The 72089-nt window shown below is 38.6% G+C and overlaps 3 non-coding genes across 3 annotated transcripts; 1 reads left to right on the forward strand and 2 right to left on the reverse strand.

Moving 5' to 3' along the window:
• Positions 1–8337: 8337 nt before the first annotated feature.
• Positions 8338–8444, reverse strand: LOC112752223 (small nucleolar RNA R71). The gene has a single exon (XR_003176668.1). It is a non-coding gene; the product is annotated as a small nucleolar RNA R71 (small nucleolar RNA).
• Positions 8445–40053: 31609 nt separating this feature from the next.
• On the reverse strand, positions 40054–40160 carry LOC112753869 (small nucleolar RNA R71). The gene has a single exon (XR_003178232.1). It is a non-coding gene; the product is annotated as a small nucleolar RNA R71 (small nucleolar RNA).
• A 23372-nt stretch (positions 40161–63532) lies between these two features.
• Positions 63533–63640, forward strand: LOC112752368 (small nucleolar RNA R71). The gene has a single exon (XR_003176808.1). It is a non-coding gene; the product is annotated as a small nucleolar RNA R71 (small nucleolar RNA).
• The last annotated feature ends 8449 nt before the right edge of the window (positions 63641–72089 follow it).

The raw sequence follows: 72089 nt of genomic DNA on the forward strand, positions 1-72089 counted from the left end.
CATGCAGGTCACCAACAGTCCACACAGAGATCATATCAACACCACCCTAACAACACCTCTCCACATCCATACCAAAACCAAAACAACCCTTCTCATCACTCCAATCCTAACCCACCATCATCTGAAGATAGACTCTCCAGAATTGAGACTCTACTTGAGGGCATATGCAAAGAGATTCAAGATAATAAGGTATTCAAGGAGGAGGTGCGAGCCTATATCAAGAATCAGGGAGACACCATCAAGAGGCTGGAATTTCAAGTGGGATACCTCTCCGAGCAGATTCTCAAACCTACTGATAGCTTCCCAAGTGACAGAGAAAAATTCGAGAGGTAAAGCAAAGAAAGTCAGATGGGAAGATTGCAAGATGGTTACTATAAGTAATAAGAAGACTGAGGAAGAGCTGAACAACCCATTAGAACAACCTGAAGATACTTCAGCAGGAAAGCAGGGGGAGAATCATCAAGAAACCACAATTACACAGAAGGAGCTGACACAGAAGGAGCTGCTGAGACTCTATACACCCTTTCCCCAATTACTAAATGGCTGTGTAGAGAAGAGACTATACTCAAGGTTTCTTGACATGTTTGCATCTCTCCATGTAAACATACCATTCATCAAGGCCCTCCAACAAATGCCCTCATACATTAAGTATATGAAGGAGCTGCTGACCAAGAAAAGCTCACTCAAGGGAGGACAAACAATAGTGATGAATAAAGAGTGCAGTGCTCTCATTCAACCAGAGCTGCCTACAAAGAGGAAGGACCCAGGGAGTTTCTACATCCCCTGTGCTATAGGAGAAACAATATTTGATAAAGGACTCTACAATTTGGGAGCAAGCATCAACTTAATGCCTTTATCCCTTGTGAAGAGGCTGCAGATCAATGAGATAATACCCACAGATGTAGTTATCAGGTTGGCTGACAAAAATAAAAAACAAGCAGTAGGAGTGGTTGAAAATGTGCTGGTGAAGGTTGGAAAATACTTCCTGCCCACAGACTTTGTCATCTTGGACATGGAAGAGAGTCACCTCCACCCAATCATATTGGGAAGACCATTCCTAGCTACAGCCAGAGCACTTTTAGATGTGGAGCGAGGGGAGCTAATTTTGAAGATTCATGATGAACAACTCACTTTCAATGTTTTCAAGTCCTCACAAGAAACAGATCAAGAGAACAAAGAACCAAGCAAAGATCACAGTGAGATACTGAAGGAAGAAACAAGTACTGAAGCACAACCAGTACATCTGGGAATCCCCTTAGTTGAGGAACAAAGCAATCAGCAGCTGTCATAGCTCAAAGAAAATCAGGAGGAACCTAAACCACCAGAGCTATATGAGACCAGCAACGGAACCTACTTGGAAGAGGAGGTCACAAAGAGCAAGGCAACATCAAAAGGAACAAAGAAGAAGGTACCAAGGAGATGGAGGAACAAGAAGATCCCTACAGAGGACTTCTCCCCAGGGGATAAAGTAATCTCAGCTTACTTCCCAGCCATTCCCCCCGATCTTCCCACCATCCCATCTCAGCTACCTAAAGTTTTTACCATCAACAGAGTTCTCTCCTTGGAACATGTGGAGATCCTTGATGAAGCCAATGGAGATAGATTTACTGCAAGGAGGGAGGACTTGAAGCACTACCAACCACCCTGATGGAGGCAGAACATCAAGCTAGTGATGCTAAAGAAGCGCTTTATTGGGAGGCAACCCATGTTTTACTTGCTTTTAAAAATAGTTAATAATTCAAGGTTCATGAATTTCAAATCAACTTGATATGCACTTGAATGAATCATTGTGTGCAACATATAGTGAGGAACAAGTTTGGTGTTCAAGGCACACTAAGAGAACATGAATGTAACCCACATCATGTCACTCTTAGGGGCCTTGAACAAATCTTTTACACCACATGGCACCAAACTAAGTTTGGTGTTGCCAATGTTGCATACATGGATGTTGAGTTAGTCAGTTGGTTTGCACTCATGAGTAGCACTTAGTTAGTTAAAAACAATAACTAAAAAAAATAGTTAACCTTTTAATTTTGCCGCCAATTTCTAAAAGTATGTTTTTAATCACATTTCTTTTATTCTGTAGAAGCATTGATGGGGCAATTGAAGGGTTCGGATAACACAAAAGGAAGATACTACACACGTGTCTTCAAGGGGATTGCATTGGGAATGGTTGCCATGCAACATTGGAAGAAGAACAAGCTTGGAAACTGAACCAACCCATCATAAAGTTGGTGATCCTTGTGCTCACCATTGCTAAACCCCATCCGTCCATCACACAACCACCCCATCAATCCACACCTTTCATTCACTCATCACTTCCCTATATAAGTGAGTCCTAGTCTGTACTTCCCTTCACATTCCAATTCCCATTCCTCACACTACACACCTTCGGCATCCAAATCCCTTCATCACACCTTGTCCTAACCAACCGAATTCCTCATCTATCCGTACCTTCCACCCTCTTCACACCTCAACTCAGACTCATGGCATCATCAAGCTCCAAGAGGCAAAAGAGGAAGGAACCAGTGGAGAGCATTCCTTTCGATGAGAGCAGATTCAAAACTGCATTCCATGAACTCGAATTTGAACGGATAAAGCTCAAGAAGATATTGCCCGAGTTAACATTCCAAATTGACGAGGATGAGTGCCCACAGATTCGAGAGAAGATTGAACAAAGGGGTTGGCAAAGGCTTACGAACCCGGAAGGGAAGATAAATGCAAACCTCATCACAGAGTTCTATGCAAATGTGGTCAGAGAAGACAAAACCAAGGCCCCCACCTTCAAAATTTACGTAAGAGGGAAAGAGGTGGACTTCAGCCTCAATGCTATAACAAGGACTCTTCAGTTGAAATCACCACATTTTGATGAGCTTGGTTATCAGGCAAGAGTGAGTAAGAGCCCTGACAATGATGAACTCGAACAAATTGTGAATGACATATGTGTTATAGGAGCTGACTGGGAAAGGTATGCGGATAAGAGACCCAGGTTCATCAAGAGAGGAGACCTCAGACCTGAAGCCAAGGGATGGTTTGAACTCGTGAGGAGATTTATCCTCCCAGCAGCTAACAATTCCGAGGTCAACGTCACTTGAGCTACTATGGTACATTGCTTAGTACAAGGTGGAGATATCAATGTGCACGAACTTATAGCTGAGGGGATTCAAGAGTCAGCTGAGAAGATTGATTCGGGTGCCAGGCTTTGGTACCCCAGCACCATCCTCAGACTGTGCATGAAGGCCAGGGTTGTCTTCGAGGATAGCAACCCAGATTGGTTAAATCCTGGGAGGCTAATTACGTTTCAGCGTCTAACTCATGTGACACCAGCCCAACAACAAAGAAGACCTCACATAGGAAAGCCAAAACTAAAAGGAAGATCTCACCAAGAAGAGTCTCATCAGGAAGAACACCAACAAAGAGAATATTATGACCCAACCAACATAAACCTGAACCACATTCATGGAGCCATTGAGGAGCTAGCAAGGAGTTATATAGAGGGACAAGAACAACAACTGCACATTCAAGCTCAAAGGATGGATCGTCAAGAAGAGTTCCTTTCTAATTGGATGAATCAACAAGGAGAATGACAAAAACAGCAAATGGAACACTATTCCCAGCTTACCCAAGCCATAAATCAAGTGACTGAAAGACAAGAGCGACAAGACAAGCGCCTTCAAGAACTCAATCAACGACAACTAGCTCAGGCGAAGGCATTCAATGAGTTCAGCGTACTGAACGAAGGACGGCAACTACATAGGGAGGAATTCTACACAAACACTCAAGCCAAGTTGAATTATATGTCTAGTCACATGCATAATCTGCACTCTGCAATCCCCAGGTATGATGAAGTCCAAAAAGAGCTAACAGAACAAGAGGAAGGAAAGGTGAAACAGCAGAAGGAAACACTGAAGAATAAGATGGAAGACGCTGGCTTCTGGAAGAAGTTGATTGGAAAAAGCAAGGGAAGTGGGAGTGCAAGCACTCAAAAAATACAAAGAGGACAAACAAGAAGGAGAGTAGGAGCAACCCCATGAGTAAAAGGTGGTGGAGTTCCCTCATTGTCCCATCTTTTTCAAGTTTTAAATAAGGAAAATCATGTATGAAATAGAACATGCTTCAATGGTAGTTTAGGATTTTCAATTCTGTTTTTAGTATTCTCCTTGCTTAGGTCTGTGATTGCTAGTCAAATTGCCTGTTTTCAATTTCATCTTGCTTATTGTGTTGCTTGTTTCCTTTTTAATCAAATAAAAAGAGAATGTGTTTTATCAAAGACCAGAGTGGAATCCATATTGTGGAGTAAGTTCCTAATTTTGTGGTGTGGTAATAGATTAACTAAGTTGGTTCACTAATAAGGTGGAAAGGCAACTATCTGTTCTGAATTATATGCTTGAAACACACCCCATGAGACTAGCTGAATAACAAGATCCCAAAAAAAAAGGGAAAGAAAAATGAAAGTTAAAGAATAAAAGAAAAAGAGTAAGAAATAAGGCTAGGCACCAAGGGTTTGAATCTTGAGAGATATGTCTATGGTGCTCTTGTGTAAGGGATTTACTTGGATGAATAAGCTCTTAGGGGTGCCTTATCACTTGGTAACTTGGGTTAACTAACCCGGGATTATCAGCTGAAAGTCCACTATCAAGAGTAACCCTTGCTACAGAACACTTAGTAACCCAAAGAGGTGCTGGACACCAAAGTCTCAAGAAAAGAAAATAACAAACCATGTGCCTGTGGTGTGTATGTATGGGGGAAAGAGACTTGAGGGAGTAAGTCCTTAGGGGTGTCTTGACACCTAGCACCTTGAACCAACTGGTTCGGGAGTGCTGGCTGAAAGCTTATCTTAAAGAGTCGCCCCCTCACAGAGCACCTAGTCTAAGAACACAAATAAGCCCTGAAATGAAAAAAATGATCAATGAATAAAAGTTTCATAAGGTGCAGTCAAGTGGGTATTCCAGGACATGATAAAGGTCTGAAAGCCAGTGAAGGAATGAACCTAAGTTGCTATGCATGAAACCACCATAAAACCAAGTACATGACTTCCACAATAATGACTCATTTCTCTTGGCATTTCATTCATCATTCTCTTGTTCCAGTACTTGCTTAGGGACAAGCAAGCTTTAAGTTTGGTATTGTGATCCCAGGGCATTTTGGCCAGTTTCACTGACCTTTTCTTTACTGTTTTAGGGTAGTTTCATGCATTTTCTTAGGAAATAAGCAAGTTTTGGGTAAAAATTCACTTACATCTTGATTCAAGCAAGCATAGTGCACTTTACATGATTTCATGAGAATTTTGCATGAATTAAATGACAAATTGGATGATGCATGTCTCATGATGAGGATTAGAACTTTGATGCACTTTATTGCTTGATTTCAGGACAAAGGAAGCAAGAAAGAACCACGTTAGCAACCACGTTAGTCTAACTAACGTGACCACTAACGTGGAATGGGAGCTAGCTTGCAACGTTAATGAGAAAAGTAATCGCCAATAACGTCCTCAAAGCCATCATAGCCCATGTTAAGAGTCACGTTAACTAAGTTAACGTGAACTCTAACGTGGAAGAAGAAAGTGGAGCCAACATTAGTGACACTCACCTTTGTCACTAACGTTGGACCAAGCTCATATTGGCCACGTTAAGGGCTACGTTAACTTAGTTAACGTGGACTCTAACGTTGGGAAGCAAAAGAATGGCCAACGTTAGTAACACTCACCTTTGTCACTAACGTTGGACTAAGCCACTTTAAGCCACGTTAACTCCCACGTTAACTTAGTTAACGTGGAATCTAACGTGGAGAAAGCAAATAATCGCCAACGTTAGTGACACTCACCTTTGTCACTAACGTTGGAATGAGCCACAATGAGCCACTATGAGCCACGTTAACTAAGTTAACGTGGAAGCTAACGTGGAGGAAAGGATGATGAGCCAACGTTAGTGACACTCACCTTTGTCACTAACGTTGGAGATGGCTATCATCACCACGTTAGAAGCCACGTTAACTTAGTTAACGTGGATTCTAACGTGGGAAGTAGGGGCATCTTGGAACGTTAGTGACAAAGGTAAGTGTCACTAATGTTCTCGAAGGATTGGCAAGCCTACGTTAAGAGCCACGTTAACTAAGTTAACGTGGACTCTAACGTAGGGGGAAGGGAGGACTCTCAACGTTATTGGAAAAGGTGAGTCCCAATAATGTGTGCAAAGGACCAAGAAGCAACGTTAGTGGTCACGTTGGTGCCACTAACGTTGAAGTTAACGTGGATCATCCCTGGGTTAGGAACGTTAGTGAAAAAGGTGATTGTCACTAACGTTCTCGAACCCACACTCTCACTTAACGTTAACGCCACTAACGTCCTGAGCTAAATACCCTGCCTACTTCACACTTTCTCTTTGCAAGTAAAGCTAAGCCCACTGAAGAGGATAACTGCTTCAAACTTAAGATCCAAAGGCCCATATCCAAGACTTGAAGAACCAACTAGAAGATCAGAAGAGTAGTATATATAGGGGTAGTTTTGAATTAGAGAGGAGCTTTTGGGGAGTTGGAAATTTGAGAACTACTCTCTGTATAATTTACTCTGCACTTCTAGTTTATTTTTGAGAATGTATCTTCCATCTTTGTTTTCCATTTCCAGAGCTATGAACAACTAAACCCCCTTCATTGGGTTAGGGAGCTCTGTTGTAATTTGATGGATCAACATTAGTTTTCATTATTCTTCTTCTATCTTTTCTCTTGATTTTACTAGAAAGCTTTCAATCTTCATCCAATTGGGTAGTTATCTTAGAAAAGAAGCTATTCATACTTGGATCTCTTCTGAACCTTGGAAGAGGAATGAAGAGATCATGCTAGAAATGCTTTCTCATGTTGGACCAAATTGGGGTTGGAAGGATATGGTGACTATAATTCTACCAACACTTGATTTGGGAATGCATGTGGTATAATCAGTGACCATACTTCATCTCTTCTCATGAGCAATTGACAAAGGAATTGGCTATTGATCAAGATTTGAGAGATTGAATTACAAGGAATTGTAATTTGATCACTTAAGATTGCCAAGGAGATCAATGAACGCATTGATTGAGGAAGAGATGAAAATGAACTTGATCCGGAGAATGCAACATCTCCTAAACCCAATGAATTCCCCATTCTGATCTTACCCATTCTTTTTAATTTCTGCAATTTACTTTTATGAGCATATTCCCCATTCCCATTTACAATCCTACAATTTACTTTTCGCCATTAATTTTCAGCTCTTTACTTCCAGCATTTACATTTTCTGCTATTTACTTTCCCGCCATTTAATTTCCTGCAACTCTCAAACCAAATTCTGCTTAGCTCAACTAGAACATTCTTCCAATTAAAGTTGCTTGACCAATCAATCCCTGTGGGATTCGACTTCAGTCTATTGTGAGTTTTTACTTGACGACAATTCGGTATACTTGCCGAAGGAAAACTGTTGAGAGACAAGTTTCCGTGCATCAAGTTTATGGCACCGTTGCCGGGGATTGATTTTGTATCAACAATGATTAAATTGGAGGATAACTAGATTGAGCATTTTTCTTTTGTTTGATTTAAGTTCATTTGAGTAATTTACTTTCTGTTCAGTTATTTCCTTCCCCTTCCCCTACCCATTTTCTTAGTTGTTTACAGTTCAGTCCACTAACCCACTAACTGTTTGATATATTGCATTACTCACACTAACAATATTTCTGTAGAAATTACTTTCTGCATCTATTTCCTTGCTTGTGCCTTGTTGGTTGTATGACAGGGAGAAGAAGCGGGGCTTCAACTTCTTTTGATTTTGAACCTGAGAGGACCTTCCTTAGATTAAGGAGGGAAGCAAGAGGAAAGAGAGTAGTTGGTGCTGAGGAAGAGGAGGAGTACTTTGAACCAGATATGGATGAGAATATGGAGAACCATCATGAAGAAGAGGCTCACAACCATGGCCGAGAAGGTCCAGCACATCAGGCTGGGCAAGAGAGAAGGGTTCTGGGTTCGTATATCAATCCAAACCCAGGAAATTGCGGGAGTAGCATCCAAAGGCCAACCATACATGCCAACAACTTTGAACTAAAGCCACAGCTCATCACCCTTGTTCAGAACAATTGTTCATCCGGAGGGAGTGTCCAAGAAGACCCCAATCAACATCTAACCACCTTCCTGAGGATATGTGATACTGTGAAGTCTAATGGTGTTCATCCTGACACCTATAGATTACTTCTGTTCCCTTTCTCACTCAAGGACAAGGCATCTAAATGGCTAGAATCCTTCCCAAAGGAGAGTTTAGCAACCTGGGAAGATGTGGTGAACAAATTCTTGGCAAGATTCTATCCTCCTCAACGGATCAACAGACTGAGAGCTGAGGTGCAAACCTTCAGACAGCAAGATGGTGAAACTCTATATGAAGCATGGGAGAGGTTTAAGGACCTGACAAGAAGGTGTCCACCAGATATGTTCAATGAATGGGTGCAGCTACACATTTTCTATGAAGGCCTTTCTTATGAATCAAAGAAGGCAGTAGACCATTCATCCGGGGGATCTCTAAACAAGAAGAAGACCATTGAAGAAGCCATAGATGTCATTGAGACTGTAGCTGAGAATGACTACTTCTATGCTTCTGAAAGAGGCAACACTAGAGGAGCGATGGAGCTAAACAATGTGGATGCACTGCTGGCCCAAAACAAGCTTATTACTAAGCAGCTGGCTGACCTCACCAAGAAGATGGAGAGGAACCAAGTAGCAGCAATCACCACCTCATCAGTAACCCAAGAGGGAGTGAATGCAGAGGCAAAGAGGAATGAAGAGATCATGCTAGAAATGCTTTCTCATGTTGGACCAAATTGGGGTTGGAAGGATATGGTGACTATAATTCTACCTACACTTGATTTGGGAATGCATGTGGTATAATCAGTGACTATACTTCATCTCTTCTCATGAGCAATTGACCAAGGAATTGGCTATTGATCAAGATTTGAGAGATTGAATTACAAGGAATTGTAATTCGATCACTTAAGATTGCCAAGGAGATCAATGAACGCATTGATTGAGGAAGAGATGAAAATAAACTTGATCCGGAGAATGCAACATCTCCTAAACCCAATGAATTCCCCATTCTGATCTTACCCATTCTTTTTAATTTCTGTAATTTACTTTTATGAGCATCTTCTCCATTCCCATTTACAATCCTGCAATTTACTTTCCGCCGTTTATTTTCAGCTCTTTACTTCCAGCATTTACATTTTCTGCTATTTACTTTCCCGCCATTTAATTTCCTGTAACTCTCAAACCAAATTCTGCTTAGCTCAACTAGAACATTCTTCCAATTAAAGTTGCTTGACCAATCAGTCCCTGTGGGATTCGACCTCACTCTATTGTGAGTTTTTACTTGACGACAATTCGGTATACTTGCCGAAGGAAAATTGTTGAGAGACAAGTTTCCGTGCATCACTTATACCACGAAGATTCTAATATCTCGGACTCGGTCCTCTGTATTAGATATCTAAGAGATATTCATTCTAGCTTGTTTGCATGTAGAACGGAAGTGTTTGTCAGGCACGCGTTCATAAGTGAGAATGATGATGAGCGTCACATAATCATCACATTCATCATGTTCTTGGGTGCGAATGGATATCTTAGAATAGGAATAAGCTTGAATTGAATAGAAAAACAGTAGTACTTTGTATTAATTCATGAGGAACAGCAGAGCTCCACACCTTAATCTATAGTGTGTAGAAACTCTTCCGTTTGAAAATACATAAATGATAATGGTCCAGGCATGGCCGAATGGCCAGCCCCCATGAAAGTCTAAGATAGCATAAAACTAATCAAAGGTCCCCTAGAAAGATAGTAAAAAGTCCTATTTATACTAAACTAGTTACTAGGGTTTACAGAGATGAGTAAATGATGTAGAAATCCACTTCCGGGGCCCACTTGGTGTGTGCTTGGGCTGAGCATTGTGCTTTACACGTGTAGAGGTCTTTCTTGGAGTTGAACGCCAGTTTGTAACCTGTTTCTGGCGTTTAACTCCACTTTGCAACCTATTTCTGGCGTTTGACTCCATAATGCAGCATGGAACTGGTGTTCAATGCCAGTTTACGTCGTCTATCCTTAATCAAAGTATGGACTATTATATATTTCTGGAAAGCCCTGGATGTCTACTTTCCAATGCAATTAAGAGCGCGCCATTTGGACTTTTGTAGCTCCAGAAAATCCACTTTGAGTGCAACGAGGTCAGAATCCAACAGCCTCTGCAGTCCTTCTTCAACCTCTGAATCTGATTTTTGCTCAAGTCCCTCAATTTCAGCCAGAAAATACCTGAAATCACAGAAAAATACACAAACTTATAGTAAAGTCCAAAAATGTGAATTTTAATTAAAAACTAATAAAAATATACTAAAAACTAACTAAATTATACTGAAAATTATGTAAAAATAATGCCAAAAAGCGTATAAATTATCCGCTCATCAAGAGCTCACTTAGGGTTTCATTCTCAATTTCTATTGTAGCATTTTATAGCAAGCTTTGATCTTTGATTTTGCTTCTTTAATTGTAAGTACTCTTTAATTCCTCTTTAATTACATTGTCTTTATCTTCAATTTCCTTTGGTTCAAGTTACTTTGTTTATACCTGCAATTTTATGTTACTTGAAATTTTGATTGATGAATTTAATGTTTCATGCTTCCTTTATGTTTAATTGCTTGTCTATAATTGGTTTTGTTGATAGTTGGTTATAGTTTTCCATTTCACTTTGCAATTTTCCATGTTTTACTTTTATGCACACAAGGTGTTTGTGAAAATGCCAACCTTAGAAATTGAGTAGATTTTCACACCTTGGCTTGGGATTTGAATTCCTAGGATACTAGAGTCATAATGTCTGACATTTAGTGGTAATTCTTGGGTAGTTAGTTGACTCTTGTTTCCATTGACGCTAGCCTTTTATCAACTAGTTTGGTAAGTTGATTAGGACTTATGGATGAAGGTCAATTATGCTTGCTTGACTTATTCCTCGATGGTTGGGGTTAACTAAGCGAGATTGACTCATGATAATTACCGTAGTTGTGGTTATGGCAATGATAGGATTCCTTAACCTCTCATTCCCAAGACAAGGCTCTTTATTGTATTTATAGCATTTTCACTAGTTTTGATCTCATTTCTCTTTGATTGCATTAATTACATTTTTGCTCATTGCTTAGTTCTTTTATTTCTTGGTTCTTTTAATATTTTGTTCTTTGATTGCAAAACCCCTTTTGTCCTCTTAACAACCGAAAGAGAAACACTTCGATTGCATCCTAGGGAGAATGACCCGAGGTTGAAAGACTCTCGGTTTATATTTTGCATTGAATTTAATATTTGATCTTGAGAATTAGTTGTCGGTTTGGACTATGCTACTAACGAATTGATTCTTGATTCCAAATCAATGAAAAATTTCTCTTATCAAATTTGGCGCCGTTGCCGGGGAATGCAAACGGTGTTATATCTTTTGGTTGTTGTGAATATGTTAATAATGTAAATAGCACTTTTTGGTTGTTTGTTTGCTTTTGTTAGTAAGTTTTGTTTATGCCCTCTTTATGACTTTTTCACACCATTACCACAATGCACCCCAATGGAACCCAAACACCTACCTTTTTAGTCACCAATTCTATACACCACCACCTCACTACATATAAAACCATAACCCTTATCCTCATGAGTTCAATTGTCAACCTTCATCACCTCAATCTTCATCTTCACATATGGATCAAGCCACACAAGAAGCACTTTTCATCCTCATTCAAGAACAACAAGAGTTTTGGAAGAAGCAATAGAAAGTCATGTCTACAGTAGCGAAAACTCTTGACCGGTTAGCCTCATTACGTTCATGCCATGACCAAGAAATTCTAGTGGATGAATTCATAGAACCAAGTGAAAAGCGTGGAGTGAATGAAGAATTGCAAAATCAAGTAGAAGATATCAAGTCACAACATGAAGCACAAGAGGAGATAAATGAAGAGTTCATAGGAAGTGATCAAGAGGATTCCATCATTCAAGATTTTTTGTCCAACTTGGTCAACCCCGCCGATGACCTTCATGACCCTCCCTTATTAGATTTTTAAGGAGATGTTGATGTGGACTTCACACAACCTCCAATTTTCAACTTGAGTGATGATGAGGAAGGTTTAGAGGAAGTTGCAGAAAGTTCTATTCACTGATAAGCGAAGATAGTTGTGAAAGAATGAATTGAGTGGGTGAAGACCTCTCTAATAAGCTTTCTAGGCCCACATCAATATGCCGTCTTGGAGACGTATTGTTAACTTCAAACCTTTCTTGGAGTAGTGGATGGTGGAGATAAGAATGTTATGTGGCAAGAAAATGGAAAGTTCATCAAAGGAGCCATCTCAACATTTGGAGCTCAATTTTGGTGCAAGAGTCAATTTAGTGGATTCCAGGGAGTGCACAAGCATGTCAATGGTGATAGAGGAACTCAAGTATGGGATCCAGGAATTAATTTCAAGGATCAACACTTAAGGATCCTGATTTCTAGCTTGAAGTCTCTTAGCAGTTTGATGCATTTCATTTGGGACCCCGGAGGTCGAATCAATAGCAAACTTGGTTGGAGATTCAAGGAGGAGTGGAAACATAAGCCGCCCTAACAAGGATCTCCTCACCAAGTCCAACTTTAGGACTTTAAACCAAAGTGCTAGGTGGGAGACACCCCACCATGGTAATATCCTTCTAACTTTCTCTCTTTTAGCTTTTGTTTCATGAATAATTGGTTATTTTGCTTGGTTGGTTAGTTTTATTTTAAAGTCTGTTAGGTAATTTTAGTAAAATAATATGTTTTTGGGAGTTTTATGATGTTTTGGAACATGAAAACCTATTTTGGATGTCAAGTTTGGTGCCTTAGAGACAAAATTGTTGTTGTAGAAACAGAGTCCTGTGCGTCCGCACAGCCTCGTGCACGCACACGGCTCCCTTGTTTTCCCGTTCTTGTGCGTCTGCATAGGAATGTGCGCACGCACACCCCTCAACACACCCTCTGTTCACAGCACGTGCACGGCTTGTGCGTGTGTATACTACCGTTCTTTTCTCCTTGCACGACCGCACACCCTGCGTGCGACCGCAAACGTCACCCTATTATTCTAAAAAAAAAACCACTTGTGTGAGCGCATAGCTGTGTGCGCCCACACAGACCTTGGCAACCTCTCTGCTTACAACAAACGCACCCCTTGTGCATCTGAACACAACCCCCTATCCCCTTTTGTTCGTCTGCAGCGCCCGCACGCCTATGTGCGAGCACATAACCCCCCTTTCTTCCTTGTGTGCGGTCGCACACGACCTTGTGCGTCCGCACAGGTCACTTTTCGAACGTTAATTCGAAAAGAGAGAGAGTCGCGCCTCATCAGTTCCCAAACCCTTTTCTTCTTTCCTTCTCCTTTTCTCTGAAATACCCCACCACCCCTTTCTCTTCTTCTTCGAAACACCACCAACCACCACCTCCATCCGACCGCTTCACCGCCAGCGACCACCGTCGTCCCCTTTCTCTCTCTTCTATTATTCTTCTTCTCTCTCTTCTCCTACATCCTTCCATTTCTCCCCTATTCCTGCGCTACCTTCTGTCCGCGCCACTGCCCTAGCTGCGTTCCTCAGTCTGGCGAGACACCATAAATGGCGGCGAACTTCTATGCCGCCACGACCGCGCCTCACTGCCCTCCACTCTCATTTCTTCCTTCCCTCATTCCTCTCTTTTGCAATGAAGGTTCCACCTTCTTCCCTTTTCCCTGCCCTGTTGCATTTTTCTGCTGCTTTAATTTACTTGCTTTTAATTCTGTTTTTAATCTCGTTTTAGTGATTAGGTGGCATTAGGTTAGATGACCTCTGTTATTTGGATTGAATGTTGATGCTGGATTGATTGTTTCTAATTTTTGTCGGATTGGTTAACTACTACATTGAACTATAAACCCTGCTGTGACTGAACTTAGCATGCTGTTTTCGGACTCTGCACATAACATGCTTGACGAATTGCCTAAATGAGTATTTTTGAATTTGATTCTCTTGTCTGATCAACATGGGCTTCAAATTCTGTTTTCATTTGGCATCTTAATGCATATTTGCGCAGTCCCCTGTTCATTTTCAATGCTACCTGAGCTTTGATTTTTCATTATGAACCTTGTGTCGTTTGCTTGAACACCAATCTAAACTTCAAATTTATAACTGTGTTTATTCTGTTGGTGTTACCTTAGCTGTGCATATTTTCATATGGCATACTGATTAGCTGCATTATGTAATAACTGCTCTTTTCTTTTTGCTCAAAGACCAAACTAGTCTTAGACTTGTACATTTTGAATTCTGTTTGGTGCCAATTGTAGCAGTACATATGTTGCTTTTTGAGTAAATTGATTAAGTGCCTATTCATGTGTTTTCAACATTAATGACTATATACATAGCAACTTGTTCCTTCATGTTTTTGAGCAATACATTTTGTTTTTCAACCAAGTATTGCTTTGGACAAGAAGTTATGTATATGTAATCATTTCTTATCCTCTCAACATGAATAAGTGCATACTCACACTGTTGCATTGATTATTGCTTTTTATGCCAATTTTTGCTAAGTCTTCCAACTTCAAATGCAAAATTGCAATAATTAATTCTTTCAAATTCAATTTATTTGCATTGCACACCTAAGTCATATGTATGCTTTAATTATTGTTCATTCCTTCATTTGTCACTTAAGTTACTTGATTTTGGGAAAATACATTTTCTTTTCAGCATTTCACTGTTTTATACATGTTTTCCCTTAATTGAGTGTTTGTTTATATTATTGGCTCATACTTGAATTGTTTGATTATAACCTTCTTCTTTCTGTGATTTTTATCTGTTTCTCCTAAGTTATACTCTGTTTTTGTCTTTTTCAGGATGGCCTGCAAGGGGAAGGAGAAAGCCAATCCTTTGGCTCGTCCTCCTCCTATGCCTCTGAGTAACCAACCAGACACATTCATTAACGCTGAAGCCCAAGAACAATATAAGAAACTGGAAAAACGAGCCTTTCACTATGAGAGAAGCTAAACCTGCCTGAGAAATATGCGAATCAGATCCTTAACAGATTAAGCTTTTACCATTGGAAATTTGTAGAATTTGATCCGATGGAAGTCAATGACCACCAGGTCAAAGAATTCTACGCAAATTTCATAAAGAGGGATGCCCCAACTGTTTCTCTAAGAGGTGTCACACTGGACACCTCTGATACTGCTTTAGAGGCCCTCTTGGATATTCCGCATATTCCGCCGGCTCATGACGCTTATACTCAAATAATGAAGGACGTGACAATCGGCAAGCTGTTCTTGGATAAGGTCCTGGAAAAGATTGGCCTGCCTGAGGCCGGATGGGAGTACATTAAGGGAGACAATGCGGTTCCATTGAGCATTGCGTGCACGGACCTAAACCCTGAGGCAAGGATCTGGCAGCAGATCATTGCTGACTACATTCTACCGAGCACGCAAGCCACGCACATTAGAGTCTATGTGGCAGTTTTGCTATGGGCTATTTTGGAAGGGAAAAAGATCTCTGTTCTTCCCCTTATCAGAGAGTCGATGTGGAAGGTGAACCATTGTTGATCACCAGATTCGCCTCTTTATCTGGAGTGGAGGGACATCCAAGAGACCGGACGTCTGTCTACATCAGTAAACAGTCATTTCTGCCATACAGTGACTATGACGGGCCGCCTCAGAAGAAGAGAAAGACGACTGAGTGATAATGAGAAAATTGTCATGTTGGTTTAGAATTTCTCTTATAGAAATAAGAACTTCGTTGTAAGCATAGCTCCAAAGCAACACACAATTCTCACATCAAAATTTGAGTTGTCACAAGTACAAATCCCAATAAGAATTAACCGAAGTATTTAAACCTCGGGTCGTCTCACAAGAAATTGCAATAAAGTGTTTAATTATTGGCTATGAAGATGCAAGGGGGTTTGATTTGTAATTGGCAAGAAAAGTAAATAGCAAGAAAGTAAATAATAAGAATTAATAAAAGAAGGAAAAGAACTCTTGGCTAGACATAGGTAATTGAGATCACCATCCTAGTCAACAAACCATATATTGACAATTATGAGGAACCAAGCTCATTAAGTATACTTCTATGCTTGAAGTATGTCAAATGGCTTAGTCAACATCAATCCATAAGTCCCAACCTAGCTAATAATTGACTTAGTAGTAGGCTAGTAGCAATGGTTATCAAATTGACCACCAAGGGTTCTCAAATCACCAATTCAATGAGACCCAATGACTCAAGGTCACTCAATTCCCTTAGCCTAGGCCAAGAGTAAGGAAAACTACTCAATAATCAAAGAAAATATTTTATCAAACACCTAGTGTGCAAGAAAAGTAAATATCACAAAATGCAAGAATTAACAAGATTCATAACCATCATGAGCAAGAAATATAAATCTACCAACTACCAATTACAAGAAAAGTAAGATCACAACTCAAATCAACAATAAAAGAGCATCAACATCAAATTTCATTAAAAGAGATCCAAATCCAACATGAGTGCATGAACATAAAAGAGGCATAAAAGTAAAATTAACATCACAAACTAAGAGAATGAAGGTGTAGAAGCAAGAATTCATAAGGAAACAAGATGGAAACATGAAATTAGATCTAGATTTAAGAGAAATTAACCTAATCCTAACCTTATTCTAGAGAGAAGAGGGAGCTTCTCTCTTTAGAAAACTAACTAAAGGCTCATCATGATTAACTAAGTGCTCCCCCTTTGCTCAAGATTGAATTCTGCATAAAATACCCTCAGAAATGAGTTGGAATTGGGCCTGGACAGCTCAGAAACCGCTCCCAGCGATTTCACTTTAAGTGGGTCACGTGCGAACATCGACGCGTGCACGTACCTAACGCATGCACGTCGCTGGCAAAACCTCTACTCACGCGTACGTGTGCTTGATATGTGTGTGTGGCTTGTGAATCTTCAATGCACGCGTACGCGTGCATGACGCGTACGCGTGGCCCTTAATTTTCCATTTTGCTCATTTCTTCATAAATTCTCCACTTGCATGCTTTACTCTTCATTTCTTCCATCCAATACTTAGCTTGCCTTATAATCCTAAAATCACTCAACAAACACATCACGGCATTGAATGGAATTAAAGTGAATTAAAATCACCAATTTAAGGGCCTAAAAAGCATGTTTTTACACTTAAGCACAAATTACGGGAGAATTACAAAACCATGCTAATTCATTGAATAAATGTGGGAAAAGGTGATAAAATCCCCTAAAATAAGCACAAGATAAACCACAAAATTGGGGTTTATCAAACCTCCCCACACTTAAACTAAGCATGTCCTCATGCTAAAATCAAGAAAGAGACAAAAGGGTATCAACATTTATTCAATGTAAACTACCTAATTGTAACCTATCTAAATGCAGCTATCTATATGAATGCAATCACTTGGTCAAAAAAACTCAACTTCCAAGAAAAAATGTGTAGGCACAAGGCTAGAGCAATAGGAATCAATTCAAACCAAACCAAACCCACAATTGCATTGAATTATTAAAAGATTTACAAACTTGCATGAAGAAGAATGATCATAGTGAAACCATGTAATTGAGCGATCGAACCCTCACCGGATGTGTATCCGCTCTAATCACTCAAGTGTTTAGGGGTTGATTCACTCAATTGTCCCCTAATCATGCTTTCCAAGATTTGTTCCTCATCTAACAATCAACAACCATTCAATGCATGCATACAATCATCATGAGGACTTTCCATAAGGTTGTAATGGGGTTAGGGTCAAGGTAAGGTCATATATAGTTCAGTGGACTAAAATTTGAATCTTTGATTAACCTAGACTTCCCACCTAACCTATATAATAACCTATACAATTAAGTGCTAACCTAACTACCCATTCTTCACTTTTCACATACTCATGCATTTTCTCTTCATTTTACGACACTTATGCATTAATTTTATTGAACTTTACTTTGGGGCATTTTGTCCCCTTATTTATTATTTTTCTCCCCTTTTTTTTTCAAACTATAAACAAGAATATCAATGTCTAAGGTTAATACATTTAATCTATACATGAGCATCCACCCAATTTCCAAATAAAGAGATATAAAACACCCTTTTATCCCAACCAATGTTTCCAATTCTCCCCAAACTTGAATAATAAACACTCTCACTAGACTAAACTAATCAAAAATCCAAACAAAGATCTTTTATTGTTTTTCGCTTTAGGCTTGTAATGTGCTAAAATAAAGAACAATTGGGTGAAGCATAGGCTCAAAATTGGCTAACAATGGAGAGTAAAAGGTAGGTTATTTAGGTAAGTGAGCTAATGAAACAATGGCCTCAATCATATATGTGCATGTATGCAAGGGATGATGGACATATAGATTTAAACAAATCAAGGATCACAATCATAGAAAGAGAACAATTACACACAAGAAGAAAAATAAGTGGTTATAAGATGTAACCACATCATTAGGTTCAAATCTCACAAGCTTGTATTCTTAGCTCAAAACATGTTCCACAAAGTGTATAATATTCAAGCAAGTTCTAAAAAAAGTTTCAATCAATTAGGGTGGTGCCCTATAGATGAGTTCCTTGGAAAATTTCATCATTTTGACTAAGCTTATTGATGAAATATTGTGATTGAGAATTTAAAAAAATTCCTTAGTTTACCCCTTTTCCAATCAAAATAAATTTCATAAACAAAAAGGGTTAACTAGGTTTCAACAATCCAAAATATTTTTTTAATCACAACCAAAAAGCTAAAATAAGCAAAGACAACTCTGTAAAGAAAATCTACTAAAAATATGAAATGTATCCAATCTAAGGTGCAAAATGCAACAACTAGAGTATTAGTATCCACAATATTAGTATATACAATAATCCTAAAAAAATAAAATGCAAAAATAAAGCAAAATAACATAAACTAGGAGATAAATGTCCGGAATGCTCACCCCCAAAATTGCTATCCACCGACGGTGACGATTGTGACCTCCCCACACTTAAAATGAAGCATCGTCCTCGATGCTACTGCTCGGGCTCATAATGGGGGTCAACAGTCGCATTTGTCCGCTGGGCCTCAGGCTGTGGCTCCTCAGGGGGCTACTGAGCCTCTGGGACGGCTTGTGTCTGTAAAGGTGCCTCTATCTGAGCTGGCTCCTCCTCGTGCTCCTCCTCCTCAGATGCGGAAGAGTCGGGAAGAGGGGGCAACTCAACGCCCAGCACCTCTGTCCAGGCGTCGCATGATACGGCGCTCGCTACGCTCCATGAAGCGGATCAGATGCTGTACTAAGAGATACGTCAGCTGGGGTGCTAGTGGTGGTGCCGGTACTGTGGGTGCTGATGGACCTGCTGCGGCTGTGGAAGAAGAGGGGCCAAGTGTCGCTGCTACTCTGGCTCTGGAGCGGCACCGGAATGGGGGTTTCTCATGCACCCATGACCCCCACGGAATCACTTCCTCCTTTCCGTGGTCAGGGGGTGGTGTCTCATCATCTGCGTCCCATGGGACACCGGCCAGCTGAATCATCTCGGTGACCAAGGTGGGAAATAGAAGTATGCCACGAACATGTGCTCGCCACATGTATCTCCTGATCACTCGGGGGAAGTATACCTCCTTCCCCTCCATAACACATCCGATCAGGACGAGCATGTCTACTGGAATTTCAGTAAAGTGGGCAGTTGGCATGACGTAATGGGCAAAGATTTGCTGCTACGTCCTGGCCTCCCTAGAAAGATAAGTAAACAGCATCCCCTTGGGCTTCTTGTTGTTAGCGTCCATCACCCAAGGGGCGTTCAGGGTGGCAATAACATCCCTCAGAGCATCATAATCAAAGATCATTGATAAACCACTATTTTATTATTTATCTTGTGCTCAATTGAGTGGATTTTATCAACTCTTTACCCACTTATTCATAATATTTGCATGGTTTTATATTTCCTTCCTGATTTTGTGCTTTGATTGAAAACATGCTTCTTTGGCCTTAAGTTCCCTATGTTTAATCCTCTCTTATTACCATTAGATGCCTTGATATGTGTGTTAAGTGATTTCAGAGATTACAGGGCAGGAATGGCTCAGAGGATGGAAAGAAAGTATGCAAAAGTGGAAGGAATACAAGAAGTTGGAGAAATTACTAAGCTGTCCAGCCTGACCTCTTCGCACTCAAACGGCTATAACTTTAGCTACAAAGGTCCAAACGACGCAGTTCTAGTTGCATTGGAAAGCTAACGTCTGGGGCTTCGATTTGATATATAATATGCCATACTTGCCCTGACGCTAGGCAACGTGACCGCGTGACCCATGCGGCCGCATCGCAGTGACGAAAATCAGCGTGTTTGAATTCGCAACCAGCGAATTCTGGGCTGTTTCTGACCCAGTTTACGGTCCAGAAAACACAGATTAGAGGCTATAAAGTGGGAGAATGCATCGATTCATAATCAGGCTTTCACATTCACAATTTTAGGAGTAGATGTAGTTTTTAGAGAGAGAGGTTCTCTCCTCTCTCATAGGATTAGGATTTAGGACTTCTCTTAGTTTTAGGAGTAACTCTCAATCCCAGGTTCTTTATTTTTATTTATTCTCCCAATTTAGTTTATGAACTGTTCCAGGTTACTTGAATTAATGTTATTTGAGGTATTTCAGTTATTATTGCTCTCTTTTATTTACATGATTATTGCTTCCCATCTGAAGGCATTCTTATTCCAGTAGATTTACTTTTCCCCTTTTGGTCTTGGTTAAGAATTCAGTAACTCAGGAATTATCCAACTCAACAGCATAATTGATAACTGTTATCTTTGCTAATTGAATTAAGCTTCAATAATCCCAACCTTTTCTTAGGAAATAAATAGGATTCGAAGATCAAACTAATTAGTCCCTTGACTTTCCTTTATTTTAGTAAAGGTTGACCAAGTGGAATTAAGATTCGACTTTCATTGTTATTGATAAGGATAACTAAGTCTGGACCTCCAATTTCTTATACCTTGCCAAGAGATTTTATTATTATTGTTTTATTTTACTTGTCATATAACATATTCCCACCTTACTTCCAAAACCGCCAATTTACAATCTTCATAACCAATAATGAGAACATACTTCCTTGCAATTCCTTGAGAAGACGACCCGAGGTTTAAATACTCGATTATCAATTTTAAGGGGTTTGTTACTTGTGACAATTAAAACGTTTGTACGAAGGGATTTCTGTCGGTTTAGAGACTATATCTACAACGCGACTGTTTTTATGAAATTCTTTACTGGCAAAAATCCTAACGTCAAAATGGCGCCGTTGCCGGGGAATTGCAAACGTGTGCCTTATTATTGGTTATTGTAAATATTTTCTTTTACTTGTTTATTTATTTTTATTTTTGTTATTATTTTTGCTTTTTCATAAATTAAGAGGTTATTGGTTTTTATTTAGTTATTAAAAAATTTTTTCAAAAAAAAATTTTGTTCTTGGTGTTCATCTTGATCTTCAAGTCATTCTTCGTGTTCATCTTAACCTTCAAGTTGTTCTTAGTTGTTTTCTTCGTTTTGATCTAAAAAAAATTTTCAGTTTGGTGTCATTTTATTGTTTCTCTCTTTCCTCATTAAATTCAAAAATTCAAATTTTAAAACTCAAAATTTCAAAATTTCAAAAATTTAAAATTCAAATTTCAAAAATTCAAATTTCAAAATTTCAAATTTCAAATTTCAAATTTCAAAATTTAATTTTCAAATTCAAAATTTAAATAACCTTTTAATTGAAATATATTTTTAATTTTGTTTTTAATTTTTATTTACTATCATGAGTTCTCACCCCCATCGCTACGAGTCTGGTTACAATTATGTTGCAGGAAGAAGAAATTACAATGAGAACAGGCATCAAGGTTGGAATAATCAAAGATGGGAGGAGCCACAAGGATTTGATCAATCCTCATGGCAACAACCACCTCCAATGGACTATCAACAACCACCACCATATGCCTATGAACCCCCTCCTCAATATAACTTTGGACCACCAAACTCACAAGCCCCTTTCCGCCATTCACCTCCATATGATCCTAACCCTCAACCACCATACCAACCACCTTATGAGCCATATATAGAACCGCCCCAATTCTAACCCAATTACTCACAAGAACCACCACTTCAATATTCATCATCTCTATATCCATCAATCCAAGAGCACTATGATCCTATTTATGAAAGCCGAGTGCATCAAGAGACAAAGGATCATTTCAAAGAAACAGTGGATCGATTTTAGGCAACCATTCATCAATTGGGGCAAGCAATAATGAGTCAATTAGCTTCCCGACGTTTGGACACTCAAGGAACCCCCATGGCTTCATGTGGACAATCTAATGAAGAACGTAGTATGAAGGAGATACTAGAAACTCCAGTGAACAGTACGGAGCATGACTTTGTATTGGAACAAGTAGAGGAAGCCGGAATTATTGAAGAAGAAGAATTGGTTGAAGACTTAGGAGATGCTGAACCTCCTTGGGAAAGTCAAAACATAGAGCCTCCTTCCAAGACGGTTGCAATTGATGTTGAGGAGGGTGTACAACCTCCAAGGCATATCACAGTTGAAGACTTGGAAGAGGTTGATCAAGAGATGGAGATTCAAGAAGAAGAAGCACAACCTTCCATGCCCTTGGAAAGAAATGAAGAGAAGATTGAATTGGAAGAAAGCTACCAAGAGGAAGTGGTTGAAATTGAAGAAGCTTACAAAGAGGTGATAATTATCAGAGAAGAGCATAAGGGAGTAGAGCTTGCAATTTCATTAAAAATACCTCTCCCTAAGTTGCCATCATCCTTCACAACATTCAAGTGGGTAAAATTTATATCCCTTAGCTTTCTAATTCCACTTGAATATGGGCTACTGGAGACGGATGGTCAACTTAGAGCTCTTTGTGGCATTAAGAGTAAGAGGAAGATGGTCAGTGGTAAGAATTGTCCTGCAAGGTTCATCATGGTTGGAGGCTTTAAGTTTAAACGCAAAGGTAGGTGTAAAGCTCAACTGAATGGGTCTAGGAAGCTGTTTGGTAGCTGCAGTGAGAATTCAAATTACTTATCACCCAGTTGGAAAAATACAGATCCCGACAAAGATTGGTGTAAAAGCAAGATTTGGGATCCTGGAATCTGTTCTGACATCCGACACCCCGGGAGCCTAAGAATCTGTTTGAAGCTACTCAAAGGCTTTACATGCCTAGTTTGGGACCCCGGAGGATATTGGAATTGCAAACATTGGTGGAGATTCCTGGATGAGTTCAAACACAAGCCACCATAACAGGAAGCTCATCAAATGTCCAACTTAAGGACTCTAACTAAAAGTGCTAGGTGGGAGACAACCCACCATGGTATGATTGTTCCTTTTTCATTTTTATTTAGTTTTATTTGTTTTCTAGTTTTATTTTATTTTATTTTATTATATTGAACCTGGAGTTTTGCTTCACATTCATATTAACACTGCATTCTTCATTTTTCAGATTATAAAAAAAAGGGATTTTTCGCACGCGACGCGACAGCATCACCGACGCGTCCGCGTCTTGTGTGCGTTGGGACGAAAAGAATTGAACAGAGAGTCACGCGAAAGCGTGGCTGGAGGCGCGCTAATGGCACAAATGGATCCACGCGACCGCGTCGCTGACGCGGCCGCGTCATTTGGAAAAATAGCTTCCCACGCGATCGCGTGGCTCTGAGAAGTCGACGTAAATGGGTACTTGGCAGAAGGTTGAGCTGGAGTTGGGCTGGACTCGTGCTGGAAGCCCAAGCCCTCCCACGCGAACGCGTGCCCCACGCGTTCACGTCGTTTTCAAAAGATGGCCACCCACGCGACCGCGTCAACCACGCGATCGCGTCACCCAGATTTTTGACAAAAAGAGTTTCGAACAAAGAGTTGCGCGACCGCAAGGCTGCACTCGCGCCAATCGCACAAAACAGGCCACGCGATCGCATGACTCACGCATCCGCATCACCTGACCTTATTGCGCACCACGCGACCGCGTCACTCACGCGTCCGCGTCACAAGCGGCGCACAGAATATCCAGATCAGCCAAATTTCTTATCTTTTCTTCTCTAATCCTTATTTTTCTTATCTTTTCTTATTTCTTTCTTCTTGCTTTCTTATTTTCTCTAACTTCCATTCTATTTTATTTAATTTATTTGCATACTTTCATTCATTTCATATTTTTAAAATTATTATTGGTGTTCAAATGTTCTTATTCAACTGTTACATCTTTTCTGGTATTTTCTTGGTGCTTAGTGACTTGTTTCATTCTTATTGAGTAATATTATTTAAATCAATGCCAATCTTTTATATCTGTATTACTCTTGCATTGACATGAATTTATATTATCTCTCTTTCCCCACTCTCTTCTCCATTGTTGCAAATTTTGCACCACTGGTGTGCCATGTGCTTATATTATTTTCTCACGTACATGTTGAAGCTTCCATGTAAATGAGACCCTTATCATTTGGCATTAACCCAACCATACTTCATTTATTTTCTTATCTCTATTATTGGGTTACCCTTCTTCCCTTTTTCTTTCAGGATGGCCACCAGGAAGAGAACCGGAAGACGCTTACATAGGGAGACAAGCAAGTCAATCTGCACAATCTATAGCGAAAAGTATCAGTTGAAGCCACCCGTCCACTTGCACATCTCAGCATGCACCGAGGACGGTGCAATCTTTAAGTGTGGGGGAGGTCGATACCGATCTCCATGGGTTAGTTATTTCTTGACTCAACACCAAATTTTTTTTTATTTTTTTTGTTTGTTCATTGTTGCATTTGCATGTTTGATTGCATATTTGTTTGATTTTTTGCATATTTTACCACTTGGTTGAAGTAATATTTTCTTTTTCAAGAAAATTTTTAGAGAATTTCACTAATTTGAATAAAATTTAATGTTACACTTGTTTGAAGAGATATTATACTGGAACATGGTTTAGAGCTCGAACACACAAAACCAGTGAGATTTTGAGCTTATTTAAATTGGTTGCATTTTATCAACCAATATTCTATTTTCGTGTGTATTTTTCTCTCTAAATTTGTAATATTTGTCTTGCTTAATTCTATATTTCCATAATTTGATGTATGCATACACTTACATGATTGAGGCCTTTGTTTCACTGAACTTACGTACCCATATGGCCTTACCTTTCATTATCCTTTGCAAACCAAATTGAGCCTATTTTACCCCTTTGTTCTTTACTTTAGCACATCATTAACTCTAAGCGAAAAACAATAATGTCCTTAATTTGAATCCTTGGTTAGCTTAGACTAGTGAAAGTGCTCATGAATTAAGTGTGGAGAAAAGTGGATTTGGAAACAATTGGTTTAAGAATTGGGTATTATATATCTTTATGAAAATGTGAAAGAAGTGTTTAGAACATGATTCATGTATTCAATAAATTAATCATATGCATTGAGAAAAACAAAAGAAAAAAAAATTATATATGTATAAAAAAAAAGAGAGAGAAAAAGAAAAAAAGAGAAAGAGCAAATAAGTAAAAGGGGACAAAATGCCCCAAAATATGTGGTGAAAGCAATGCATATGAGTTGTACTTGAAATTAGAATGTATGAATATGTGAAAAACATGGTTAATGGACAGTTAGGTTTTGTACTTTAATTACATGGATTGTCTAAAGTTAGGTGAAAAAAATTTAAGTTAATTAAGGATTCAGATTTTAGTCCACTTGACCAAATACAATCCTACCTTGACCCTAACCCCATTACAACCCTTAAAAGACCTCTTGATATGTGTATCTGTGCATTAAATTTATGTTAATTGTTAGATGAAGAGCAAGCCTTAGAAAGCAAGGTTAGTGGAGAATTGAGAGAATCGAACCTTAAACACTTGAGTAATTAGAGTGTATACACTACCAGTGAGGGTTCGATGCTCGATTCTTTGTTCCGGCTTTCATGAGCTATTTTCTTCTGCAAGTCTATTTGTACTTCATTTTTATGATTTGAATTAGTGAAATCCGGTTCATGTATGTTCTTAAAAGATTTGTTTACTTTTAACCAAGTAGGTAGAAACATTCTGCATATAGTTGCATTCATACAGATAGGTTGCATTTCATGCATTCTACCATTCCTCTTCATCTTTATAAGCTTCTCTTGAGTTTAGCATGAGGACATGATAGTGTTTAAGTGTGGGGAGGTTGATAAACCACTATTTTATGATTTATCTTGTGCTCAATTGAGGGAATTTTATCAATTATTTACCCACTTATTCATAATATTTGCATGGTTTTATATTTCCTTCCTGATTTTGTGCTATGATTGAAAACATGCTTCTTTGGCCTTAAGTTCCCTATGTTTAATCCTCTCTTATTACGATTAGATACCTTGATATGTGTGTTAAGTGATTTCAGAGATTACAGGGCAGGAATGGCTCAGAGGATGGAAAGGAAGCATGCAAAAGTGGAAGGAATACAAGAAGTTGGAGAAATTACTAAGCTGTCCAGCCTGACCTCTTCGCACTCAAACGGCTATAACTTTAGCTACAGAGGTCCAAACGATGTGGTTCTAGTTGTGTTGGAAAGCTAACGTCCGCGGCTTCGATTTGATATATAATATGTCATGGTTGCCCTGAGGCTAGGCGACGCAACCGCGTGACCCATGCGGCCGCGTCACAGTGACGAAAATCAGCGTGTTTGAATTCGCAACCAGCGAATTCTGGGCTGTTTCTGACCCAGTTTGCGGTCCAGAAAATACATATTAGAGGCTATAAAGTGGAGGAATGCATCCATTCATAATCAGGCTTTCACATTCACAATTTTAGGAGTAGATGTTGTTTTTAGAGAGAGAGGTTCTCTCCTCTCTCTTAGGATTAGGATTTAGGACTTCTCTTAGTTTTAGGAGTAACTCTCAATCCCAGGTTCTTTATTTTTATTTATTTTCCTAATTTAGTTTATGAACTGTTCCAGATTACTTGAATTAATGTTATTTGAGGTATTTCAGTTATTATTGCTCTCTTTTATTTACATGATTATTGCTTCCCATCTGAAGGCATTCTTATGCCAGTAGACTTACTTTTCCCCTTTTGGTCTTGGTTAAGAATTCAGTAACTCAGGAATTATCCAACTCAACAGCATAATTGATAACTGTTATCTTTGCTAATTGAATTGAGCTTCAATAATCCCAACCTTTTCTTAGGAAATAAATAGGATTCGAAGATCAAACTAATTAGTCCCTTGACTTTCCTTTATTTTAGTAAAGGTTGACCAAGTGGAATTAAGATTCGACTTTCATTATTATTGATAAGGATAACTAAGTCTGGACTTCCAATTTCTTATACCTTGCCAAGAGATTTTATTATTATTGTTTTATTTTACTTGTCATATAACATATTCCCACCTTACTTCCAAAACCCCCCAATTTACAATCTTCATAACCAATAATGAGAATATACTTCCCTGCAATTCCTTGAGAAGACGACCCGAGGTTTAAATACTCGGTTATCAATTTTAAGGGGTTTGTTACTTGTGACAACCAAAACGTTTGTACGAAGGGATTTCTGTCTAGAGACTATATCTACAACGCGACTGTTTTTATGAAATTTTTTACTGGCAAAAATCCTAACGTCAATCATACAATAGATCGACACTTCTGCCTGCTCAATGACATTTGTGCCACTGGTCTTAGGCAGACATTGGAGTCTATCCTAAATAGCTGCCTCCGTAACCAATATCTGACGTCTGACCACCTCGCAGGTGGACTGAATCAAGGGTGTGTCTGAAGAAGTTACTGTAAAGTTCCTAGCTCCCTATCAATAAAACCTAGGCCCATCCCCTGAAAACGTGTCTAAATGGCTCGCCTCAAGTCAGATGGGATGGCTAGTTTCTTTTCTATGTTCAGATTCTTCTTCCAGTATGTCGGGAAGTGGAGCTCGCAGTATAGGTTAGGAAATCTATATGCATCTGTAGGCGAGAGCTGCTGGTTAGCCTTGTCCTCCTCATTGAGAGGATTCTTGGCATAGTCATAGAAAGGAAAAAGAGTAAAGGCTTGAGGTTTCTTCCTCTTTCTTGAAGTGACCTTGGCTTTTCCTCTGTCGGCCATCCTGAAAAAGAGATACAGGATATAAACAATTAAGACACGTAGAGGAAAAACAAAGCAAAGAATGACATATTCGGAAAATAAGAGGATTGATATGTAATCATGAAGTAAGTTTGGAGATGAGAGTTCTTGGAATGCAAGAAACAAAATTCAGAAATCAAACAAAGCCACAAACCAAGAATTCAAGTCATATTTGCACAATGCTTGTTCATTAAGCCCAAGAAGCGTCATACCAAAAAGAATGATTGAAGGAGTTAGTTTGAAAGCAAAAAGAAAACTTAGTTGGTTAATTCGAGTTAGAAGTTAGAGAACCGGTTCAAAGATTAGTGGTATGACGATTATTGGCTCAATCAAAAGAAATGCACAAAGTATGGAAAATAAGCATACTCACATTCATGAGGAAGATGCAGTCATTAATGATGAAATATGAATTTGGATAAAGCAAACAATAGGAAAATAAATCATCAACAATGTCATGGTCACTAAGTTTGTAGTAATTAGTGTTGAAAGAGTGAAATATGCACTAGTGTAATGGAAAGCAAATTGGAAATAGTTTTGAGTCAAAAGAATCACACTAGTGAAATGTACCATTTTTTTTTTTACAAATGAATGAACCTTAATAAAGAGGACACAAGTTTTAATCAAATGATAACTCATGGAAGTAGGCTTCGTTGGTTAAGTGGGGTGAAACTTACACTTGAACTAAGAAGACACAAGGCATTTGATTTAAACTAGTATTAGTGAAAACATAACCAGGTTCGTGTTGACACAGCCAACTAAGGTTCTATTTGACAATTCGTCAAATAGTTCCTTAGTCTTGTCAATCAACAATGCACACATAAGGGAATGGAATTGAAAATGGGAATGCTAGCCAATTTAGCATATGAACTGAACTTGGCATAGGTTGGAACGAGTTCAATGGTCAAAAGATGTAAAATCCGTTCATAGCTTACAATTTAACACTAGGTAGTTTTCAAAAATTTTGGGCAGCGTTCCGGCAGTAATTTGGATGTTCCTGGATAGCAAAAAGTAGCAAAAATCACATACAAATCCAAGAATTGCATCAAACATGATAAAAGTATGGATTACATATGCACAGGTAGCATCAAACATAATTTACGCAATTGAAGCTCAGCAAGGCAGCAGTGAAAAAAAAAGAGCAGCATTGCAGTAACATAGTTGCATATAGCATGAAACTAACATTACTCAGCAAATAAGCAGTATGGAGTAAGTAAATACGAACAGAGCACTTATCAGGCCTAGAATCTTCTAACCACAACCTATCTACCTAACAGCATACATCTCTATATATCCTAACAAACAGAATTCAAAAAGCTAATTTAATAAAAATTAACAAACAAAATTAATAAGGGAAAGTAAAGAAACAGAGCAGAAGGTAGGGGAATCTGGAAGGGTAGCAGAACAGAAGTGGGATTGGAAATTAGAGGATGGAAGGGCGAGTCAGTAATGCCACCCAGAGATGGTGGCGGCTTGGTCGTGCTCGCGGTGGAGCAGAGGATGAGAAGCAGAGCAGGGGGAAAGCAGAGAGGGCAACTCTTCCTGATGCAATGGTGAGAACAAGGGGAAAGGGTAGAAAGGAGTGAGTTGGTGTGAGTGGTGATGGCGGTTTGGGTACCGGCAGAAATGGTGACTGCGGCGGTTGGACAGTGGTAGAGGACGGTGCGAAGAGGGGTGGTGAGAGAGAGAACTGAAAGGCAGAGGCGAGAAGGGGAGAGGGAAGAGAAGAGAGAGGAGGAATAAAAGAAATTAGGGGTTTTGGTGGCACTGCGGCGGTAGGTTGCCGGACAGTAGTGGTTCAGGGAGTTGAGGGAGATGAGAGGGTGAGTGAGCCGTTGGAAGAGAGAGAGGGGGAAAGACGCGAAGGGTAATGGTTTCTCGCGTCCCTTGGGTTATGATTTTAATCCCACGCGTACGCGTCCTGGACGCGTGCACGTGGGTGGAGCGAAGGGGAATTGACGCGGAAGCACCAGGTGCGCTTAAGCGTGGATGGAGGGAGTGCGCGATGACGCGTATGCGTGATGTGCGCGATGACGCGTACGCGTGATGTACGCATCCGCGCAGATCGCAGGTTGTGCGAGAAGCCCAGCGTTCGCACCCAACTCGTCCAACTCTCTGGTTCCACGTATGAGGGGTTGTATTCACATATCGACGCATGCGCGTACAGTGTGTGCACGCGTCCCTACCTCCCTTTTTTTTAGAAACACTAGAAATAGCTCAAAGTTCTCCTAACCTTCCCTATGACTCAGAAAAAAAAAAAGCAAAAATGCAAAATTACCCATATTTTTTTATTTTTGAGGATTTTTCAAACAATTTGATGAAACTTGCAATCCAAGCAAAACTCAAATTTAAAGAATCATCCTTATTCAAGGCATAAAATGTATAAACAACCTAGCAAGCAAAACAAACTATGCAAAGGAGTAAAGAAACTACTTACAATGGAACTCAATTCATTCATTCATTATATCTATAAGAGAATGGAAAGAGCCATGGTGGGGTGTCTCCCACCAAGCACTTTTGGTTTAAGTCCTTAAGTTGGACATTTGGAAAGCTCCTTGTCATGTTGGCTTATGCTTGTATTCATCTTTGAACCTCCAAGGATGCTTGCTCCTCAAACGGTTGTCAGAATTTCCAACCGTCTTCACCAATCTTGAGGGTAGTTCTTCCCAAGATACGAGCTCCCATAATTGGTCTTTATGTGGTGATCCGGGATCCCATATCTTATTTTCACACCCATCTTCAATTTGATCATAGTAATCTTCTCCGGGTGGTAGAGAGGACGAATTCTCATGAAGGCACCAACCGATCCTCCTAGACCCATTCAATCGAGCACTACACCAATCCATGCTCTTCAATTTCGAGCTTCCGACCATAATGAGCCTAGACTTACAACGCCAACCACTAAACATCCTCCTCTTACACTTAATTCCACAAAGCGCCCTAAGTTGGCCATCCGTTTCAAGCAAACCAAATTCAAGTGGGATAATAAAGCTAAGAGTTAGAAGTTTTACCCACTCAATTGAAGAATTAGATGACAACCTAGGTGGAGGAGTTCCCAACGGTCTTGAGAAAGCACATTCCACTCCCGTCCATCCTCTTCTAGAGGCGTCCACCACTTTGCAAGGTTCTTCAGGTTCTACCTCTCGCCAAGCTTCCTCAAGTTCACATTCTTCCTCACCAAATTCTTTTATCTCCTCCCCATCACTCAAATTATAAATAGGGGGTTTAGTGAAGTCCACCTCATCATTAATTTCAAGCATAGTGGGAAAGGACTCATCATGCTCCTACAGCACCTCCTACAGCTCCCGCACCCACACCCACACCCCGACCCCAGAAACCATATGAGTTGTGCCGGGAGATCCTTCAGGCCGTCCACCGATACGAGCGCTGCAACGCTCGCCGCTTCCAGTGGATAGTGGCAAAGTTCGAGGGTAGAGACCCTGGTCCACCTCCTCCAGATACACCAGAGCCAGCTGACCCGACAGTTGAGTAGCCGGCAGCTGGAGCCGAGCTGACAGTAGAGATGGCAGCAGAGCCAGCTGACCCGGCAGTTGAGGAGCTGGCAGCTGAGACCACCACAGAGGCATCCCGCACCATTATTGTTTATCAGCGTCACCACCACCCACCACCATCTGATGGTGGAGCTTCTCGTGGTTGATCACCCCGGCCCGATTATTTTGAAACGGAGGACCGTGCATCATTTAAGTGTGGGGGAGAATTTTCTATTTTTGGGTGCAAACATTCTCTCCTAAACGCTTTCCATTTAGTTTGTTTTCAGTTTTATTATGCTTTTTGTAGATATTTCTAGTACTTTGACTTATGCACTACTGTTTAGTACTTTTGGTATATATTAGTTGCTTCTAGTTATCTTTAGTATTGCACTTTCATTTTGGTATATATATATATATATATATATATATATATATATATATATATATATATATATATATATATATTGCATCTTTATATTGCTTGGTATATAGTATAGATAGAAGTTGTGAATGGATGATGTGAATAGCATATGCCTAGTTCAATTTTGTCCTAATTGTTCAGGTTACTTTTTGCGTGTTGAAAATTAGGAACAGAACTAGGAAAATTTTGAAAATTTGCATCCATCACATCATACATACATATATGAAATAATTTTGGTGAAAAACAACAAGGATTTTCCAAGAATTTTATTTTAAGGCATTTTATTGAATTGATTTGAAAAATTGTTTTTACACTTGCTTGAATGATTTCATGGAACATAGAAGAGTAAAGAACTAATGCCTTGTGAGTTTTTGAGCTTTAATGAGTGGTTACACATTTTTTAACCACTAATTTTGTTCATTGAGTGTTATATCTCTTCTATGATTGTAATCTCGGTTTTGCTTGATTCTTTATTTCCAATAATTGATGTTTTGAATTGCATTGAGCATGATTGAGGCCGTTTTTTATATTAAGCTTACTCACCCATACAGCCTTACCCTTGCATCTACCCTTGTTAACCCCTTTTGAACTTTTTGATCCCCTTTGTACTAATTATTAGTACATCACAACCCTAAGTAAAAAACCATGAATTACCTTGAATTACATCTTTGATTAGCTTAGGTTAAGGTGTGTGTATGTCATTTAAGTGTGGGGGGAATTTTGGGAAGCTTTGGTAGAGAAAAATTTTGTTTTGGGTAATTATTGAAAATTTTAAAAAATGGGTGCACATTCATGTTTGAATTTTCTTTAACCATATGCATTTGTCATAGAAAAAGAAAAAGAAATAGAAAAGAAAAAAAACAAAAGACAAAAAATGAAATGAAAAAAAAGGTAATAATAAGAGGGGATAAAAGTTATCCCAAAGAAAAAAAATTTTGGAATAAGAAATGCATATGTGTTTTGAATAGAAACTAAGGCATGAATGTGTGTAAAAAGAAGTACTGGATGGTTAGAATGCATTTTTTGTGGGTTGATTGATACAGGTTGATTTGGGTACTTGAGCTAATCAAAGATTCAATCCTTTAGTCCACTTAGCCATATACTCATCCTACCCTTACCCCAACCGCATTACAACCCTCTAAAGACCTCATGATACTTGCATACATGCATCAAATACTTGTTTATTGTTAGATGAAAAGCAAATCCTTGAAAGCATGATTAGAGGAGACTTGAGTGATTAAACCCTAAACACCGAGCGTTGAGAGTGTATACACATCTAGTGAGGGTTCGATCACTCAATTCTATGTTTTCACCCTTCTTATCATGCATTCTTGCAAGTTACTTCTTTTTGATGAGTTGAATCAATTCTTTAGATTTTGTTTACATTGAATAAATTCTTTGCTTGGCCCTATATGTCTATATACTTGCTTGGAATTTGATTGTTTGTTTTCACCAATTCAATAGGATACTATAGTATATATAGATATATATAGTATATACGTACACGCATGCATATAGATAGTTGCATTGAATAAGTTACTTGCCCTTTTATCATTCTCCTTGTTGATTTAGCATGAGGACATGCTATTGTTTAAGTGTGGGGGAATTGATGAGTCCATATTTGTTGGTGTATTTTGACTCAAATTGGATGGATTCTAGCACATGAACTCAAACTTAAGCACCAAAATAGCATACTTTTATGTTTTGTCACCAATTTGATCCTAAATGTGAAAACATGCAATTTTTTGCTTGAAATGAGCAATTTAATTCCACTTTTATTCTATTTGATGCCATGACATGTTTGCTGAGTGTTTTCAGGCCTTAGAGGCAAGAATGGAAAGCCAAAAGTGGAAGAAATCATGTACAAAGGAGAAAACATGAAGAAAACAAGGAAAAGCACACACAGCAAGGTGTGCGTGCGCACAAGCAAGCGTGCGTACGCACAAGACCGAATCAGTCAAGTGTGCGTGCGCACAAGTACCTGTGTGTACGCACAGGAGCCAAAACATCAAAGTGTGCGGACACACACATCTGTGCGTCCACACAGGACCCAACACGTAATTTCATTAATGAAACACGTGCAACACATTTTCTGAGGCCTTTTGGCCCATTTTGAAAAGCTGAAATGCTGAATTGTAGTGCTATATCAAGGAGAATTCAACACATTTGAAGAGAGCTCACTTAGATAGTTTTAGAGAGTAATTAGGAGTAGGAGTAGGAGTAGTGTAGCATTGCTCTCTTAGGGTTTCATTCTCAATTTCCATTGTAGCATTTTATAGCAAGCTTTGATCTTTGATTTTGCTTCTTTAATTGTAAGTACTCTTTAATTCCTCTTTAATTACATTGTCTTTATCTTCAATTTCCTTTGGTTCAAGTTACTTTGTTTATACCTGCAATTTTATGTTACTTGAAGTTTTGATTGATGAATTTAATGTTTCATGCTTCCTTTACGTTTAATTGCTTGTCTATAATTGGTTTTGTTGATAGTTGGTTATAGTTTTCCATTTCACTTTGCAATTTTCCATGTTTTACTTTTATGCACACAAGGTGTTTGTGAAAATGCCAACCTTAGAAATTGAGTAGATTTTCACACCTTGGCTTGGGATTTGAATTCCTAGGATACTAGAGTCATAATGTCCAACATTTAGTGGTAATTCTTGGGTAGTTAGTTGACTCTTGTTTCCATTGACGCTAGCCTTTTATCAACTAGTTTGGTAAGTTGATTAGGACTTATGGATGAAGGTCAATTATACTTGCTTGACTTACTCCTCGATGGTTGGGGTTAACTAAACGAGATTGACTCATGATAATTACCGTAGTTGTGGTTATGGCAATGATAGGATTCCTTAACCTCTCATTCCCAACTCAAGGCTCTTTATTGCATTTATAGCATTTTCACTAGTTTTGATCTCATTTCTCTTTGATTGCATTAATTACAATTTTGCTCATTGCTTAGTTCTTTTATTTCTTGGTTCTTTTAATATTTTGTTCTTTGATTGCAAAACCCCTTTTGTCCTCTTAACAACCGAAAGAGAAACACTTCGATTGCATCCTAGGGAGAATGACCCGAGGTTGAAAGACTCTCAATTTATATTTTGCATTGAATTTAATATTTGATCTTGAGAATTCGTTGTCGGTTTAGACTATGCTACTAACGAATTGATTCTTGATTCCAAATCGATGAAAAATTTCTCTTATCAGGTATCCTGTGGAAAAGAAATAAAACAAAACAAAGCAAGCAATTGAACTTAAAAACTTTTTGAAAACACTAAAGAGAGAAATAGACAAAAAATTTTGAAAACTAAAAAGAAAATACACTAGTAATTTCAAAAATTAAAAAGAAAGAAGACGACTAAAGGGATACCAAACTTAAAATTAGAAATTAAGGGAAAATAAACAAAACTAAAATCGAAAATTAAAAGAAAATTAAACAAACAAAACTAAAAAAATACCTAATCAAAGCAATCAGACAACTGGTAGTTGTCAATCACAAATAATCCCCGGCAACGACGTCAAAAACTTGGTGCGCGAATTGTGAACTCGCACAATTTAACCGGCAAGTGCACCGGGTCATCCAAGTAATACCTCAGGTGAGTGAGGGTCGACCCCACGAGGATTGTCAGACTGAGCAACAATGGTTATCCGATTAGCTTAGTTAGGCAGACAGAAAAGGTTGTTTGTTGGTTGAAAATGCATAGAATAATAAATAAGAGAGTAAAAGAAAGCAATTAAAGGTTTGGTGTAAAAGCAGTGAGATAAAATAGTTAAGGCTTTGGAGATGTTTACTTTTCCGGATTAAAAATTCTTACCAACTATTCTAACAATGCATGATTCATTCCATGGCAAACTGTAATTAACTAAACCATAATCTCATAGTGATTTAGTTTCCTCTAACCTTCATTAACCGCCATTGTCGTGGGCACCTAATTCCGATTAGAGGGTTAACTGCAAAACTAGTTTGTAGCTACAAAAAACCCTAATTACCCAAAGCTAATTACAGGATTATATGTCACATATCCTATTTAGTTCATGTAATTAGCAATTTAGGAGGAATTTGTCTTCAAGCTGTTGTTCAAGCAAGATAACTCTCTCGAGAATCACAAGAACTCATATAGAATAAGGGTCATACCCTCGTTCCACCCAGATTCATAAGATTAAGAATGAAAACAATCCTTAAAAATGAATCAATACATTAATTAAAATAGAAAAGCAATAGTCTTAATTCATAGAAATAAACAGAGCTCCTAACCTTAACCGAGGAGGTTTAGTGGCTCATGACTTATAGAGAAAACTAGGATTCTGAAAAGTGAAACGTGCGAAAGAGAAGAGATCCCCCCCTTAAGGGTGGATCTTTTTCCTTTTATATCTAACCTAATTTGATTTGAAAATAAAATAGAATAATAAATTATGGGCCTAAAAGATTTTGTTTATAAACAAAAACAACTAAAGGTAAATAAAATATAACAATTAGAAGCCAAATCAAACTAAAAATGCTCCTTGGGTGAAGTGGATCCATATTCTGGCATTTAGCGGGCGTTCAGCAATAGAGATGGGCAATTTTGGCATTTTTCTAGCATTCAGCGTCGGAAATGGGCAGTGAGTTCTGTCTTCCTGGGCGCTAGATGCTAGGCTCCACGTTTAGTGCCACATTTGGCAATGATTCCAGAAGAAAATTATAGACTATTATATATCGTTGGAAAGCTCTGGAAATTAGCTTTCCAAAGCCAGAGCCGCTCAATTGGAGATCGGTAGCTCAAGTTATGCTCATTGGAATGCATGGAGGTCAGGGTTGACAGCATCTACTTTCTTCCTTTGTTTTTGCACAAAACTCTGCCAAATTTGTCCGAATTTCACCTGAAATCATAAAAACACCAAAGAACTCAAAGTAGCATCCAAAGAGGATTTTTGTACTAAAATATAATAAAACTTAATCATTTCTAACTAAAAACAACTAGAAAATGAAGGGAAAAAGGTTATAAGATACTCACGTATCAGCGGACAGCCTCGATGCCCAGTGCATGGGCTCCACGCCCGGTGGATGGTCCTCACGCCTGGCAGACTCCTTCCTAGCTTCTTGCAACCCTGGTGGCCTTCCCTCACTCCCAGCAAACCTGCCTCCCTTAGAAGTGTGTTTTTTGGGCTTTTTGCCCAATTTTATCTAATAAAAGCCCAACTTAGAGCTAATTACAACTCTCAAGAAACAACAATTAAGGTCCAAGCTTAATTATCCACATCATTATTAGAATCCTTAATCACATCCAAAATATCGAAGACTCTAGAAGATTAGATATTAATTCTTTCTAGAAACATAAGAGATTTGGTTATTATGATTTGATTTGAATTATTCTTTTGAATTTAAAATTGAAGTCAATAAGTAGTTATCTTATCTTTCTCTCCAAGAGATAAGATTGGAATAGTTTGAATTCGAATTCTAGAATCAGGATATAAATAAGTGAACCTTGTTCAGAGAGAGGATATCTGGTTCTTTGCGTAGTTTTCTTCTTGTTTTCTTTCATTCCATGGGTAACTAATGTTTTGTCAAAGTGTTAGAAGCTCTGTTTATATTTTCTATGGGTTATTAATCTAAGTTTATTTTATTTTGAAATCTTGCATTGATTTGTCGTTCTTTACTCGGATTAATGGTATTAGAAGGTATATTAATTAATTCCTTTTGAATTCTTTTATTATAATTGAAAATTTTGATATTTGAATTATAGCTTGAAAACTCTTTCACATAACTCTTTGAATTCGGCTAGGAATAATGGTTCAATTAGTGTGCGACATATACATGATTTTCAATCACTCTAATTTTGAATAAGTGACATATAATTTGGATTAGAACAACTTTTTAAAATTGTGTTTTTCTTCTAAAGATTTAATCGGATAAGACTAGTTTGAATATGTGTGATAAACCACCATTTTATAGTTTATCTTGTGCTCATTTGAGTGGTTTTTATCAAGTCCGTACCCACTTATTCATATGATTTGCATGATTTTACAATTCCTTCCTAGTGTTATTCTATGGTTGAAAACTTGCTTCCTAGAATCTTTAATTTGTGTATTTTAGTTCTCCTTTATACCATTTGATGCTGTGATCCGTGTGTTAAGTGTTTCAGGCTTTACAGGGAAGGAATGGCTTAGAGAATGGAGAGGAAGCTTGCAAAAATGGGAAGAACACAAGAAACTAAGGAGATAACCACCGAGCATCGATGCGCACGCATGGATCACGCGTGCGCGCGACGTGGAGAAACTTGCAGCGACGCGTGCGCGTGCCTGACGCGTACGCATGGATTGGAGTTCTGCTAGATGATGCGTACGCGTGCTTGACGCATACGCGTAACACGCCAAGATGACCAGTGACGCGTACGCGTGACATGCGCGATCTGCAGAAATAACAGAAAATGCTGGGGGCGATTTCGGGCCGAGTTTTGACCCAGTTTCCGGCCCAGAAACACAGACTAGAGCCAGGGAACATGCAGAAACTCAAGACACATTCTCATTAGCATAGTTTTAGTTTTAGATATGAATTGAGAGAGAAAAACTACTCTTCCTCTAGGTTTTCTTTATATTCATAGTTTTATAGTTTTATGCTTTCACTTTGGATATTGAAGAGTCATCATCTCCGTTGAAGACACTATTCTAGTTTCTTTTCTTACTCCTTTATTATTCCATATTCTTAATTCTTGTTTAGAGTTACAATTGGATTGTTTTTAGAATCTATTAATGCAAAGGATTACTTTTATTTTTAATTAATTTACAGCTATTATCTATCATATCTCTTTTCTATTCCCTACTCCCAACAACGAAGTTGGTATCCAAGTTGATGGAGTAGACTCCCAACTTGACATGTGGTTGATTAAAAGGAGACACTTGAGTTGGAATGCTCAAGTGATTAGTTAAATTAGAAGTTGTTGGCTAATTCTCTATTTACTAATGCTAGACCTTCCCAAGGGAGAGGACTAGGATTTGTGAATAAGAGTTAGCTCAAACACTTGACTTTCCTTTATTTAGTAAGGGTTAACTAAGTGAAAATAACAACCTCTTTATACTACACTTGAGAGAATTCCAACAAGGATGGAATTTCCAATTAATCATTCCCCCAGTCAAGGCTTTTTAATTAGAATATATAATTCTCTTTTAATTTACAATTATTTATTTTCTGTCATTCAACTCTCAAAATTCTCGAAAAACTCCTGATTAATAAGATAGCACCTTTTTTGTCAACTCGTTGGGAGACGACCTGGGATTGATACTCCCAGTATTTTTATTCTAAGTTTTGTGACAACCTTTCTAAATTGATGAGCAGATTTTAGCTGGTTAAGAACTATACTCACAACGCTATTTCTATATTGAATTCTTAATTGGCTGACTTTCGCCACGCATCAAATTTCTGGCACCGTTGCCGGGGAGTTGCAATTGTGTGCTAAATTATTAATTAGTGTACATATTTTTAATTTTCGCGTATTTTATTTTATTTTACTACGATAAGCTGTATGTTTCTTTTGTTGAATGACGTGTTCACTGCCTGATCCGAGCTTAGCCGCATTTGATCCTGAAATTGAAAGAACTCTTTCACGTATTAGGCGAGCTTGGCGCAAGTTAGCCTCTGAGGGTGGTAAAGTGATTATTATCAATTCACCAGTCTCTTCTGAGGGCGAATCTGAAGCGCCATCTGAGGAAGAAACAAGCTCTTTTTCTACTAATTCAGTTGATTTACGTGCAGGTAACATGGCGGCACCCAGGAGGATCACTCTCCAGGAGGCAAGAGCCCCAGACTTTACTCTGCAACCGTATCAAGTACGTTATCCAAATCTGGCTGCAGATTTTGAACTGAAGACCACACTAATCAACTTGATGCCCAAGTTTCATGGCTTACCTGCTCAGGAGCCTATCATGCACCTAAGGGATTTTCAGATAGCCTGTTCTACTGTAAGGCATCATGGTGCAGATGAAACTTCTATTTTGCTGACCGCCTTCCCGTTTTCTCTTGAGGAAAAGGTGAGGGAGTGGTACTACACTCAACCTGAAGTAATTGTTACCAACTGGGATACGCTCAGGAGCGAATTCTTGGAAAAATACTTTCCGGCTGAAGTTACAGATAGACTAAGAAAAGAGATCTCTTGCATTATTCAGGGAGAATCAGAGACTCTTTATGAGTACTGGGAGCACTTCAAGAATCTTCTGGACGCATGCCCCCATCATATAATTGACAAGTTGGTGTTGATCAGCTACTTCACTCAAGGCATGAAGCCTCGGGATAAAACTACATTGGATGGTGCTAGTAATGGTTCTCTAAAAGTACAAGACCGCAGATGAAGCATGGCAACTGATCAGCGACTTAGCTGAGTCCACTCAGAATCACAAGCACAGGAACAGCCACTCAAAGGCTGTTGCAAAGGTTTCCTCTAGCATTGAGACTTCTGCTCTTACACAGAGTATATGTGAGATGACCAACCTACTGAAGCAAATACAGCTAAACCAACAACAACCTCAGCCTCTTCCACCACAACAAAGTCAACAGTTAGTCTCTCAGAGAGTATGCGGAATATGTGCTGATTATAGTCATTACATTGATGAGTGTCCGCAGCTCCAACAAGAGGACAACAGCGTAGCAGCCACTTATAATTTCTATGACCGCCCAAATCAAGGGTACAATCAATAAGGCGGCAATTACAACCAAGGTTGGCAAGACAACTCTAACCAGGGATGGAGAGACCATTCCAACTAGGGATGGAGGGATAATTCTAACCAAGATTAGAGGGACAACTACAACAGAGGAGACAGAGACAACAATGGAAATTAGAGGTGGAATAACAACAACAGACAGCAGAACCAGAACCAGCGATACAGAACACCTCACTTAAGGCAGTCCCAAGCACCTCAGAACAACCAACAGCAGGCCCCTCAGATTACTTACCCTTCTTCTTCTTCTCATGATGAAATGCTTCAATCTATTGAGCAAAGACAAAAGGCCATGGAGAATATACTTAGTTCCACCTTAAACGGCCTGACCTCAGCTGTACAAGCTCTTGCCTTACAGATTGGATCAATAAATAGTTCCAATAATCAACCTTCAAGCTCCAATGAAATTCCTTCTCAACCCTTACCCAACCCCAAGGATGGCATCAATGCCATCACTTTGAGGTCCGGAACCACACTGCAAGAGAGGAATCAGGAGGAGCCAAGCCTACAAAAACACGCTCCAGTTGAAGACATAGTTGAAGTGGAAGATGCTGAAGAGGAAGAGGAAGTACAAGACATTGTAGAAGAAGAAGCACAGCCAAGGAATGGAGCACTAAAGGATGCAGAAGTTGTAAGTGGCGCCATTCCTGTTCCATTTCCACACCTTGCATGGAAGTCCAAAAAGTATATGGAACTTGATCCCAAAATGGTAGAAATTTTCAAAAAGGTTGAGGTAAATGTTCCCCTTTTTGATGTTATTCAACAAGTTCCTAAATATTCAAAGTTTCTAAAAGATTTATGCATACATAAAGATAAAATTAATGAATTAGAAACTATTTCTTTAGGTAGTTCTATCTGCTTTAATAGGAGGTATACCTGAAAAATGTAGTGATCTAGGTCCATGCATGGTTAACTGTACCATTGGGGTGTAATATTTTCTGACTGCATGTGTGATTTAGGAGCGTGTGTTAGTATAATGCCATTATCTATATATGATGCTTTGAGGCTCCCTCCCTTAAAAAGGTCGGCAGCTCATTTTGTGTTAGAAGATAAAAGCATTATTACAGTGGTTGGAATCGCTGAAAACGTGCTGGTGAGCATTAAGGGGCTCACATTTTCCATTGACTTCTATATCTTGGAAATGCCCCCTAATGACTCAGGAAGACCATCATCAATCCTGCTTGGAAGACCATTCTTGAAGACTTCAAAGTTCAAGCTGGATGCATTCTCAGGAACTTACTCCTTTGAGATAGATGGCAAAGTTGTAAGTTCCAGTTTAAATGAAGCTATGAAGCACCCTCCGGAAGATCATTCTATCTTCCAGTGCGACATCATTAATGAAACTGTAGCTGAAGTTCACCAAGAAGAAGCAGAAGAGAGGCACATGGAGCAAGATCCAAGTGTGGGGACACCCCCTGAATATAATGAGGACACTTTGCCATTATCACTAGCTCAAGATGATCCAAAGCCCAGCCATGAGCAGATAGTGGAATTAAAGCCCCTTCCACCCTACCTCAAGTATGCTTACCTTAAGGATAATCAGAAGCTCCCAGTTATCATTGCAAGGGAACTCACTCCCCAACAAGAGGAGCAGCTGCTCAGTGTGCTGAGAAGACACAAGAAGGCAATTGGGTGGAGCTTGGCGGATATAGTAGGCATTAGCCCTCGAGTTTGTGAGCACAAAATATTCTTAGAAGAGGGGGCAAAACCTGTCCGTCAACCCCAAAGAAGATTGAATCCCACCATCTTAGAAGTTGTCAAGAAAGAAGTGACCTGGCTACTTGAAGCAGATATCATCTACCCCATCTCATACAGTGAATGGGTCAGTCCAGTACAAGTGGTGCCCAAGAAGTTTGGAGTCACAATAGTAAGGAATGAGCATGGAGAGCTCCTGACAACTAGAGTGCATAATTCATAGATAGTTTAGACTGATTACAGGCGTCTCAACCAAGCTACTCGCAAGGATCATTACCCCTTGCCATTTATTGATCAGATGCTTGATCGCCTGTCAGGTAAATCCCATTACTGCTTTTTAGATGGTTATACAGGCTACTTTCAAATTCATATAGCTCCTGAAGATTAGGAAAAGACCACTTTTACATGTCCCTTTGGAACGTATGCATATAAGAGGATTCCTTTTGGCCTATGTAATGCACCAACTACTTTCCAAAGATGCATGATGAGTATCTTTTCAGATCTTATCGAGAGCTGTATAGAAGTTTTTATGGATGATTTCAGCGTATATGGTGATTCGTTTAACCTTTGCTTGGATAGTTTAGCTAGAGTATTAGACAGGTGTGTTAGCTCAAACCTTGTATTGAATTTTGAAAAATGTCACTTTATGGTAAAACAAGGGATTGTTCTAGGACATGTTGTCTCTAATACTGGTATTTCTGTAGATCCAGCAAAGGCAGATGTCATTTCTAGTTTACCTTACCCCTCCTCCGTGAGGGAAATCCATTCGTTCCTTGGCCATGCAGGTTTCTACTGGAGATTTATCAAGGACTTCAGTAAGGTAGCATTGCCTTTATCCAGAGTGCTGCAGAAAGATGTTGAGTTTGAGTTCAGTGAGGATTGCATGCAAGCATTTGATAAGCTGAAAATTGCCTTGAGCCAAGCTTCAATTGTGAGAGAACCAGACTAGAGCCAGCCTTTTAAGATTATGTGTGATGCCTCTAACCATGCAGTAGGAGCAGCGCTAGCTCAGCGCAAAGGTAAAGATCCTTTCGTAATTGCTTATGCTTCTAAGACCTTAGACACTATTCAGTCTAATTACACCACCACTGAAAAAGAGCTTCTGGCTATTGTTTTTGCTCTGGATAAATTCCGAGTCTATTTACTTGGTACTAAGGTGGTAGTATACTCAGACCATGTAGCTCTAAAATATTTATTAGCTAAAATACAGTCCAAACCAAGGTTGATACGTTGGATACTGTTGCTGCAAGAATTTGATTTAGAAATTAAGGATAGGAGTGGTAACCAGAATCTAGTGGTAGACTACTTGAGTCGCCTTGAGCACATTAAGGATGACCTCACTCCTATCAATGATACTTTTCCATTTGATAGCTTGCACGCAGTATCTGAAGTAGTTCCTTGATATGCACCTGTAGCTAATTATCTAGTTAGCCATACTTTTCCTCCTAATTTTACTAAGCATCAGAGGGACAAGCTGAAAAGCGAATCCAAATATTATATATGGGATGACCCATATTTATGGAGGTACAGTGCTGACCAGGTAATTAGAAGGTGTGTACCTCAATCAGAATTCCAGTCCATTTTTGAGGCCTGCCACTCTTCTGAGAGTGGAGGACATTTTGGCCCTCAAAGAACAGCTAGAAAAATCTTAGACTGTGGATTCTAGTGGCCCACTCTTTTAAGGATGCTGCTACCTTTTGTAAATCATGTCCCCCATGCCAAAGGTTTGGGAATATATCCAAGAAGGATGAGATGTCCCAACAGATTATGCTTTTCTGTGAAATTTTTTATGTTTGGGGCATTGACTTCATGGGTCCATTTCCAAACTCTAGTGGTTATCTTTATGTACTGTTAGCTGTGGATTATGTTTCTAAATGGGTGGAAGCAAATCCTACCCGTACTGATGATGCTAACACTGTTATTTCCTTTGTTAGAAACCATATTATATGTCGCTTTGGATCACCACGAGCAATCGTGAGAGATCAAGGCACTCACTTCTGTAACAGGAGGTTAGTAGGATTACTGAAAAAACATGTGATAGTTCACAAAGTGGCAACAGCATACCATCCCTAGACCAATGGACAAGCAGAGGTATCTAACAGAGAGATAAAGCGTATCCTGGAGAAGATCGTCAAGCCTCATAGGAAGGACTGGAGTGCCAGGCTACAAGATGCGCTTTGGGCATATCGAACAGCATACAAGACACCCATTAGGATGAGCCCCTTCCGCTTAGTGTACGGAAAGGCTTGCCACCTTCTAGTAGAGGTAGAACACAAGGCTTTCTGGGCTGTGAGGGAATGCAACATGGGATTCGAGCAAGCTGGTGCTGAAAGGAAGCTGCAACTGGGAGAACTGGAGACCCTTCGACTTGAAGCTTATGATAACTCCAGATTATACAAAGAAAAAGTGAAGGCCGTGCATGACAAGCATATCAAAAGAAGAGAGTTCAGACCGGGGGATCTGGTTCTCCTTTACAACTCCAGGCTGAGACTCATGCCAGACAAGCTGAGATCCAGATGGGAAGGTCCCTACAGGGTGGAGAAAGTAGAGCCATATGTAGTCTTCCACCTACGTCATCCTTTAAGTTCCAATTGCATCAAGTTCAATGGACATCACCTAAAGCTTTATATGGTGAAAAGATGATGGAACACAAGGAGCTAGAGGTCTTTCTCTTGGAGGACTGGTGCACGAAATTGTGATTCACACTTTTTACAACTCCACACAACTAACCAGCAAGTGCACTGGGTCATCCAAGTAATACCTTACGTGAGTAAGGGTCGATCCCACGGAGATTGTCGGCTTGATCAATCTATGGTCATCTTGTAAATCTTAGTCAGGTGGATTCAATTGGTTATGAGGTTTAGATAATTAAAAGATAAATAAAACATAAAATAAAATAAAGATACTTCTGTGATTCATTGGTGAGAATTTCAGATAAGCGTTTGGAGATGCTTTGTTGCTTTTGAACCTCTGCTTTCCTATTGTCTTCTTCCAATCATGCGAGCTCCCTTCCATGGCAAGCTGTATAATCCTCTTGGATGAAAAATACCAGGTAGGATTTCTGCACGGCTAATCAACTGTCGGATTTCTCATCTCGGATGAAAAATACCAGGTACATCTACCGTACGGCTAATCATCTGTCGGTTCTCACTAGCGTCAGAATAGGATCTCTCTATCCTTTTGCACACTGTCACTGCGCCCAACATTTTCACAAGTTTGAAGCTCGTCACAGTCATCCCTTCCCAGATCCTGCTCGGAATACCACAGGCAAGGTTTAGACTTTCTGGATCTCAGGATTGCTGCCAATTATTCTAGCCTATACCACGAAGGTTCTAATCACGGATTTGGATGCTCTGTTGTCAGGAGAGACGATGCAAATCGTGGCTTAGATACCCAAGAGATTATACTCTGACTGTCGTCTAATGACTACGTTGAACATCATGTAGACCGCTTGTGGTTGTCAGGCACGTGGATCTTGGCTAAGCGAGTAACGAAGATAGTAGGTGATTGTCACGGGTCACCCCTTCATTCTGACTTAACTGGATTAAGTATGAGAGTATATCTTGGAGAAGAAGTAAGCATGAATTGAAAGAGAAATAATAGTACTTGCATTAATTCATGAAGAACAGCAGAGCTCCGCACCTTAATCTATGAGGTGTAGAAACTCCACCGTAGAAAATACATAAGAGAAAAAGGTCTAGGCATGGCCGAATGGCCAGCCTCTAAAACGTGATAAGTTCTGTTCCATGGTTCGAATTCAATAGTAAAAAGTGCTATTTATACTAAACTAGTAACCTAGGTTTTCAGAAAATGAGTAATTAAGTATAGATAGTGCAAAAATCCACTTCCGGGGCCCACTTGGTGTGTGCTTGGGCTGAGCATTGAGCTTTACACTTGCATAGGCTATTCTTGGAGTTAAACGCCAGCTTGGGTGCCAGTTTGGGCCTTCAACTCCAGTTCTAGTGCCAGTTTCGGCATTTTACTCCAGAAAAGGGTCTCAGATGGCCGTTTGAACGCCAGTTTGGGCCATCAAATCTCGGGCAAAGTACAAACTATTATATATTTCTGGAAAGCCCAATATGTCTAATTTCCAACGCAATTGAGAGCGCGCCAATTGGGATTCTATAGCTCCAGAAAATCCACTTCGAATGCAAGAGGTTCAGAATCCAACAGCATCTGCAGTCCTTTTTCAGCCTCTGAATTAGACTTTTGCTCAGGTCCCTCAATTTCAGCCAGAAAATACCTGAAATTACAGAAAAACACACAAACTCATAGTAAAGTCCAGAAATGTTATTTTTGCACAAAAACTAATAAAAATATAATAAAAAGTAACTAAAACATACTAAAAACTATGTAAAAATAATGCCAAAAAGGGTATAAATTATCCGCTCATAACAACACCAAACTTAAATTGTTGCTTGTCCCCAAGCAACTAAAAACAAAATAGAATAAAAAGAAGAGAAAATACAATAAATTTCAAAAATATCAATGAAGATTAGTTTCAATTAGATGAGCGGGACTAGTAGCTTTTTGCTTCTGAACAGTTTTGGCATCTCACTTTTTCCTTTGAAGTTCAGAATGATTGGCATCCATAGGAACTCAGAATTCAGATAGTATTATTGATTCTCCTAGTTCAGTATGTTGATTCTTGAACACAGCTACTTTATGAGTCTTGGCCATGACCCTAAGCATTTTATTTTCCAGTATTACCACCGGATACATAAATGCCACAAACACATAACTGGGTGAACCTTTTCAGATTGTGACTCAGCTTTTCTAGAGTCCCCAGCTAGAGGTGCCCAGAGCTCTTAAGCACACTCTTTTTGCTTTGGACCATGACTTTAACCGCTCGGTCTCAAGCTTTTCACTTGACACCTTCACGCCACAAGCACATGGTTAGGGACAGCTTGATTTAGCCGCTTAGGCCAGGATTTTATTCCTTTGGGCCCTCCTATCCATTAATGCTCAAAGCCTTGGATCCTTTTTACCCTTGCCTTTTAGTTTAAAGGGTTATTGGCTTTTTATGCTTACTTTTTCTTTTTTTTTCGCCATTTTTCGCAAGCTTTGTGTTTTTCACAGCATTTTCTTACTTCAAGAATCAATTTTATGATTTTTCAGATTATCAATAACATTTCTCTTTTTTCATTATTCTTTCAAGAGCCAAAAATTTTAACATTCATTAACTTCACTATCAAAAATATGCACTGTTCAAGCATTCATTCAGAAAACAAAAAGTATTGCCACCACATCAAAATAATTAAGCTAATTTCAAGATAAGTTTCGAAATTCATGTACCTCTTTTTCTTTTTCAGAAAACATTTTTCATTTAAGAAAGGTGAAGGATTCATAGGACATTCATAGCTTTAAGACATATACACTAAACACTAATGATCATGTAATAAAGACTAAAACATAGACAAAACATAAATCATAGAAACCGAAAAATAGAAAAATAAGAACAAGGAAATTAAAGAACGGGTCCACCTTAGTGACAGCGGCTAGTTCTTCCTCTTGAAGATCTTATGGAGTGTTTGAACTCCTCTATGTCTCTTCCTTGCCTTTGTCGCTCCTCTCTCATGGCCTTTTGGTCCTCTCTGATTTCATGGAGGATAATGGAGTGCTCTTGGTGCTCCATCCTTAGTTATTCCATGTTAGAACTCAAATCTCCTAAAGAAGTGTTGAGTTGCTCCCAATAGTTGTGCGGAGGAAAATGCATCCCTTGAGGCATCTCAGGTATTTCTTGATGAGAAATCTCCTCATGCTCTTGTTGAGGTCCATGAGTGGGCTCTCTTATTTGCTCCATCCTCTTTTTAGTGATGGGTTTGTCTTCTTCAATGAGGATGTCTTCCTCTATGACAATTCCTGCTGAATTGCATAGGTTACAGATGAGATGAGGGAAGGCTAACCTTGCCAAAGTGGAGGGCTTGTCCGCCACCTTATAGAGTTCTAGAGGTATGATCTCATGAACTTCTACTTCCTCTCTATTCATGATACTATGGATCATGATAGCCCGGTCTATTGTAACTTCAGACCGGTTACTAGTAGGAATGATAGAGCGTTGGATGAACTCCAACCATCCTCTAGCCACAGGCTTGAGGTCAAGCCTTCTCAGTTGAACCGGCTTACCTTTGGAGTCTCTCTTCCATTGAGCTCCTTCCACACATATGTCCATGAGGACTTGGTCCAACCTTTGATCAAAGTTGACCCTTCTAGTGAAAAAGTGAGGATCTCCTTGCATTATTGACAAGTTGAATGCCAACCTCACATTTTCTGGACTGAAATCCAAGTAATTCCCCTGAACCATTGTGAGCCAATTCTTTGGGTTCGGGTTCACACTTTGATCATGGTTCTTAGTGATCCATGCATTAGCATAGAACTCTTGAACCATTAAGATTCCGACTTGTTGGATGGGGTTAGTGAGAGCTTCCCAACCTCTTCTTCAAACCTCACGTCGGATCTCCGGATATTCACTCTTTTTGAGCATGAAGGGGACTTCGGGAATCACCATTTTCTTGGCCACAACTTCATAGAAGTGGTCTTGATGGACCTTTGAGATGAATCTCTCCATCTTTCATGACTCGGAGGTGGAAGCAATTGCCTTCCCTTTCCTCTTTCTAGAGGTTTCTCCGGCTTAGGTGCCATTAATGGTTATGAAAAAACAAAAAGCAGAGCTTTTTCCCACACCAAACTTAAAAGGTTTTCTCGTCTTCGAGAAAAAGAAGAAAGAAGGGAGTAGAAGAAGAAGAAATGGAGGAGATAGAGGAGTGTGTTGGTTTCAGCCAAGGGGGTTGAAGTGTGTATGAAGTGTGAAATTGAAGGTGGTAAGGAGGGGTATTTATTGGGTAAGAGAGAGGGAGAATTCGGTTAAGAGGGGGTTGAGTTTGGGAGGGAAATATTTTGAATTTGAATGATGAGGTAGGTGGGCTTTTATGATGGATGGATGTGAGTGGTGAAGAGATTATAGGGAAGAGGGTAGGACTTGATAGGTGAATGGTATTTGGGGAAGAGGTATTGATGTGATTGGTCAAGAGTATTTAGGGAAGAGTGTTATAGGGAGGTGTAAAGAGGAGAGAGAGTGAGTTGGGATAGGTGGAGATCTTGTGGGGTCCACAGATCCTGAGGTGTCAAGGAATTCTGCTCCATGCACCTTTCTGGTGTTTAAACGCCCTCTGTGTGCCATTTCTGGCATTTAACGCCAACTCTGCTACCTTTTCTGGCGTTTAACACCACCCAGACACCCTTTTCTGGCGTTAAACGCCAGTCTGTCTGCCAATTCTGGCGTTTAACACCAGCCAGACACCAGACACCCTTTTCTGGCATTTAACACTCAGAATGCTGCCAGACTGGGTGTTAAATGCCCATTCTGCTATCCTTACTGGCGTTTAAACGCTAGTAAGCATGTCCTCCAGGGTGCGCTATTTTTTATGTTGTTTTTTATTCTATTTTTATTCTGCAACTGTTTTTGTGACTTCACATGATCATCTACCTAAAGAAAACATAAAATAACAATGGAAAACAAATGTCTATGAAAGATAAATATAATTAAATAACATTGGGTTGTCTCCCAATAAGCGCTTCTTTAATGTCAATAGCTTGACAGTGAGCTCTTAGAGAGCTTCACAGAGACTCAGAGCTTAATGGTGGCCTCCCAACACCAAACTTAGAAGTTGAGTGTGGGGGCTCTATTTGACTCTGTATTGAGAGAAGCTTTTCATGCTTCTTCTCCATGGTTACAGAAGAAGATCCTTGAGCCTTAAACACAAGGTAGTCCTCATTCAATTGAAGGACTAACTCTCCTCTGTCCACATCAATCACAGCTCTTGCTGTGGCTAGGAAGGGTCTTCCAAGGATAATGGATTCATCCTCATCCTTCCCAGTGTCTAGGATTATGAAATCAGCAGGGATGTACAGGCCTTCAACCTTCACTAAGACATCCTCTACAAGTCCATAAGCCTGTTTCATTGATTTGTCTGCCATCTCTAGTGAGATTCTTGCAGCTTGTACCTCAAAGATCTCCAGTTTCTCCATTACAGAGAGTGGCATGAGGTTTATTCATGACCCCAGGTCACATAGAGCCTTCTCAAAGGTCATGGTGCCTATGGTACAGGGTATTAAGAACTTTTCGGGATCCGGTTTCTTCTGAGGTAATTTCTGTTGAACCAAGGCATTCAGTTCATTGATGAGCAGTAGAGGTTCATCCTTCCGAGTCTCATTACCAAATAACTTGGCATTCACCTTCATGATTTCTCCTAGATACTGAGCAACTTGCTCTTCAACAATATCTTCATCCTCTTCAGAGGAAGAATCTTCATCAGAGCTCATGAATGGCAATAGTAAGTTTAGTGGAATCTCTATGGTCTCTATATGAGCCTCAGATTCCTTTGGTTCCTCATCAGGGAACTCCTTAGTGGTCAATGGACGTCCAGCAAGGTCTTCCTCACTGGAAATCACTTCCTCTTCCTCCTCTATAGGTTCGGCAATTTTGGTTATATTGTTGGCCTTGCACTCTCTCTTTGGATTCTCTTCTATATTGCTTGGGAGAGTACTAGGAGGGATTTCAGTAACTCTTTTACTCAGCTGACCCACTTATGCCTCCAAATTTCTAACGGAGGACCTTATTTCAGTCATGAAACTGAGAGTGGTCTTAGATAGATCAGAGACTATGGTTGCTAAGTCAGAAAGGCTCTGCTTAGAATTCTCTGTCTGTTACTCATAAGATGATGGAAAAGGCTTGCTATTGCCTAACCTATTTCTCCCACCATTATTATTATTGAAGCCTTGTTGAGGCTTCTGTTGATCCTTCTGTAACGACCCAATTTCTGGTACGTCATGATCATACTAGAAACTAAGCGCTACCAACTTGTCTACCTAATTATTATCTATTATTTATTATATGAGCCTGATTCGTTGTTAAAAGCGTAGTTATTTTACGAGGTACTTTTTTTTCTGAAAACATTTGGATTAATAAACATAATCATTTGTAATCAATTCACAAATAAAAACAGGTAAAACAGTTATAAACAATCACACATAAATACATCATAAGCAGTTGACAATATTCGGTGATCCAGCCTTTATTAGAGTATAGACTTTTAGTTAGAACACCCCTAGACATAGCTAGATAATAACTATATACATATATATACATACAACATCCCAGGTCCTGACCTGTTCAAGAAGTCCCTAAGCTGGCGCCCAGGCTAGCCTAGACTCTATACTCACCTAGTCCCTCTAAACTACTAAAGCGAGGGAAAGTACGTTCTAGGTCTTCAAAACTCAAGTCAGGTGGATCGTCATCAAAAGGTGGAAGGTCGTCTACTAATCCTCTGCACGATCATATATCATCAAAGAGCGTCTCTCAAGTACTTCATCGAGTGGCCACATAACAGCAACATCGTACGGAGGACTTAGGTTAAAGTTTATAGATAAGCAGGGTGCAGACGTTGGCTGGCCTCACAGTATACATATAAACAGGTAACGGAGTTCACTCTAGACTCAGAAGACTACCTAGAGCGGAATCCTCTTTGCAGAACGGTCGTCAGCAAACTACGGAAGGGTACTCATGCTTCCATCTGAAGGGGGAAGGGAGAGAGAAGGGGTAAGAACTGGGGAGTTCTTAGTAGGGTCGGGGTTATTAGTTACGTTCATTAATTCCATGTTATTTAGCAGATAAATAGCAGAATACCGAGAAGCAGTAGATAGAAGAAACAGATAAATAGAGAAAATAGAGAAAACAAAAAGCAAAACACAAACAAAAGAATACAAGAAAACAAAACACAGACACAGAGAATAAAATGAAAACAAATAAGGCATACATTCAAACAACAATCATAACAGAGGAAATGCGCAACTAAATATGATGCATGTCTGTCCTATGCAGGCCATGAGCTCACGTGTCGGTTTACACCCTGCAGCCCGACATTACCTAGGAACTAGTCCTAGATATGGCTTATTTTCTGTAGGTGAACTTCGGCCTACAGAAATAGCATTCCCGTAAGTGAACTTCGGCATACAGGAATAGTCTAAACACAACACAACAACTTTCTGTAGGTGAACTTCGGCCTACAGAAATAACACCTCTATAAGTGAACTTCGGCTTACAGAAATGGTTTAATCACAACAACTTTCTGTAGGTGAACTTCGGCCTACAGAAATAGCACCTTTGTAAGTGAACTTCGGCTTACAGAAATAGCGCCCCTGTAAGTGAACTTCGGCTTACAGGTATCACAACTCTCTGTAGGTGAACTTCGGCCTACAGGAGCAACACCTTGAGATACACAATTGATATTCACTGCAGGTGAACTTCGGCCTACAGGAATAACAACTTACTGTAGGTGAACTTGGGCCTACAGGACCTCTAGGGCCAATAGAAAAGCATCAGATGAACATATAATAGAATATCATGCCACAAGGCTTAACTCTTTATTTTTATACTCTTATCCTCTATTCTCTTTGTTATATTACTCTTTTCTCATTATCATCATTCAATATCATTCTCATTATTCATCATCACTTTCACATTCTTATGCAGTACTTCCTTCTTTCTCTATTCAATCATACTATACAAACTTTACATCTTTCAATTTCACAATATCTTGGCTCAAACCATTTCCCTTTATCATATTACTCTTTTCACTTTGTCTTTTTACTCTGCTTTGATTACTCTTTTCTCTGTATCTCTTTAATTTTCTCTAGTTACTCTGTTCTCTGTGTTTTCTTTACTCTGCTCTGATTTCTCTGCTTAACGTATGTATTTAAAGCTTATGTAAATTTCGGTATGAATAGTTAGCCTGTCCCAAGTATAGGTTCATTAAGTCTATACTGAAACAGTTTAACTTTTCATATAATTCCTAACCCTAGGCGCAACTCAAGGACTAACTATGTTGCCCTAGTTTGTTCATTAGTCTCTGTCTGTTTTTCTATCATTAAAACTTTACAGAATTTTCTTTGGTTTTTATCTTTTCTTTAACCTTTTATCTTTTCTTTATCTTTGCCTCACTATCATGTTATTACCACTCCCTAAGTGTTTTATGAAGGTAATTATGAGATTCTGCGCTTAAAGTTGTCTTTCTAAAGCTTTTACAGAAAACTGCCTTCTTCGCATTATTTTATTATTTTTATTAAAATATTATTTTTAATTAAATATTATTATTTAATATTTTATTATTATTTATTATTTTATCATTAATTTTCGAAAATTAACTTACCTTTTACTTTTAACCTTTAAAATTCACTTTTTACCACCCGTAACTTTTAATATTTCTACTTTTACCACCCTAACTTTCAGAAATTACCATATAACCCCTTAAACACCAAACATTTTACCTCCTTGCCCTTTCTAAGATCTAAAAGGTGCTCTTCAATGTTCTTCACCACACTCAAAGTGTTCTTCGTGTTCTTCGTATATTCTTCAAATTCTTTCTCTGTTTTTACCCGTTATTCAGTCTTTTCCACAACCGATTTTTACCAAGATTCAAAATAAATTTCCAGCCACTAAAATCCCATCTTTTCTACATGATTTTAACACAAATTGAACCTCAATTTAAGCTCTAGGGTTTCATTTTCTAGCAGCCACAAGAACACACATTCATAGCTTGAATTTCATCAAATTTCATCAAATTTTCACCAAAATTTCAACAAGAATTACTCATACAAACAATCAATTTCAAGCACAGACAAACCATATCATAATCACACAACTCAAATACAATCAATCAAGATTAAATTCGTCAATCCCTACCTTGATTTGCTGCTCCAAATCCGGTTACTCTTTAAAGTGTTCTTAAAGCACTTTTTCCTCCTAAAACACATCAAGAACAACTTTAAATCCACAAACTCTCAACTGACGAAATCTCCCTCAGCACGTTAGGAAGAGATATCTCACCTTAGACTTGCTGGAAATTCACGTTTCTTGGCCCTCAAGTCAAGTTAAGCATGATTCCTAAGGAAGAACATCAAGAAAACACATGTTTTGCATTGTTTTCCTTGAAAACCGAATGGAAATGGGAAAGGAACAGCCATCTCACCTTATTTCCATCCTTGATAAGTTACATGGTTATGTAGAGGAAGAAGAGAGGATCATTTTGGTGAAATCGGAGTTTTGATTTGAGTTTTAGTTCAGAAGAAATCAAGCTTTGAAGATTAAGTGTTCATGAAAGTTTCTCTCTTTTCTCTCTTGTTATTTTCGGCCAAAATGATGAAATGAGATAGCCTTGGAGGTCTTGGGGGTGTAAGGTGAGTTTTGATTGGTTGGCTTGGAGGTGGATTAAAATAATATTAAAATATCTCTGGTGTACAACTACTAAAACTAGGTGTATCGGAACACTCGTAAAAACATCTCTAAAAATTATTTTCTGAGCTACTAGCATAAATGACACTAGTAACATATTTATTATGAGAATAGAACATGTATAATGAGGCCTTAGCATTGCTAAATTCATCAGAGAGTGCTGGTGCTAAGCTGCACCAGTAAACCGTAAACCCGATTAAACCAATTTTCTGTTTTTAACAAAAACAGACCAGGTAACCTTATAATGTCATTCAAGCATTTTATAATACTAATATAATACTAATATTATACTATTATCTCTCTTCTATCATGAATCGAGTCCGGTTCATCAAATTGAGACTATTTACGAAAACTAGAATCAAAACTCCTAATCGATACGGTTCAAAAACTAGGTTCTTCAGGACTGCATTATCGAGCTTGCCTCAGAAAAGGTTCTAGCTTAAGGATGACATAATGACAATGAGGATTGAGATGCTTGATGATACAGAAGAGGTGTTCCCTTTACTAATCTTTCGGAGAAATCTGTACTTTCAGAAAAGATCTCATGTACTCGAAAATCATGGTTGTTACACCTTCCATGAGAAATTTGAATGATTTCTCCATGAAGGATTATAGGTGTTTCCATAGGATTCTCCCATGTAATTCACCTCTTCCATTGCAAGATTCTCAGGGTCATAAGCTTCTCCTTCAGAGGAGGCTTCTTTAGCACTGCCGGATGCAGCTTGCATTCTAGTCAGATTCTGAGAAATCATATTGACTTGCTGAGTCAGTATTTTATTCTGAGCCAATATTGCATTCAGAGTATCAATCTCAAGAACTCCTTTCTTCTGAGTCATCCCATTATTCATAGGATTTCTTTCGGAAGTATACATGAACTGGTTATTTGCAACCATTTCAATGAGTTTTTGGGCTTCTGCAGGTGTTTTCTTCAGATGAAGAGATCCACCAGCAGAGTGGTCCAATGACATCTTGGACAATTCAGACAGACCATCATAGAATATACATAAGATGCTCCATTCTAAAGGCATGTCAGAAGAACACCTTCTGATAAATTGCTTGTATCTTTCTCAAGCTTCATAAAGGGATTCACCTTCCTTCTGTCTGAAGGTTTAGACTTCCACTCTAAGCTTGCTCAACTTTTGAGGTAGGAAGAATTTGGCCAAGAAAGCATTGACCAACTTTTCCCAAGAGTTTAGGTTTTCTTTAGGTTGTGAGTCCAACCATATCCTAGCTCTGTCTCTTACAGCAAAGGGGACATAAGTCTGTAGACCTCGAGATTAACCCCATTGGTCTTAACAGTGTCACAGATTTGCAAGAATTCAGCAAAAAACTGATGAGGATCTTCCAATGAAAGTCCATGAAACTTGCAATTTTGCTGCATTAGAGAAACTAATTGAGGCTTAAGCTCAAAGTTGTTTACTCCAATTGCAGGAATTGAGATGCTTCTTCCATAGAAGTCAGAAGTTGGTGCAGTAAAGTCACCAAGCACCTTCCTTGCATCTCCACCATTATTGTTGGGTTTGGCTGCCATGTCTTCTTCTTTTTCGAAAATTTCTTTAAGGTTCTCTCCAAAGTGTTGTGCTTTAGCTTCTCTTAGCTTCCTCTTCAGAGTCCTTTCAGGTTCAGGATCAGCTTTAGCAAGAATATCTTTATCCCTGTTCCTGCTCATATGAAAAAGAAGAGAACAGAAAAGAATGGGAATTTGTGTGGGAAATCGTGATCGTTCATTCCTTGGTAACGGCACTAAAAACTTAATACGCACGTTCATAATCTTAGTTCTTTGTCACAACTTCGCACAACTAACCAGCAAGTGCACTAGGTCGTCCAAGTAATAAACCTTACGTGAGTAAGGGTCGATCCCACGGAGATTGTCGGCTTGAAGCAAGCTATGGTCACCTTGTAAATCTCAGTCAGGCGGATTCAAATGGTTATGGTGAATTGATAATTAAAATATAATTAAAATATAAAATAGGATAGAAATACTTATGTAATTCATTGGTGAGAATTTCAGATAAGCGTATGGAGATGCTATTATTCCTTCTGAACCTCTGTTTTCCTATTGCTTTCATCCAATCCTTCATACTCCTTTCCATGGCAAGCTTTATGTAGGGCATCACCGTTGTCAATGGCTACTTCCCGTCCTCTCAGTGAAAATGGTCCAAGATGCGCTGTCACCGCACGGCTAATCATCTGTCGGTTCTCGATCATACTGGAATAGGATTCAGTAATCCTTTTGCGTCTGTCACTACGCCCAGCACTCGCGAGTTTGAAGCTCGTCACAGCCATCCCTTCCCAGATCCTACTCGGAATACCACAGACAAGGTTTAGACTTTCCAGATCTCAAGAATGGCCGCCAATATGCTAGCCTATACCACGAAGACTCTGATCTCATGATCAGGAGGCTAAGAGATACACATTCAAGCTTGTTTGCATGTAGAACGGAAGTGGTTGTCAGGCACGCGTTCATAAGTGAGAATGATGATGAGCGTCACATAATCATCACATTCATCATGTTCTTGTGTGCGAATGAATATCTTAGAGAAGAAATAGGCTTGAATTGAATAGAAAAACAATAGTACTTTGCATTAATTCATGAGGAACAGCAGAGCTCCACACCTTAATCTATGGTGTGTAGAAACTCTACCGTTGAAAATACATAAGTGATGAAGGCCAGGCATGGCCGAATGGCCAGCCCCCATAAAGGTCTAAGATAGCATAAAACTGATCAAAGATTAGTCCCTTAACATGATAGTAAAAAGTTTTATTTATACTAAACTAGTTACTAGGGTTACAGAAATGAGTAAATGATGCAGAAATTCACTTTCGGGCCCACTTGGTGTGTGCTTGGGCTGAGCATTGAGACTTTCACGTGTAGAGGTCTTTCTTGGAGTTAAACGCCAGTTTGTAACCTGTTTCTAGCGTTTAACTCTGCTTTGCAGCCTGTTTCTGGCGTTTAACTCCAGAATAGGGCAGAGAGCTGGCGTTGAAGGCCAGTTTGCATCGTCTAATCTCAGGCAAAGTATGGACTATTATATATTTCTGGAAAGCCCTGGATGTCTACTTTCCAACGCAATTAAGAGCGCTCTATTTGAACTTCTGTAGCTCCAGAAAATCCATTTTGAGTGCAGGGAGGTCAGAATCCAACAGCATCTACAGTCCTTCTTCAGCCTCTGAATCTGATTTTTGCTCAAGTCCCTCAATTTCAGCCAGAAATTACCTGAAATCACAGAAAAATACACAAACTCATAGTAAATTCCAGAAATATGATTTTTAATTAAAAACTAATAAAAATATACTAAAAACTAACTAAATCATACTAAAAACTATGTAAAAATAATGCCAAAAAGCGTATAAATTATCCGCTCATCACAACACCAAACTTAAATTGCTTGTCCCCAAGCAACTGAAAATCAAATAGGATAAAAAGAAGAGAATATACTATAAATTCTAAAATATCAATGAAACTTAGCTCCAATCAAATCAGCGGGACTAGTAGCTTTTTGCCTCTTGAATAGTTTTGGCATCTCACTTTATCCATTGAAGTTCAAAATGATTGGCATCTATAGGAACTTAGATTTTAGATAGTGTTATTGATTCTCCTAGTTCAGTATGTTGATTCTTGAACACAGCTACTTTATGAGTCTTGGCCGTGGCCCTAAGCACTCTGTTTTCCAGTATTACCACTGGATACATACATGCCACAGACACATAACTGGGTGAACCTTTTCAGATTGTGACTCATCTTTGCTAAAGTCCCCAATTAGAGGTGTCCAGGGTTCTTAAGAACACTCTTTTTTTTGCTTTGGACCTTGACTTTAACCGCTCATTCTCAAGTTTTCACTTGACACCTTCACGCCACAAGCACATGATTAGGGACAGCTTAGTTTAGCCGCTTAGGCCAGGATTTTATTCCTTTAGGCCCTCCTATCCACTGATGCTCAAAGCCTTGGATCCTTTTTATTACTCTTGCCTTTTGGTTTTAAGGGCTATTGGCTTTTTGCTCTTGCCTTTTGGTTTAAAGAGCTTTTGGCTTTTTCTGCTTGCTCTTTCTTTTTCTTTCTTTTTGTTTTTTGCCATTTTTTTCTTTTTTTTTTTTTTTGCAAGCTTTTGTATTCACTGCTTTTTCTTGCTTCAAGAATCAATTTTATGATTTTTCAGATTATCAAATAACATTTCTCCTTTTTCATCATTCTTTCAAGAGCCAACATATTTAACATTCATAAACAACAAATTCAAAAGACATATGCACTGTTCAAGCATTCATTCAGAAAACAAAAAATATTGTCACCACATCAAAATAATTAAACTAGTTTCAAGGATGAATTCGAAACCATATACTTCTTGTTCTTTTGTTTTTAGAATAGTTTTTAATTAAGAGAGGTGATGGATTCATAGGACATTCATAGCTTTAAGACATAGACACTTAAACACTAATGATCATGTAATAAAGACACAAACATAAATAAACATGAAGCATAATAAACGAAAACAGGAAAATAAGAACAAGGAGATTAAGGAACGGGTCCACCTTAGTGAGGGTGGCATCTTCCTCTTCTTGAAGAACCAATGGTGCTCTTGAGCTCCTCTATGTCTCTTCCTTACCTTTGTTGCTTCATCCCTAGTGATTTTGGTACTCCTATCCTTAGTTGCTCCCAATAGTTGTGTGGAGGCAAATGTATCCCTTGAGGCATCTCAGGGATTTCTTGGTGAGGGAATTCCTCATGCTCTTGTTGAGGTCCATGAGTGGGCTCTCTTGTTGTGCAGTCAAATGCTCTACTACTGAGCTATGGACCCTTGAGATTAATCTCTCCATCTCCCATGACTCAGAGGTGGAAGCTTTTGTCTTCCCTTTCCTCTTTCTAGAGGTTTCTCTGGCCTTAGGTGCCATAAATGGTTATGGAAAAACAAAAAGCAATGCTTTTACCACTCCAAACTTAAAATTTTTGCTCGTCCCCGAGCAAAAGAAGAAAGAAAGAAGGAGAAGAAGAAGAAAAATGGAGGAGAGGGAGAGAGGTGTGTATTCGGCCAAGGGGAAGAAGAGAGGGTTGTGTTATGCGAAAATGAAGAAGGAATGAGGGGTTTATATAGGAATGGGGGGAGGTTTAGGGTTCGGCCATTAGGGTTGGGTTTAGGAGGGAAAAGAATTTGAATTTTGGAGGTAGGTGGGGTTTATGGGGAAGAGAGGATGGATGTGAGTGGTGAAGGGGTGATGGGGAAGAGTGATTGAGGTGATTGGTAAAGGGTATTTGGGGAAGAGGGTTATGAAAAGGTGTGAAGAGGAGAGAAGAAGAGGTGGGGATCTTGTGGGGCCAACAGATCCTGTGGGGTCAAGGACTTAATCATCCCTGCTCCAATTAGGCGTGTAAAATGCCCTTAGCATGCATGTCTGGCGTTAAACGCCAGCTTGCTGCTTGTTTTTGGCGTTAAATGCCCAAATGTAGCCTGTTTCTGGCATTTAACGCCAGATTGATGCTTGTTTCTGGCGTTAAACGCCAGCTTGGTGCTTGTTTCTGGCGTTAAATGCCAGCTTGGTGCTTGTTTCTGGCGTTAAACGCCAGATAGATGCTTGTTTCTAGCGTTTAAACGCCAGAATGCTCTTCCTCCAGGGTGTGCTATTTTCAATGCTGTTTTTCATTTTGTTTTTGATTTTTTAGTAGTTTTTGTGACTCCACATGATCATCAACCTAAAAAAAACATAAAATAGCAATGGAAAATAAATAGATATAATTAAATAACATTGGGTTGCCTCTCAACAAGCGCTTCTTTAATGTCAATAGCTTGACAGTGAGCTCTCATGGAGCCTCATAGATATTCAGAGCATTGTTGGGACCTCTCAACACCAAACTTAGAGTTTGACTGTGGGGGCTTTGGTTAACACTGCAGTGAGAGAAGCTTTTCATGCTTCCTCTCCATGGTTACAGAAGGAGAACCTTGAGTTTTAAATACAAGGTAGTCCTCATTCAGTTGAAGGACCAACTCTCCTCTGTCCACATCAATCACAGCTTTTGCTGTGGCTTGGAAGGATTGATAAACCACTATTTTATGGTTTATATTGTGTTTAATTGTGTGGTTTTATCATGATCCTTACCCACTTATTCATTAATTTAGCATGCATTTATATTTCCTTCCTGAAATTATTACATGATTGAAAACTGCTTCCTAGAGACTTTTAATTATGCATTTTAATTCTCCTTTATTCCATTCGATGCCGTGATCTGTGTGTTAAGCGTTTCAGGCTTTATAGGGCATGAATGAGTTGGAGATTAGAAAGGAAGCTAGCAAAATAGAAGGAACACAAGAAATTGAGGAGATAACCAGTGAGAAGTGACGCGGCCGCATGGCTCACGCGACCGCGCGAAAGAGGAGAAATCGCAGTGACGCGGCCGCATGACTCATGCGACCGTGCGGATTGGAAAAGCACAAGCGACGCGGAGGCATGGACGACGCGAACGCGTGGCAGGGAAAAACGTGAATGATGCGTCCGCATGGATGACGCGATCGCGTGACATGCGCGATCTGCATAATCTGCAGAATTCGCTGGGGGCGATTTTGAACCCTATTTTGACCCAGTTTTCGGCCCAGAACAGCAGACTAGAGCCAGAGAACATGCAGAAACCAAAGACAACATTCATTCTACAGAGTTTTAGTTTTGGAGATCTAGTTTTTACTCCTCCCCTAGGTTTTCTCTCTAGACATTCATAGTTCTTAGGATTTACTTTTCAATTGCTCTTTGCATTGGGACACTGAGAAGAGTTATTACCTCATCAAGACTTCGTCATTCTAGTTCATTTTATTTACCATGTTCTTTGCTTTGTTTAGTTTTACCATTGGAATATCTTTTTAGATTATTTAATATAAGGATTATCTTTATTTTTAATTAGTTATTTTAATTTTTATTTACAATGTATTTCTTTAATTCCTTTTCATATGCTATGAATTTTACATTCACAATGAGCGAGTAGTTCCCTAACATGATGGGGAGTTGATTGAAGGGAACCCTTGAGTTGGAAAGCTTAAAAGAAAGATTGTAATTGGGTTTATGGTTGGATTGCCTTCTAGTCACTAACACCAATCTCTTTTAATTAAGTGGATTGCAACTTGTGAACAGACGTAGCATTCCAACTTGTTTGACTTTCCCTTACCAAGTAAAGGATAACTAAACAGGACAACTTTTAATTGTCAATTAATCTTGAGAGTATTCCAACAATAATAGGGATTCCAACTAATCAACTCCCAATCAAGGCTTTTATTTACATTATTCAAATTCTCCAATTTAATTTCCTACTTACTCAACTCAAACCTTTTTGAAAACCTCTGATTAATAAAATAGCACACTTTTCTGCAACTCGTTGGGAGACGACCTGGGATTCATACTCCTAGTATTTTAATTTTAAATTTCTGTGACACCTTTCTAAATTGATAAGTGGATTTCTGGCGAGTTAAGAACTATACTTGCAACGTATATATTTTAACAATTTTTAATTTGCCAATTTCTGCTACCATCAAGGGTCTTCCAAGGATGATGGATTCATCCTCATCCTTCCCAGTGTCTAGGATTATGAAATCAGTAGGGATGTAAAGGCCTTCAACCTTTACTAACACGTCCTCTACTAATCCATAGGCCTGTTTCATGGATTTTTCTGCCATCTCTAATGAGAACTCGGCAACCTGTACCTCAAAGATTCCAAGTTTCTCCATTACAGAGAGTGGCATTAAGTTTATTCCTGACCCCAGGTCACACAGAGTCTTCTCAAAGGTCATGGTGCCTATGTTACAAGGAATTAGGAATTTCCCAGGATCCTGTTTCTTTTGAGGTAATTTATGCCTATCCAGTGCATTCAGTTCATTGGTAAGCAAGGGAGGTTCATCTTCCCAAGTCTCATTACCAAATAATTTGGCATTCAACTTCATGATTGCACCAAGGTACTTAGCAACTTGCTCTTCAGTAATGTCTTCATCCTCTTCAGAGGATGAATACTCATCAGAGCTCATGAAGGGTAAAAGGAGGTTCAATGGAATCTCTATGGTCTCTAGATGAGCCTCAGATTCCTTTGGTTCCTCAAAGGAAAACTCCTTATTGGTCAGTGAACGTCCCAAGAGGTCTTCCTTACTAGGATTCACGTCCTCCTCCTCCTCTTTGGGTTCGGCCACACCAAGTAAGGTAATGGCCTTGCACTCTCTTTTTGGATTCTCTTCTGTATTGCTTGGGAGAGTACTAGGAGGGGTTTTAGTGACTCTTTTACTCAGCTGGCCCACTTGTGCCTCCAAATTTCTGATGGAGGACCATGTTTCATTCATGAAACTTAAAGTGGCCTTAGATAGATCAGAGATTATATTTGCTAAGCTAGATGGATTCTGCTCAAAATTCTCTGTCTGTTGCTGAGTGGATGATGGAAAAAGCTTGCTATTGCTAAACCTGTTTCTTCCACCATTATTAAAGCCTTGTTGAGGCTTTTGTTGATCCTTCCATGAGAAATTTGGATGATTTCTCCATGAGGGATTATAGGTGTTTCCATAGGGTTCACCCACGTAATTCACCTCTGCTATTGCAAGGTTCTCAGGATCATAAGCTTCTTCTTCAGAAGATGCCTCTTGAGTACTGTTGGATGCAGCTTGCAATCCATTCAGACTCTAAGAAATCATATTGACTTACTGAGTCAACATTTTATTCTGAGCCAATATGGCATTCAGAGTATCAATTTCAAGAACTTCCTTCCTCTGAGGCGTCCCATTACTCACAGGATTCCTTTCAGAAGTGTACATGAACTGGTTATTTGCAACCATGTCAATGAGTTCCTGAGCTTCTGCAGGCATTTTCTTTAGGTGAATGGATCCACCTGCAGAATGGTCCAATGACATCTTTGATAATTCAGACAGACCATCATAGAATATATCCAGGATGGTCCATTCTGAAAGCATGTCAGAAGGACACTTTTTGGTCAGTTGCTTATATCTCTCCCAAGCTTCATAGAGGGATTCACCTTCTTTCTGTTTGAAGGTTTGAACATCCACTCTAAGCTTGCTAAGCTTTTGAGGAGGAAAGAACTTGGCTAAGAAAGCCGTGACCAGCTTATCCCAAGAGTTCAGGCTATCTTTAGGTTGAGAGTCCAACCATATTCTAGCTCTGTCTCTTACAGCAAACGGGAAAAGCATAAGCCTGTAGACCTCGGAGTCAACCCCATTGGTCTTAACAGTATCACAGATCTGCAAGAATTCAGTTAAGAACTGAAAAGGATCTTCTGATGGAAGTCCATGAAACTTGCAGTTCTGTTGCATCAGAGAAACTAATTGAGGCTTTTGCTCAAAATTGTTTGCTCCAATGGCAGGGATTGAGATGCTTCTTCCATGTAAATTGGAATTTGGTGCAGTAAAGTCACCAAGCATCTTCCTTGCATTGTTATTATTTTCGGCCATGTCTCCTTCTTTTTTGAAAATTTTTGTCATATTTTCTCCAGAGAGTTGTGCTTTAGCTTCCCTTAGCTTCCTCTTCAGAGTCCTTTCAGGTTCAGGATCAGCTTCAACAAGAATGTTCTTATCCTTGTTCCTGCTCATATGAAAAAGAAGAGAACACAAAAGAAAATATGGAATCCTCTATGTCACAGTATAGAGATTCTTTATGTAAGTATAAGAAGAGAAGAATAGGAGAGTAGAATAGAGAAGAGAGAAGATGAAGAATTCGAATTTCAAATTAAAATAAAAGGAAAACATTTTTGTTTTTATTAAATTAATTAATTAGAATTCAAAAATATAAAAAGAAATAAAATTGAAATTTAAAACAATTAGTTAATTAGAAAGAATTTTAAAAAAGAGGTTAGTGATTTTCGAAAATTGGAGAGAGAGGATTAGTTAGGTAGTTTTGAAAAAGATAAGAATCAAACAAAAAGATAAGATTAATTGAAAAAGATTTGAAAATCAATTTTGAAAAGATAAGAAGTTAGAAAAGATTTGAAATTGATTTGAAAAAGATGTGATTGAAATTTATTTTGAAAAAGATTTGAAAAATAAACTTAAAAAGATTTGATTTTGAAAATTAAAGTTGATTACTTGACTAACAAGAAACAAAAAGATATGATTTTTAAAATTTAAAGATTGAACTTTTCTTATTAGGCAAGTAACAAACATAAAATTTTTGAATCAATCACATTAATTGTTAGCATTAATTTCGAAAATATGAAATAGAAATAAGAAAAAGATTTTTGAAAATCATTTTGAAATTTTCGAAAATATTAAGAAGAAAATTGAAAATGATTTGATTTTTGAAAAATTTTTGAAAAGATAGGATTTTTAAATTAAAAATTTGACTTGACTTATAAGAAACAATTAAATTTTAAAAAGTTTTGAAAAAGTCAACTCAAATTTTCGAAAATTTATGAGAGAATAAGGGAAAGATATTTTTTTTTTTTTCGAATTTTTAATGAAGAAAGAGAAAAACAATGAAAAGACTCAAAACATGAAAATTATGAATCAAATCACACAATGCATGCAAGAACACTTTGAATGTCAACATGAACACCAAGAACACTTTAAAGGTCAAGATGAACATCAAGACTTATTTTTGAAAATTTTTAAGAAAAGAAAAACATGCAAGACACCAAACTTAGAAATTTTCAAACTTTAGACACTAACAAATTGAAAATGCATATGAAAAACAAGAAAAGACACAAAACATAAAAATGCAAAGATCAAACAAAGCAAATCATCAAGAACAACTTGAAGATTATGAAGAACATCATGCATGAGTTTTCGAAAATTTTAATGAAATTAACAAGATGCAATTGACACCAAACTTAAAAATTGATACTAGACTCAAACAAGAAACATCAAATTTTTGGTTTTTATGATTTTATTAATTTTTTTTTGGATTTTTCGAAAATTAATTGGAAAAATAAAAATAAGGATTTCAAAATTTTTAATGAGAATTCCAGGAATCATGCAATGTTAGTCTAAAGCTCCGGTCCAGGAATTAGACATGGCTCACTAGCCAGCCAAGCTTTCAGTGAAAGCTCCGGTCCAAAACACTAGACATGGCCAATGGCCAGCCAAGCTTCAGCAGATACAAATCAGGCATATAACAGCTGATTAGATGAGAGTCCAAGGGCTCTTGTCATGATAAGTGGAAGCCTCAGTCCAAAAATTTAGACATGGCTTGACAGCCAGCCAGGCTTCAACAAATCATGAAGAAACTCTAGAATTCATTCTTAAAAATTCTGAAGAACATAGAATAATTTACTTTTATTAAAAAAAAATTTTTTTTTTTTGAAAATTTTTTTTGAAAATAAAAAGAATAAAAACAAAAACTTAAAATTAAAATAAAATTACCTAATCTGAGCAACAAGATGAACCGTCAGTTGTCCAAACTCGAACAATCCCCGGCAACGGCGCCAAAAAAACTTGGTATGCAAAATCGTGATCGTTCATTCCTTGGTAACGGCGCTAAAAACTTAATACGCACGTTCATAATCTTAGTTCTTTGTCACAACTTCGCACAACAAACCAGCAAGTACACTGGGTCATCCAAGTAATAAACCTTACGTGAGTAAGGGTCGATCCAACGGAGATTGTCGACTTTAAGCAAGCTATGGTCACCTTGTAAATCTCAGTCAGGAGGATTCAAATGGTTATGGTGAATTGATAATTAAAATATAATTAAAATATAAAATAGGATAGAAATACTTATGTAATTCATTGAGAATTCAGATAAGCGTATGGAGATGCTATTATTCCTTCTGAACCTCTGTTTTCCTATTGCTTTCATCTAATCCTTCATACTCCTTTTCATGGCAAGCTTTATGTAGGGCATCACCGTTGTCAATGGCTACTTCCCGTCCTCTCAGTGAAAATGGTCCAAGATGCGCTGTCACCGCACAGCTAATCATCTGTCGGTTCTCGATCATACTAGAATAGGATTCAGTAATCCTTTTGCGTCTGTCACTACGCCCAGCACTCGCGAGTTTGAAGCTCGTCACAGCCATCCCTTCCCGGATCCTACTCGGAATACCACAGACAAGGTTTAGACTTTCCAGATCTCAAGAATGGCCGCCAATATGCTAGCCTATACCACGAAGACTCTGATCTCACGATCAGGAGGCTAAGAGATACACATTCAAGCTTGTTTGCATGTAGAACGGAAGTGGTTGTCAGGCACGCGTTCATAAGTGAGAATGATGATGAGCGTCACATAATCATCACATTCATCATGTTCTTGTGTGCGAATGAATATCTTAGAGAAGAAATAGGCTTGAATTGAATAGAAAAACAATAGTATTTTGCATTAATTCATGAGGAACAGCAGAGCTCCACACCTTAATCTATGGTGTGTAGAAACTCTACCGTTGAAAATACATAAGTGATGAAGGCCAGGCATGGCCGAATGGCCAGCCCCCATAAAGGTCTAAGATAGCATAAAACTGATCAAAGATTAGTCCCTTAACATGATAGTAAAAAGTTTTATTTATACTAAACTAGTTACTAGGGTTACAGAAATGAGTAAATGATGCAGAAATTCACTTCCGGGTCCACTTGGTGTGTGCTTGGGCTGAGCATTGAGACTTTCACGTGTAGAGGTCTTTCTTGGAGTTAAACGCCAGTTTGTAACATGTTTCTAGCGTTTAACTCTGCTTTGCAGCCTGTTTCTGGCGTTTAACTCCAGAATAGGGCAGAGAGCTGGCGTTGAACGCCAGTTTGCATCGTCTAATCTCGGGCAAAGTATGGACTATTATATATTTCTGGAAAGCCCTGGATGTCTACTTTCCAACGCAATTGAGAGCGCGCCATTTGGACTTCTGTAGCTCCAGAAAATCCATTTTGAGTGCAGGGAGGTTAGAATCCAACAGCATCTGCAGTCCTTCTTCAGCCTCTGAATCTGATTTTTGCTCAAATCCCTCAATTTCAGCCAGAAATTACCTGAAATCACAGAAAACACACAAACTCATAGTAAAGTCCAGAAATGTTATTTTCAATTAAAAACTAATAAAAATATACTAAAAACTAACTAAATCATACTAAAAACTATGTAAAAACAATATCAAAAAGCGTTTAAATTATCCGCTCATCGGGAATCTTCTATGTCACAATATAGAGATTCCTTTATGTGAGTATAAGAATAGAATTAAGAAGGAAGAAGAAGAAATTCGAACACAGAGAGAGAGAGAGAGTTCGAATTATTAGATGAAGAGAAGTGTTAGTAAATAAATAAATAAATAGAAAGAGATGAGAGAGAGAGAGAGAGAGAGAGAGAAAGAGTATTCGAATATTAATTAAAATAAAAGAAAAATATTTTTGTTTTTATTTTAATTATTTGTTAGAATTTAAAATTTAAGAAAAGAAATAAAGGCAAATTGAAAACTAAATAAATTAATTAATTATAAAGATTTTTGAAAAAGTTGTTAGTTAGTTTTCAAAAATGAGAAGTGAAAAAGTAGTTAAGTGGTTTTGAAAAAGATAAGAATTAGTAAGCTTTTTAAAATCAAACAAAAAATCAAGTAGTTAATTGAAAAAGATTTGAAAATAAACAAGAAGTTAGGAAAAGTTTTGAAAAAGATATGATTGAAATTTATTTTGAAAAAGATTTGAAAAAGAAATTTAAAAAGATTTGATTTTGAAAATTAAAGTTGATGACTTGACTAACAAGAAACTAAAAGATATGATTCTAGAATTTAAAGATTGAACCTTTCTTAACAGGAATGTAACAAACTTGAAATTTTTGAATCAAAACATTAAATGTTAGCAATAATTTCGAAAATTATAAAATAAAATTAAGAAAAAGATTTTGAAAATTTATTTAAGAAATTCGAAAATGTTAAGAAGGAAAATGAAAAAGATTTTATTTTTGAAAAAGATTTGAAAAGATAGAATTTTTAAACTGAAATTTTCACTTGACTAACAAGAAATAACTAAATTTTAAAATTTTTTTGACTAAGTCAACCAAAAATTTTGAAATTTATGAGTAAAATAAGGAAAATATATTATTTTTTATTTTTGAATTAATGAAGAGAGAGAAAAACAACAATATGATACAAAACATAAGAAATTAAGATCAAAACAAATAATGCATGAAAGAACACTTTGAATGTCAAGATGAACACCAAGAACACTTTGAAGATCATGATGAACATCAAGAACATATTTTTGAAAATTTTTAAGAAACGAAATATATGCAAGACACCAAACTTAGAAATTTTTAATGTTTAGACACTATGAATTCGAAAATTCATATGAAAAACAAGAAAAGACACAAAACAAGAAAAATTAAAGATCAAACAAGGAAAATCATCAAGAACAACTTGAAGATCAAACAAGAACACAATGCATGACTTTTTCGAAAATTTTAAGAAAAATTAAAACATGCAATCAACACCAAACTTAGAATTTGACATATGACTCAAACAAGAAACACAAATTTTTTTGTGGTTTTTATGATTTTATTAAAAATTTTTTGTATTTTTTTTTTAAATTTTTTTGGGAATAGAAAATAAAGAAATTCAAAATTTTTAATAAGAATTCCAAGATTAGTGTAATTTTAGTCTAAAGCTTCGGTCCAAAAGAATTAGACATGGCCAAATGGCCAGCCAAGCTTTAGCATAATAGTTACAGACATGTCCTTTCTACAATGGAAAGTGGAAACCTCGGTCCAAAAGATTAGACATGGCTTAACAGCCAGCCAGGCTTCAACATATCTCAAGAAGCTCTAGAATTCATTCTTAAAAATTCTGAAGAACAAACATTTTATTTTTATTATTTTTTTTCAAAAATAAAAAATAAAAAGTTTAAACATAAAATAAAATTACCCAATCTAAGCAACAAGATGAACCGTCAGTTGTCCAAACTCGAACAATCCCCGGCAACGGCGCCAAAAACTTGGTGCACAAAATTGTGATTCACACTTTTCACAACTCCGCTCAACTAACCAGCAAGTGCACTGGGTTGTCCAAGTAATACCTTACGTGAGTAAGGGTCGATCCCACGGATATTGTTGGCTTGAAGCAAGCTATGGTCATCTTGTAAATCTCAGTCAGGAGGATTCAATTGGTTATGAGGTTTAGATAATTAAAAGATAAATAAAACATAAAATAAAATAAAGATACTTATGTGATTCATTGGTGGGAATTTCAGATAAGCGTTTGGAGATGCTTTGTTGCTTATGAACCTCTGCTTTCCTATTGTCTTCTTCCAATCATGCGTGCTCCCTTCCATGGCAAGCTGTATGATCCTCTCGGATGAAAAATACCAGGTACAGTTTCTGCACGGCTAATCAACTGTCGGATTTCTCATCTCGGATGAAAAATACCAGGTATAGCTACCGTACGGCTAATCATCTGTCGGTTCTCACTAGCGTTAGAATAGGATCTCTCTATCCTTTTGCACACTGTCACTACGCCCAACATTTTCAAGTTTGAAGCTCGTCACAATCATCCCTTCCCAGATCCTACTCGGAATACCACAGACAAGGTTTAGACTTTTCGGATCTCAGGAATGCTGCCAATTGTTCTAGCCTATACCACGAAGGTTCTAATCACGGATTCGGATGCTCTGTTGTCAGGAGAGACGATGCGAATCGTGGCTTAGAGACCCAAGAGAATATACTCCGGCTGTCGTCCAATGACTACGTTGAACATCATGTAGACCGCTTGTGGTTGTCAGGCACGCAGATCTTGGCTAAGCGAGTAACGAAGATAGTGGGTGATTGTCACGGGTCACCGCTTCATTCTGACTTAACTGAATTAAGTACGAGATTATATCTTGGAGAGGAAGCGTGAATTGAAAGAGAAACAATAGTACTTGCATTAATTCATGAAGAACAGCAGAGCTCCGCACCTTAATCTATGAGATGTAGAAACTCCACCGTAGAAAATACATAAGAGAAAAAGGTCTAGGCATGGCCGAATGGCCAGCCTCCAAAACGTGATAAGTTCTATTCCAAGGTTCGAATACAATAGTAAAAAGTGCTATTTATACTAAACTAGTAACCTAGGTTTTCAGAAAATGAGTAACTAAGTGCAGATAGTACAGAAATCCACTTCCGGGGCTCACTTGGTGTGTGCTTGGGCTGAGCATTGAGCTTTACATGTGCATAGGCCATTCTTGGAGTTAAACGCCAGCTTGGGTGCCAGTTTGAGCATTTAATTCCAGTTCTAGTGCCAGTTCCGGCGTTTTACTCCAGAAAAGGGTCTCTGATGGGCGTTTGAATGCCATTTTGGGCCATCAAATCTCAGAAAAAGTATGAACTATTATATATTTCTGGAAATCCCAAGATGTCTACTTTCCAACGCAATTGAGAGCGCACCAATTGGGCATCTGTAGCTCCAGAAAATCCACTTCGATTACAGGAGGGTCAGAATCCAATAGCATCTGCAGTCCTTTTTTAGCCTCTGAATCAGACTTTTGCTCAGGTCCCTCAATTTCAGCCAGAAAATACCTGAAATTACAGAAAAACACACAAACTTATAGTAAAGTCCAAAAATGTGATTTTTACACAAAAACTAATAAAAATATAATAAAAAGTAACTAAAACATACTAAAAACTATGTAAAAATAATGACAAAAGGACCCACCAACAGAAACAGAATGAGCTTGAAGACCGTCCAACTTTAGGACGTAAAAGCAAAGTGCTAGGTGGGAGACAACCCACCATGGTATGATCGTTCCATTTCAGTCTTAGTTTTATTTTATTTTATTCTACTTTATTTTTTTCTTAGTAACTCTTCTCATAATTTCTGCATATTCATCTGCATATAGTCTGCATTTGCATTTGCATAAAAAATAAAAAATAAAAAAAAGAGAATGAGCAAACGACACACAAGCGTGGCTGACGCGTATGCGTCATGTGTGCATGCAAAGCCAAGAAGAATGAAACAGAGAGTTACGCGGGAGCATGGCTGGAGGCGTGCTTTAGGCACAAACACGCCCACGCATAAGCGTCACTTGCAAAATTAGCCCTCCACACGTGCACGTCATCCACGCGTACGTGTGGCCCTGAAAATTGGCGTAAATGAGTGTATGGCCAGAGAGTTATGATGGTGTGGGGCTGGAGTTGTGCTAGAAGCACAAACCCCATCACGCGTACGCGTCCTTCACGCGTACTCGTCATTTTTCCAATTCAGGCCATTCACGCGTGCGCGTCCCTGACGCGCACGCGTCGCCCTATATTTTGGCAATGTGCATATTGAAACAGAGAGTTGTGCGTGTGCGAGACTGCTCTCGCGCCAATAGCACAATTCAGGTCACGCGAACGCGTGAAGGACGCGTACGCGTCCCTTGAAAAAAGCGCAACCCACGCGAACGCGTGAAGCACGCGTACGCGTCGCAAGCGACGCACAGCTAATCCACTTCAGCGCCTGATTTCAAATCTCCCAACCCCCCAATCCTAATTATCTTTCTATTATCGTTGTTTCTTCTTCCTTCTTTCTTATTTATTCCTTCTTACTTTTTCCTTTTTTCTTTCCTTTTTCATCTTCTTCATTAAGGTTCTTTT

This window comes from Arachis hypogaea, chromosome 15 (assembly GCF_003086295.3).
Source record: "Arachis hypogaea cultivar Tifrunner chromosome 15, arahy.Tifrunner.gnm2.J5K5, whole genome shotgun sequence".
Taxonomy (NCBI): Eukaryota; Viridiplantae; Streptophyta; class Magnoliopsida; order Fabales; family Fabaceae; genus Arachis; species Arachis hypogaea.